Raw genomic sequence first — 72,089 nt, 5'->3', positions numbered from 1 at the left:
TTATTAAACCTAACATCTTAAAAATCTGAAAGAGTATTCGTTTAATAAATCTAGCATAATAGCGAACTTTAGTTATACGGCCGTGATAATATTACAAATGATAATCGCTTCTAAGCTGTCATTGAATGTTAAAAGGAAATTGGTTTGATAAAAATTATGGGCAAATGTTTTCATTCTGTTTTAAATAATTTTACTGATTATTAAGAAAGTATAGATTTAAATTAGTTTAAGCAAAAACTCCTTGGTATAAATAATATTAGAAGAAATAACCAATTATTTCACTTATAACCAAGTTCCTTTCTTATTTTTTTTGTTGATGAGTGAGTAGTCGGTGTTAATTTTCTCAAAACTCTTCCTCTATAGTTTACAGAATTTGAACGTATAGATTAATGAAATTAACTTCTAACGAAATTATTTTGATGTAATCCTTTAAAAATCTCTATATGGTCTCTAATCTAATTACCGGAAATAAAAGTCCCACACAAAATATGACAAAACAGAATAGATTTCTTCATGCAAAAATTTCTGTAGCTGTGTTTGATGAAATCAAAACCTAACGGTAAAGTAGAAACAAATTAATTTACATGAAAGCCATTACAAAAAAACTGAATTTAAAAAAATGGTTCTTCTGAGTTGGGTTAAAGTTTGAATAAATTTACATAAATTGCTAAATTCTTACATTATATAAGCAGTATATATATGTTCAAGATTAATCTAAATAAAATATAATTTTTTTTACCAGTTTTCAGGATACTTTTTAATCTGTTATATTCCCAAAATTTAGGAAATATTACTCCCAAGTTATCCCAAAATTGAAAAATATTACTTCCATTCTAGGGATGTTAATTTTTGCTTGAGGTTAAAAATTACATTAAAAAATTTAATTTTTAAACAAATTTTTGGATGGTTTTTATAATTTTGAACAATTTTTTAAGCGTTTTTCATATATGTATTTACTAGCATCCACCATCGCGACATCGCCCGCGCTATATACATAAAACTTCAAATTTTAAATTAGTTTTTTTTGTAGTATATTTGAAATGTTGTTCACAGAATTATAACTACATAACCACAACTAAAACAAAACAATTTCATTGTAAAAGTATTAGTGAATCTCCTTATTACAAAAACAAAATGATATAAAAAAACTGGTAAGTAATACAAATCCCCTGAAAAATACTTACAGTGTGAATATATCCCTCAAAAAACAATTGGTTTCTCCGAATCCGGTAAAAATGGATTTACAAAGAAAATGAATGCTATTTGTAATTCTCAAATTTTTCTGAAACATAATTATTTTCTTCAAACGCAGAAAAAAATATTTAATAAACTAAGTCGTGGAAAAACATGAAATATTTTTAGAAATTTAGTCGCTTCGGGTTTGTTTCAGTTACACAACAATAAATAGCAAAATAATATTACTCTAACTATATGATGGTCTTAACGATTGAGTAGCTTGCTTGTTTTTCTAAACCAGTTAGTTGTTTGTTATATTTCGAAACAGCCTTGTGGTGAGTGATTTTTTAAAATATTTTACAAGTTTTCGTACGAATTAATTTATTAAATATTTTTTCTCAGCGTTTGAAGGGAAAAATTATGTTTTAGAGAAGTTTGAGAATAGCAAATAATAATTTTAGCAAGCATAATTTTCTTCGTATATAATTTTTCTTTCAGATTTGGGGCAAGCAATTGTTTTTTGAGAGATATCTTCACACTGTGTTTTTCAGGGGTTTGTATTATTCACCATATTTTTATATCATTTTGTTTTGTGATAAGAAGATTTACCAACAAATTTACTAACAAATTTTTATTTTTGGTGGTCGTGATATTAGTAATTTTTGTTTTATCTTGTTATAGAGTATGATGATTATTTCTTTTTCTCTAAGAAAAATAATAAAGATATTTCTTCAGTTTCCTGATCATCATTTTTTTATGAATGTTTAATTTCATGTATTCGAATCCAATTTTTACTTCCTTGTACGAAATAAAGGAAGTATTTTGATCGCGAAAAATTTCGGTTTCCAGATTTCAACGGAAATATCCATTTTGACCATCTCTGAATCCATTTTGAGTAGTTTCGGCGTGACGTCTGTACGTACGTATGTATTTCGCATAACTTAAAAACGATTAGCCGTAGGATGTTGAAAATTTGTATTTAGGATTGTTGTAATATCTAGTTGTTCACCTCCCCTTTTTATTGCAATTGACTGGACCAAAATTGTCCTAAAAGCCCAAAATCCAAATTTTTGGAGTTTGTGCTTTTTCTTAACTTCAGTAATACGCCTTCATTGAGAGCTTTTCAACTATATAACATAAGTGGTACTCATTTTCATTGGTTCAAGAGTTATAGCCAAATAAAATTTTAATTAATGAAATATTTGGATCTTAGAGGAAGGCACATCACTTCGAATCATACTTCATCTCCTTTTTTCAACCTTTTTTTTTAAAAAATTTAAATATATTGATTTGTTAATAGTTATTAAACCTCTCATTGTAAAAATATTTTTACGTTGAATAATAATTCAATAATAACAAAAGAAAAAAGAAAAAGTATCAGAAGTTATTAAGAAATAAAATTTTATATACTTTTCATATTAAAAACCTGTGGAAATGTAATATAATAGGCGTACAGGAAAGGTGCGTGTTTGTGCGCGCGCACAAAACACGCGTTTTTGTAGAAAATTTGAATAGGATTTTCCTAACAATTTACTATGAATTAAGTGTTTATTATAATATCTCTCTCTTGTCAATAACAGTCAGGAATAATATTAATTTGAAATTTTTGATTTTGACCTCTTTCAGAATAAAAGCTAACAAAAAAATAGTTATTGCAATTTTCTGGCATTGGTGATGTATTATTTTATAGTAGAAAAATAATGATACATGAAAAATGTTTAAAAAAAATCGTGTTTTTATATTTTAGCGGTTTCGTTACCAATTTGGGGGTAATATTACCTCCAAAGTTTTTTCTAGACCACTTGCAGTACGCAATATTTAGGTTGACAACAAAGTTCGGTTACAAATTATGCAATAAATTTGTATAATTATTTCGATTTTTGAAGGGGGAATTTGTGGGCAATCTTTTTTTAAAATGATAAGATAATCATGCACATGTACTAAGCTTAACATATACTGAAGTTATATTTGCAGAAATTGACCTCTTTCTTTTTCTGTTTAACCTCCGGAACCGTTGTAAGGCATTACGCCAGAGGATGATGATAAATGTAAATGAAAAGCTTAACATAAAGTGAGGTTATGTTACCAAAAATTAGCCTGAAAAACTATCTACCAACTCCCTGAAGCTATAGATCCCAAATACGAGTCTGTGTGTCAAATTTCATCAAAATCAGTTTATTCAGTCAAACGTTATTAAGCGACAAGCACCCAACCCACGTACATAAGAACATACGTACGTACGATCACTACCCTCCCGCTCCCCACTTTTTTTAATTTTTTGGGGTCCTAGGTCACAAAAAGTCGAGAAATTAAAAAAAAACCATACCCCCATTTTTGATTGATTATCATAATTTTCATTTTGCAGGATAGCTCTAACGCTATGATAAGTAAAAAGGGGGGAAAGTGGTAGTTACTTATATCTTCTTTAATAATAATATAACAACAACCCTGATGTAAATTAAGCAGTCGTGGCCGAATGGTTAAGGTCTCACTAGAAATCAGATTCCCTCTGGGAGCGTAGGTTCGAGTGATACCGACTGCGGGAATGTTTTGAAAATTATTTTTGAGTAATAGTCCGGTACCTTTGATTTCTATAATGAGACTATAACAATAAAAAATAATTAAAAAACGGGTATCAGGTATCAGACCTCCATTAATCATTATTTTTAATTTATGTGTATTTTTTTTCTATAAAATTACAAGTTCATAATAAAATATCTAATAAATAGTGTTTTTCGAATCTTAAATCATAAGAAAACTCATTTATCATGAAAACAATTCTTTAGATTATTTGCTTATTTATGTTCAATAAAATTTCAAAGCGATTCCATAGTACAATAATACTAATATAAGGCTCATTAAGAGAGAGAGAGAGAGAGAGAGACAAGAAGTGGTTTCCCATGGCCTTGTTCACTGAGCCGGTGGCTTGACATGTTTATCAGCAAGTCAACCCCTCTGAAATGCACCCCTACACCTACATTGTGATCACCTGAAAGAAAGTGTACATAAAGTACGGAATATTGCTCACACAATGTTGAACATTATTACTCTCTGAGAAACCAACTATGGCTAGCGACAGTTGTAACATAGATTAAGTTCGTCAGTCATAATAATGATAAGGGCAGGTAGATTACAACAGCAAATTAATTTATTACTTTCTATCGGAAATAATGCAATGCATATAAAATTAATTATTATTAAGAATTAAAAAATTAATTCGATTATTTTAGAAAGATGATTTCAATAATAATTACACTCGAGATGCAATTTACCCAGAAATTATAAAATAATAACCGATAATTTGAAATTTAACTTTTGTAATGATACACCAAACCAAATTCTATAACAATATCTTTTATAGAAAACTTAGTTGAAATCGTTTTCAGATGTCTTTGTAAACATCCTCAGTGACTGATGTTTATGCACTGGCGTCAGCCGTTGTCTTACATAGCCGTTTTTTTTTTTAATTAAGCAGACAGGTTTAAAAAGATGGTTGAGATTTAAATTGTGTGTGTTCATTTAGTATTTTTATTTTTATTTTTAATATATTTCATAATATAGATAGTTATATTTATATTTCAATTATGTTAAAATGTGGTCCTTTTCTATGTGTTTATTTACAACATCGAATTGTTTTTCAATGTTATTGAAGTTGTAAATTGGGTACATGAGGTGGGATCAAATTTTGACTAGGTTGGTGTGAAGGGATTTTAAACGTTTAATTATAATTTTGTTTAAAATTGCTTTCCGTTTGAACAATATAGTTTATATATACTTGGAGAATTTTCATTATTTAGTGACCCTATCACTGTGTATGTAATGATTTATTTTGTTTAGTTTATTTCTCTGAAGACTACAATTCCATTATTATTTATAGAAAAAATATACGTATTTTATATAATAATTATTAATTTACTGTGAAAGATCGCTATAGAGAAATGTATCATACACTTCTTAATAAAATGTTCAAAAAAATCTCGCAGTCGGTAGGACTCGAACCTACGCTCCCAGAGGGAATCTGATTTCTAGTCAGACGCCTTAACCACTCGGCCACGACTGCCTCCGTGAGATGTGAGTTGCTATATTATTAAAGCGTATTAAAATAATTACACTTTTCTTTTTGAAGATGGGTTGTACTTTTTACTTCCTTGTACGAATTATTTGAAAAATTTCGGTTTTCAGATTTGAACGGAATTATCCATTTTGACGAGTTTCGGCGTGACGTCTGTATGTACGTACGTACGTATGTATCTCGCATAACTCAAAAACGATTAGCCGTAGGATGTTGAAATTTTGAATTTAGGACTGTTGTTACATCTAATTGTGCACCTTTCGATTCCAATCGACTGGATCAAAAATGTCCAAAAAAAGCCCAAAATCCAAAAATTTGAATTTTGGATTTTTTCTTAACTGGAGTATTAGACCTCATTGAGAGCTTTTCATCGATATATCATAATTGGTAACTATGATGTAAAAGTGTTTAATTAATTTAGAAGTATTATTTATCGTTTTTATTTTTAATATTCAAATCAAAACATATTTTAAGTATGTGATTGTCAGAAACAGGTTCACGCTCACTATCACACATATATAGTTACGCAACTGTAATTACGTAATTTTAAAACCAATCCTTATTAATTTTACGCATAAATAAATTAATATTATAAAAGTTATTTTAATGTCTCATTGTATATATATAAATATATATATAGAATAATTTAACCTCAGGTTATTTGTTCTGATATTTATTACTTAACTGGTTTTTCGTTTCAGGTTGTTAACAATCAGCCTGCCTTGAATGCAGTACTATATTAGTTTTAAAAGCAATCATGTTAGTAACATTTGGAAACTAAGAATACTTTAACTTAACATAAAATTATATATAATTTATCTCTAAATGAATAAATAAAAATTATTAATTGTGTGATAAATTATTTGTAATTGAATATGTTATTGATTAATTTGATCGATAGTTTTCTTTTGTTCGTGTTATAATGAATTTAGTTCATTAAATATTTATTTAATTTAACCTTCAATGTAATAGATTAAGGATGCTCTTCAAAACGTCTATAATTCTATAGTCAGTAAACTTTATTATCACCGAGATAAATAAAAGGTACTGTTTTCTATTCTTTTATTTATGTTTTGATAATCTAATTCATAGGCATTAGATTATTTTCTAGAAGTTTCTTCTTTAACTGAACATTTTTAAAAAATGCTCCCATTGTTTTTAGGTTACCTTAGAAATAAAGTTAACATGATCCTGTTTAATATATGAATCCAACAAATTTTTAAGAACGACAAATAATTAAATTTTATTATATTTTAATAATATTATAATATTTAATTTAATTATAAATAAGTCCTTAGAATATTCATTAAAAAATGTCATGAAGGTGTTAATTATCAAAAAGTAGTCATTTTGAATAAAAGATCTCTGAAAAATTTCTCAGATCATAATTAAAAACAAAATAAAATTTTTAATATTGGGGAAGAAGTATACATGGAAATTTTGATCGAAGTTCTATATCGGATTACATAAAAAATATTTAGCTGATGGAACGCTACGTATTTATATTTCTTACGATCATGAACTCAGTGGAAATTTATCATTTATTGCTGTGGTATTGTAATCTATTGTTGCGGTGCGCACACGTACTGTATTTTCTGGTTTCTTTTTTTATAACGAAATAATTACTATTAAATGAACTCAACAATTAAAAGTGTTTTAAAACAATTGCTGAACATAACAGAATTTGTTTCAAATTTATTAATTTACTTTTGTTTGTTAACATATGTATAACATGTTGTTTTTAAAACTGTTTATTTATTTATTTATTTAACATAAACAAAATTAATTTGACGCATATGTACAAAAAATCTATACCTGTAATGCAACATGTCCTTCCTGACTCATAATCAACGCCCAGCAAAAACTACTGAAGATAAATTAATGAAAATTTGTATACAAACTTACAGTGTAAGAAAAAGATTTACATGAATTTTCTGGGATATTTTTGTTGAGAAAAACTGCAAGATTTAACGATAATAAATGTAACGGTTTATCACATTAGATAAGAATCGTCTTCTTGAGGTACTCATAATTTACAATGAATTTTCGAAAATTTGTCATAGATCAATATTTGCTATAAAAAAATAAACAATAAAAACTAATTTCTTTCCATATATAAATTGCTTTTTAATATACCTGTATATTTAACACGTTGAAAAACTATATCTGTTCAAAATATGTCTTCTTTCATAAGCTAGATTATATCTTGATTCAATTAAATCAATCTACCGAGATAAAATTTAATCCATTTTTTATCTTTTATATGTAGAATATCATTCATGATTGAGTTAATAAAATTAATAGAAGTGTTCTCTTTCTATTTCAGCAAAAGAATTAATTAATTGAAATAATGGATTTCATTTAACCTAAACAAACGAAATATAAAAGAAAAAAATGTTAGTCATTTTTGTTAGTAAAAAAACTGGCGGATGCGGGGGATCGAACCCAGGACCTTTCACATGCAAAACGAACGGTCTACCGACGAACTACATGGCCAACCGCGAGACGAGTCTGCATTTAATAATACAAGAAGTATATAATATTTTGTATAAAATCATCTATCTCATTTATATTAAGTAACATGCTCAAAAATAATAATTTTTTGCAACCAAAAATTCTTAAAAAATTGTAATCTTGCATATGATTTTATCACGAGATATTATTTTATAATTAGTAATTATGTTTAAAACAACTAATATTCCGTTGCCTAAATATATTTTAGCGACTTTTCGAAAAAAGTAACGGTATTACACTCAGTCGCACGGTCGGATTGAGGGAGGGAAAGTTTTACATTTTCGTAATTTCACAGGCTAAATTTTTCACTTTCTTTTCACAAATCATTACACTTTAGCATATTATTTGGTTAAATATAATTAACGGTATTATATGGTTGTACATAATTTGTATATTTAAAATTTATTAGACGAACATAGCGAGCGAAGCGAGCATAGGTTATGCCGATACGAACGATTCATCAGTACACGAATTCGTACATGAATCTCACGTATATTATAACCTTACCAAAAACAACCTACATTCGCTTCACTCACTCACATCGTCTAATTAATGTTAAATATACAAATTATAATTATATTATTTTTTTTTGGCTATGAAATTCTTAAAAAGTGCCAGGAAATTGAATTTTATTCACGTTTTGAGATATGAAGAGTACGAAAATACCATTCACTTAAAATAAAATTTCTTTACATATAGGCCTATATACAAATTTTGTGACCCAAAAATTTCCGAAACTACTCGACCAATTTTATTAAAATTTAGATATGCTGTAGTAGTGAATCTGAAGTTGTACATGTGAAAATTTGATGAAGATTGGTTGAGTCGTTCTTCAGTTACGCTCAATTTAAATTTGACAATAGACAACAGAGTTTATGTTGACTATTGGTGTATTTTTCATAGCACTTATGAAGTGAGTCACCGTGGTGAGTGAGTTGAAACTTGATGCTTGTGTGTTGGAGATATTCGTTAATCGAAATTATATAGCGCATTGTATTCTGAAACTAAGTACATTTCTGATGCGAAATAGTGAGAGTTTCGGAAACAAAAATTCGGGCATCAAAACTCCATAAGAGTTATTTTTAATTGTGGTTATTAATGAAAAACTTAATTATTAACCAGAGGGACTTACTGACTAGATTACTTTTTATATAAACAAAACAGGAAATTTAAAATTAGAATAAAAAGAATATAAATCTTCAGACTGGTCGAGTGTGCTTACAAGATTATTATTATATTCTCTATTTCTTATTAATTTACCACATAAACACTAACTTGAGCGTGGAAATACGGAATAGAAATTTTGTAACGAATGAAAAATGTTATGCCTGACCAGGTATTGAACCCGAACCCCAGATTAAAATTGTAGTTTGAATATATGACACATAAGATATCTCTCATGATACTTCAAACAAATAAGTGTAATCATTTAGTTAATATTACAATAATATATTTTCTATAAAAAATAATATGCTGTCTGAAAAAATAATTAAAACAAAAAACAAAAAAAAAATTATATTAATGTTGTCTGGAAAAATTATTGTAAAGTAAAATGAAAAGTTTTACTTATAGATGTAATTTGAACTAATATATTTTAATTAAGTACGATTGTGCGTTTGATAGTTTGCATGATTCATTAAGTATATAAATTATATGAATGCATCTGTGCCTGTCCACATGTATTAGAGTAAAATAAATAAAAAATTGCGTAATATACTAACTCATGACACGTGTCTTCGTCATTAAAATTCACAATTAATATATTATCGTGAAAAAGTAATGAAATTTAAAAAGTAGATACACGTAGGATTCTATAACCGAATAAATTTATTCCATCTAAAATGTTGATTGTGAACATATAAAAAAAAGAAAATAATTTTACAAAATAATTTATTAATATACTATTACTATTATTATATATTTTCTTAATTACAAATGTAGTAACATTTATGACATCATTTCAACATCTATGTTTACGTAAGCATTTATCTTATACACACACACATATATATATATATATATATACAAAATAAATGTTTGTTTGTCCCATATGAGTTTCTATACTATTCATCCGATTGCGATGAAATTTTGGTGAGTTGTTGTGCGCACGCCCGTGAAGGTTTCTGAATTAGTTTGGACCCGCTAGGTGGCGCCGGGATCGAGATATTTCGGAAAATTGTATTTATGGTCGGATTAGGTTCATATTCAGAATATATATATATATATATATTTGTTTTTTCCATAGTCGCATCAGCAATTTAAAGTCATCAGCAACATATCAGTGTAATGTAACTGTACCGATAAATTTGTAGTCCTGAACAAACTCAGGTCGACTACTCCTGAGATGTGTCATTAATTGAAATCCAATCACCAAAGATCACCGGTGTTCACGATCTAGTATTCAAATCCGAATAAAAGAAACTCCTGTATTAGGATTTGAACCCAAGAACTTCTACTTCTAAATCAGCTGATTTACGATGACGAGTTTACCACTGACCAACCCGATGGGTTAGATTATATATTAGTTACGTGAAAAAAAAATATTTTTGTGAAAAATAGAAATAGGCAGAAAAGGAAAAAGGGGAAAAGGAAAGAAAGAAAGAAGGGAAACGGTTAAACTTTGTGAAATTCTGTAATTTTCAGTTTTTTAATGTTTTATCCAACTTTCATTTGTGTTCATTTAATCTACATATATACTACATCTAGCAGTAGCATTCCCAGGTCTACTAGTTTCTTATAAAAAAATACCCTTAATTAAAATACAGTAATGCTTTTAAGTTTATAGGTTGCATCAGGTTAGCATGAAAAATGATTATAAATAATTGAACTTAAGAATTAAACAACTTATTTCGTAAAATGTGTCCCTGTTTTTCAATACACTTTGCTGTTACAATTACAGTCTCATCTTATTTAGATATATAAGCTTATATTTTCTTATGTTGTTATTTATTTATCTTCTATCTATCTATCTATATATAAAAATGGATCTATGTGTTTGTATGTGTGTGTTCTAGAATAACTCTGGAACTGGGTGAGAGTATTATAAAAGACACTGTACTCCGTTACTAACCGCAGATAGCATCAAAGAACCCTACTCAAAGAAAACTAAAGTCCCTCCGGCAGTAGACGCTTATCCCACCCATAATTTCTTAGGAGATCGGGGATTTTTTTTCAGATAATAGCATTATTGAAAATCGTTTAACTATTACTGAAGAATGATTTTTTATTCCCCAATTAATCACCAACTACAACAAAAATTATTGTTCTTCTAGAATTTAATCAGCTACCTGATATCTGGTACCGGTTTTTCCTGAAGGAAAAACTTTGCGGAAACTTATCGTAGGAAATCTATAACAAGTAGATATAGCCTATGAAACTTCAAAGATTTCAGGTATATCAACACTAGAGATAAAATTAGAGATTGTAATTCCTAGAGATTTAATAAATATTTTTATTTAGTATACTGTGGTTGATTTTTTTAAATTTATTTATGTTCTTGTTATTATATTTTTTTTAAATTACTTAAATTTGTTTTTTTTTATTCCATTATCGGGTTGGTCCACTTCTACTTAAAAGATAGTTGTTGATTTTGTGATAATTTACAGTTAGCAAAGATATTAGCCAAACATATGATTGATATATTCGTATTGTCTCCATATATAAGAACAATAAGTTAAGTGTTCCCAATAGATATGAAATAAAATGGGGCCTAAGATTATACTTTGCGGGAAGCCACGTTCCAGTTTTAAAAAAATTATCATTTGTATCCTTTTAGTAAAAAAATACAAATGATAATTTTTGATCAACGCATTGATTTTAACAACGTAACTGCAATAATTTATTCTCCTAACAAAGAAATATTTTATCTTATCTTTCTAAAAAACATAATAATATTTTATATTGGTACTAGCTGATTACCCAGCTAGTGTTGCTCTGGTGTCTTTATCCCAATTTTCTATTAAACAGGAAAAGGAATCAAATCTTTCTATATTGTAATATTAAGTAATTTAATTATAGGTTTTTAAAAGTAAAAGCGCAATACCCAAATTATAAAGTAAAGTCTTTTACAAATTCACTGTAATATTAAAATAAAACTTAGTACAAACAGCATTTTTATTTTCCCCTCCAGGAGCAAGAATAAAAAAATCCTTGGATGAACCGACCCCTGAGCAAACAACATAAAGTTCTACAGAGTTCTATTCGTTTCTAAAAGTTGCCAGAAGTCTACAGAGTTCTATTCAACTAAACTTTGACTTAGATGTCATCAGGAGAGTTACTAATTAGCCAAGCGACCCCGAAAACTATGGATTCGATACTATTATCGGTCGTTTTCGATTATTTTTATATGTCACACGTTCCCATCACCATCCCTAGGCGTTCCAGAATTATCCTAGAACACTCGCACACACACACACACACACACACACACACACATCCATATTTATATATATAGATAGAAGATAAAATCATCGTATATTGAAAAACAACGACACATTTTACGAAATAAATATAGTAGTGTAATTCTAAAATTCAATTACTTATAATCACTTTTTATGCTAACTTGATGCAACTTTAAACTTAAAAGCATTATAGTATTGTAATTAAGGGTATTTTTTATAAGAAATAAATGCTTACGTAAACATAGATGTTGAAATGAGATCATAAATGTTATCACATTTGTAATTAAGGAAAAATAAGTAAATAATAATGGTAATAATATATTAATAGATTATGGTATATTAATTATTATTTTCTTTTTTTATATGTTCACATTCACACAGTTTTAAAAGAAATAAATTTCTTCGGTTATAGAATCTTAGGTGTATCTAGTTTTTAAATATTATTTTTTCACGATAATATATTAATTATAAATTTTAATGACGAAAAGATATTAATGTAGTTGTACATTCCCTTTCTCTCTCTCTCTCTCTCGCTCTCTCTCTCTCTCTCTCTCGCTCTCTCTATTTATATGTACATGCTCATTATTTTAGAATATATAGTGCAAAATAAAAAGTTTTCAGCTGTTTTATTTGCAGTATGAAGTACAATGTAAACAAAACTTCTCGTAACACGTGCGTGACTTCAGGGTAAAAAGGGCGTTACTATATTTAAAAAAAAGTAAGAAAAATTATTTGTGCTGTAGGGAGGTGTATTAGCTTGAGTTGAGACTTGACTGAATGCGCAGTTAAGTCCAGTTGTCTGATGGTGGGAGGTTATATTACGTAGTGATGTAGAGTGATAGAGAAGTATAGGAGGAGGAAGGCAAAAGCCTTGCAGGCGATGCTCCTGGAAGAAGACGTGGACATAAGACGTAGAGTGTGCTCGCCTGCCCGACACGGCGCCAACGCCAGGACCGGTTAGGAGAGTTGGACAGGTTCCAAATCTGTTTTCAGAGTTGCCCGATCACTGCTAGTCCCACTTTCTGTTGTTGTTAGCCAATCTTTACCTCCTTCCTCCAAGCGATCCGTTCTCTTGGCTTTATTCTGAGTATTAAGTTCACTTTGGCATAGGTCAAGGTTCGCGATACACAGTAGCACTCTTGACGATTAGTACCTTATTATGGTTACTACCGCTACTGCTATTACTTACGGGAGCCTGCTTTCGGTTATCCTAAAATATCCTTTCGTAACTTCTCTTATTCTTTATTCGTATCATTGTTTCGAAACGAATCTCAAAATAATTTCTTTAATAAAATCTCAAGTTAAAAATTAAGATGAAATAAAATTCAAAAATTTCCTTTATCTATTTGAGTATTATTTGATGCACGTAAATAAAAAAGCATTCATTATCAAAAACTAATAAAGGAATATACAACAAAAATAAAAATTAATTTAAATAAAAAACCATTTTAAAATATTTATCAAAGATTAAAAAAGTTTGTCACGGTTCTTCTAATGTGTAATTCAGAGGAAAATTAAACTTACAGTACTTCACTTCTAATATTTATTTTATAGTCAGTTAAATGATAATTTCATTAATGTAGAATAAAATTCTGCTTTATATTTAAATACACAAACCTCTTCATTAATCAATTTGCCCTTACATAATTGCAGTAAAATTTTTCGTCATATTCATCTTTATATTTATATACTCGTACATATTATTTGACTTTGCCATCATAAAATTAAACTAGCAATCAGAACTGTGATAAACTGGACAAAATAAGATTTTAATTCGTAAAATCTGTATACTTTCGTGTACATATTAATAAATGTTTTGTTTTTTTGTTTTTAGTCAAAGTGTGAATTTGGTGGTAAGAGCACTTTACTTTTTAATTTATTAAAAATGTAATTGCCGACTTCCATAACCGAGAGGTAACATATTTGTTTTTCATTCAGAAGGTGCTGGGTTTGAATCCGATATATCAGGCTGGGCATTTTTCATAAGATACAAATATTTCATATCGTACTCCTATGAATAAGCAATTTGAACTCATGAGATGAATTAATCATCTAAAAAAAAATTGTACATACTGCACGCTAGAGAAGAATTGCAATTGTTTTTCGTGTTTAATTTTGCATTTCTATTCATATTTATTTCTTTTGATTAATGGATCATCTTCATATTGTTTCAGTTCTTCTGTTTCTTGTTGTCTCTTTACAAACAAACATTTTATTTGCATATTGTTATATTAAGTTAACATTTTTCAGAAAATTTATTTTAAAACTTTGTTGTAAATCATTAGTATTATGTACCTATAGTACATTAAATTCCGTATCTGTAACGGTTTAAGTGAGTTGATATGAATCGATGGCTACGTCTAGAATCCTTAAGAATAACAAACATTCCATATCAGACTTGGCAAAGAAACTAAGGAGTGAAGTGGTTTTCCTTTGCCTTCTTCAATGAAACAAATACATAGTCGAACAGTTACATAGCAGCATGGCAAGCCCACCGAAATACAAATGATATTCAAGCCTACAAATGACACCATTTTTTGTTCACCATACTGTCTGTAGGGTGAACATCTCAGAGAAACTAACTCTGATTAGTTCCTATTGTATCTCAGATGGGTTTATATGCTCAAATTCATAAAAAATATTGGGACAGATAAAACAAAGTGATACATTATTATATCCCAGTAATGAATCAAATTCGTTACATTCGCTGCTTTAACTCAGCATAGAAAATATTTGTATTACAGCTCATTATTAGTCGTGTTTTTCAGGCACTAATGAATCATCCGGTTATTTTAACATAAAAAATTACGTTTAAGTTTCCATAAAGTCGATTAATCTTGCAATTTTAAATGTGTGTTGTTATGTACAATATTTATTAATATTTTGATAACGGAATCAGAAACTAGTAATTTTAACTTTTAAAATCTCTTGTATTGTTTTTATTATTTTTTTAATGCATTACGGATATTGTATTCTAACTTGGGAAAGTAACTTAAAATTGATTCTAAAAAGTGAGACTAACAGATAAACTTTTACGAAGAAAAATAATTTTGAATGAAAACGGTTTACACAAAAATTAATTTTTGTTTAATGATAATCATCAGGTCATTCAATTCAAGCAAAGGATACAAACCATTTTTTAATGTTTAAATCTGGTAACTAAGATTCTATCAAGAGAAAAACGGTTAAATTACAAAATTTTGAAAACTAAAACAGTTTATTGTGTAGATGTATATTGCATATTATGTAAATAATAATAATGATTTTTTCGAAGCATCTACAGGCGTGTATCTCACGTTGTTGTGAACAGCTGTTAATTACCAATGCCATTGCGTAGTAACTTACGTAGCTGTAAACATGGGACAGGTGAAATCTTGATTAATTGAAAAGGTTAAAGAATATATCAATGTGTGCTTGATTATCTTGATACGGAAACATCCATATAATACACAACTTCATTAATCATTTTTTTTTTTTTTTTTTACTTCTATTAACTTTACTATACATCGAATTTAAATTACATTCAACAGTAAATAGTATTATTTTTGCGTCATTGCAAGTAATAAATTAATGAATAAAACAATAAAACCGAGCTATCTATATAAAATATGTTATGTTATAGTAAAACGATAACTTTTCATTAAAGTAATGTTTTAGGTTTTTTTTTTAAAAGTATGGATATAGCCCAAAAATTTCTACTTAGTTGGCGGAGCTCATGTAATCAGGCGTAGCCTTCTTGAGACAACTTTGTACAAAATTTTGTTTGCAAATGCTTTTGAAATTGTTAAAACAAATATTTTTAAATATTTCATGCATGTTCTTTACTTTTTTTTTTATAGAGGGGAGGAATACCATTTACGTACAAAGTGTCGGACTCGTTAACAGATCCCGCTAGATGTTATTGAGTGCGTATGTATGCCTGCGCCCTACCGACTAAACCTCTACTTCTGATAGTCCTCCCCCTTTCTGAAAACTGCTGTCTGGCATTATTTCAGAAAGGCGGAGCTTACCTTCCTACCCGGGCATCAGAGTGACCACTGGTTCACCGCATCCAGGCTACCCTCCACAGGTTCGAAGGACCTCCTGGATACTCACCCGCAGCCCTGTCCTCACCGGACCAGGCGCACGTCTGCTTTCATGCTTCTTCCTCCGTCCGGAGCATCTCCATATGGACTAAGCCATATTAACACAGCAAGCCAGAGCTCTTCTTTGGTTAGTCTGGAATCCATAAGTCCCTCGGGTGGAAATATAACCTTCGTATTCAGGAGTACTTCAAGTTTTTTTTTTTGTTTTAATTAGCTCCAGAAAGGGAGCTTACCTTCCTGCTTCGAGAATCGGAGTGACCGCGGGTTCACCGCATCCAGGCGACCCCAACATGGTCGGGAGGCTCACTAAACACTCGCCCGCGGCTCTGTCCTCCGCACCAGAGCTCTCAGGCATTTGTCTTCTTTCCTTGTATCTTCCGCTATCCGAAGCCTCTCCATGTTTGCCCTGGAATACCTGGCTGCAGCGAGCCGTACTCTTCTTTTGCCAGTATGAGATCCATAAGCCCCTCAGGGGGGGATAAAACCGTCGTACCCTGAAGTTCAAGAATTTTGCCTCTCTCCGTAGCGAAGCGGGGACACCTCAAAGAAAACACGCTGCGTCGTTTCTTCCGTTCCGTAATCAGGGCAGGATTCCGCGCAGACTAGTCCAAAACGATATAAATACGACCTGAAGCCTCCATGGCCCGTCAGCATCTGTGTGAGGTAAAAATCCAACGAGCCATGGGGTTTTACAATCCATCTGCTAATATCACGAATTATCCTGTGGGTCCACCTGCCCTTCGTCTCCTGTTCTGCATATTCTATACTATTCAGGAGCGTATGGTTCAATTCTGGTATTTCTAAGTGTATTGATTCTATTTTTTTTAACAATTTATTTAAATCGATTATTTTTTCCATTCAATCTATTCGAAAATTTATTATTTGGATTTTTTAAGGTCGCTGATTACGAATTTTTTATCAATAAAAAAAAAATATATATATATATATATATAGTGTTTTAATCTCCCCAGGCGATTTTCTCGTAAAATACGCACAATACAAAAAAATTATCTAACAAAAGTTATTCAAATTGGGGAGCGAGACCTCATGGGTGACCTTTAATTTAATCTTCACCTTATTTCAGGTTAAATTATTTTTTCAAATGGAATGGCCTATTTTTGACCCCATCAATGAAAAGAACAGAAAATTTTACATTGGAATATGTGGTTACATACATGACCTTGGAAATTTTTTGAAGGTCATACGGCTAATCATCAAAGATATTGTTATAGGGGTGCTGGATTCTTTTCGCATATTTACTGTCACTGGTTTCTAAGGAGTAAAAAGAGGATTGCTATTTAGTACTGTCTTGAATCAGCAGATTGTGTTAATCGGATAAAGTACTGCTTAACTCCTAAACCACGAACTTCAAAAAACTAGAAAAAATGAAAAATAATCATAAAACTTCATGACAAAATTCAATTATGTCGACGTAACATTTTTCGCTTTTTTCACTTTTGCTATCGAAAAAGGTAATTCCATTTGTAAAACCTCAGTGACCTTGGGACCACTTCCAGAGGGGACCTCTATGTCACCGTCGGATAACCCCTCCTATCCACATAACCTCTGTAAATCATATTTATACTATTTTTCATAGTTTGCGAGATAAATAGCCTGGAATATAAATATTTCAGGAATATTATATGACCTTCAGAAACGTACAACTGGTATAACACTATCTCCAATGGTTAACCGTATGGCGTTGAAGAAGTTTCTAAAGTCATATGTGTGACCACATATTCCAGTGTAAACGTTTCTGCTCTTTTCATTAGGGGGTCAAAAGTAGGGCATTCTATTTGAAAAAATCGTGTTAACCTTAAAATAAGGTCAAGATCAAATCCAATATTACAATGAGGTGTCCGTCCTCCAATCTGAGTAACTTTTGTTTAGATACTTTTTTTGTATTGTACAAGAAAATCGCCTGGAGCGATTAAAATAAAGCATTGTATATATCCAAAAATCATCGCATAGAATTCTGAAATAATTTTTCAATTCGACTTTTATTTATCTTCAGTTCCCCTGCCGGAAATCACGGACGTTCTTCTGCTGCCGTTATCAGATAACCCCGGTTCCTGTAGTGTGGTGAGAAGTACATCACAGTCCAGATTAGATACACTCATCGCTAGAATATGTGGGGCGGCCGAAATCCTCGCTCTCTTTTGAAAGGCCTCCTTGCTTTTGGGGCTCCATTTTTGTTTTTTGTAAGTCTTCCTTTTCTAAGATTTTCACCTTTATACCTTTCAGTTCCCTGCGCGGGTATTTTGGTAATCTCAACTTTTGGTTCATGTTTCTTCTCTTTCCTGTATTTATAGTCCTTCGCCTTGGAGCTGGTCGAAGCTTCATTTCTCAAAGGAGACCCAACTCTTTTGCATAATAGCTGCTGTTTTCCTCTTCCGTTTTAGGCTGTCTTCTCTGGTTGGACGATCTTTTTGTTTGTTGTTCACCGTACGTTCAGCCATACTAGCTAACGCCGGTGCCAGTTCCGCAATCTCATCCTTTGCATTGAAAGAAGATGCAGGAGGTGACACAGCTTTTGGATATGAGGTTAACTTCGGCGATCTGTTTTTGACGATTCTCTTCCCTTCGAAGTAGCGCACCTTTTGAGTGGTCTTAATCTCTTAATAATTAAATAACCAATGAAAAGAAGTACCACTTATGATATATCGTTGAAAATCTATCAATGAGGGAATATTACTGCTGTTAAAAAGGCCAAAATCCATTTTTTTTAGATTTTGGGCTTTTTTGGACACCTTTTGTCCAGTTGATTACAATCAAAAGGGGAGGTGTACAACTAGATGTTATAACAGTTCTAAATACAAAATTTCAACATCCTAAGGCTAATCGTTTTTTGAATTATGCGAGATACATAGACACGTACGTACGTATAGGTCACGCCGGAACTAGTCAAAATGGATATTTTCGTTGAAATCTGAAAACCGAAATTTTTAGCGATCATATTACTTCCTTTACTTCGTACAAGGAAGTAATAAGAAATTATTAAAAAAAAAAAACGAAGAAAACCTGATATTTAATTGTTATTTTAAATGGATCTATGGTAAAAGGGAGGTCATGAGGTTTAGTTTTGGTTATTAAGAGTGATTAAATTCGCATAAAAACACAAAGTGGAATTATGTTTTACATGTGAATGATAAACAATTAAAATAAATAAAATATAAGATAAATAATAAAAACCGACATATACAAAATGTGTAAATGTTGTAATTAAGCAACATTGTAATTAAATAATAAATGGTAATTAATAATCCTAGTTTTAGAATTGTGTCTATAGAAATTCAAATAGTACACAATATGCAAAATATTACTAATAGTACAATATCTAATAATAGTAAAATATTTATCTAATAGTATTAGTAATATTTCTAATAGTACAAAATATGAAGTTGGCAACTTCAAATTTTCTGACAAATTAGTAACGTTCTGTAATTTTTAATTTATTTATTGTTTAAACAGCGAAAATTTTAGTTTTCGATTTTATCTTAGAATTTTTTTGTCAAAATTTTAAATTAGGTCTAGTAAGTATTCTATTTTGGGAAACAGAACGTTAGTTACCGTTTGCTTTCATGTCATTTACATTTGTTGTGATATTATTTAATAACAAATTGTAAATAAAAATTAAAAAAAAAACTAAAATTAGAAAATACCGTTTGCTTTTAATTCGTTTAGATATGGTGACACGACATTTCCCTTTTTTAAACCGTGGATTATCAAAAACTATCGATACCATGCGTGATTAATTTTTATGTATATATAACAGATCTGTATAAATTATTTATTTATATTTTATTTTTGAATTAGCGTATTTTTTTTTTTTTTTTAATTTAAGCTTAATAACAGAATTCAGACACTTTTAGTAATTAGGTAATTTCAATTTTTAATATAATTTTTTTTATTAATTTTAATTACTAAAGTAAGATTAGCTCGAAATTAAAAAATAATAAATTTAGAGAATGTCTCTAGAAATCGTGATAAGTTAATATTAATATTGCTGTTACGTTGTTTCAGTTTGTTATGTATAATGTGTACACTCGTTAATTATTTAATTCCATTTAATAAAATTACGTCATCTCTAAACAATAACCTTCATGTGTATGTTATTTATAGATCGTATTAATAATAAGTAACGCGAAAGAGAGAGAAATTGAAGTGGCAGTGACCTGAAGTATAAGGTGGGTTGGTTATTACCGTTGTAAATATATAATTTTAACAAAGAATAATAAAGTAAAAGAAGTACTAGAAGAAGTGGTAAATTATGCTTAACAAATTAAAGAGATTGGCAGACTGAAAACGTATAGGCATCGTGAACGAGAGAGAGAAATATATGAAAAGGAAGGTGAGAGCGATAAGAAAGGGTGTGAAATCAACTTGGTAAAGAAGTTTCTTTCTTGGTTGAGTCAGGATGTTTGTTGTTCATTTGATAATATTTATTATATTATCGGGATAGGTTAGACCCACTTTTAAATAAATGACTCATTTTGTTTATCCCATACAATAATGTCTAACTTCCACCTATGTCTTTGGTCGAATACAGATAGATTTATTGGAATGATTTTAGCATGAAATTATCGTTTAAACTTTTTATTTCTCTACTGATATTATGATTCAGTATTAGTATTATTTTAAATCTCTATCAAAAGATATTGCTTGATACTCTGATACCGTATGTCTCTCACCTATGACACACAGGCGCGTGCGCTATATTTGTTGTTTATGTCTAAGCTATTTTGTGACTCACAACTGGTTGTTTACAAATTATGATTCATAATCGCTCTGTAGAGATATATGTTATTTACCTATCTAAAGACAAATATTATCTTACGTACGGGAACCAGTTATAATTATTAACACTAGCGTTTTAAGTGTTTATTATAAAAATTATAATAAGACTTTATTTATCAAATTTCTGGTGTTACATCATGAATTACTGGGAAGTTATATTATTTTAATTGGATAAAACAAATAATTCTTTTACGAAATTTCACTTAATACTAAATTTCTGATTAAGTCATATATATGGGTTGATATTTAAAAATTTTAGATTCTTTTAATTTACCAATCTAAACATTTTTGAAATTTGTTTTTTCAGGTATTTGTCAATAACACTATTTTTATTTTTGTTTCTTTTTTTGACAAGAATACTATGTTGATATTAGTATATTGTGTTAATATATTTTGATATATTAAGGGATATATATTTAGGGATTTGTCCCTAAATAACACAGTAGATTTTCTTAGCTCAAGTACCTTCGATTTTTATAAAATCTTTACTTTATTGTTGGTAATATTGAAATTATTTTTTTATAATTACTCAGCCACGACTCATTAAAGAGATTTAATAAAAGGGTTATCTTATTATTTATGTGGATATGTAAAATCTAAAACTGAATTGTTCTCTAGAAAAATGAATGTTCGTTACAATTGGAAACATGTTAAAAAAATTAAAACAACTCGTTCGATCCAGAAGATATGACGCCCCGATGCATGTTCAGTTGAGGATATTAATCAAGAGAAATTAGTGAAAATACATTGGGCCACTCTTGAACATCCAATATATTACCTCGATTTGGATTCGCTAAGTGATTATCAACTTTTTGGAGCGCTGAAAGAAACATTATATGGTCAACTTTTTTCAAATGATGAAGAGATGAAAATATTTGTGTGTAACTGGCTTCGGGTATTTCATACTGCTTATTGTGAAGTCAATTTAGAATCTATCAATTCTCTGGTTAATTGAGTTTATGAGATGGAATCTATAAAATACATTTTAAAAATGATTAATAGATTAATTTTAGAAAGAATTCCTGGGGATGGATGTTACACCGTTGTGGTTTATCTATATAAGAATTAAAACGTACAACCTACTGTCAATTACATTGCATCATACAGTAATTTCAGTACTTTTTCTAATCCAATGCCATTTCTTTATGGAGACGTATTTATCATTATCCATTCATGAATCTGATTCGTACTGTGTGGAAAATCTAAAACTCTGGAGATTTTCGTATGGAATATTACTATTGGACCCAAATCCTACTTAGTTTTATTTAACACAATTTTTTTCTATTGAATGAAACATTTTTCACTGTTTTAACACAGAAAGAATACTCATTTTTGGTTTCCCAGTTTTGTAATTGTAAAAATGCTAGCGAACCATTTAAGATGCAGATGAACAGATCACCTTTCAATGAAGGTAATGATTCTTAGTTTACATTCTACGGTGCACAGAGAGGATATTTGGATTGTTGCAACATCTTTTGTTGAACATTATTGTTGTTGAACATATACATTTCAGAGAGCTTGGTAAGGAAAAAAAAATGTGTAAGATAATTTTTAGCGTAGAGAAAAAACGAATAGGTTTTTTGAAATGACTTACATCAATAATATTTATTAATTCTAGATGCGTAATAAGTTAATAATTAAGAAAATTTAGTGTAAAAAATGAAGAACAAAAATAATTCCTTAAAATAATGTTCTTATACTTGAAATTAAAAATTTCTTTAAATAGATACTAAACGGTATAAATTAAAAATTCAGAAGAAATAAAATTTAGTTTAGACTGAAAGGACAATAATGATGGCGAATGTAGATGGATTACAAATAATATACAATCAAATTGAGAGACTATATGTACTCGTTTTAACTCCTCTTCTTGCCAACGACCATACCATGTTGAATACACCGGTTCTCGTCTGATCACCGAAGTTAAGCAACATCGAGTGAGGTTAGTACTTGGATGGGTGACCGCTTGGGAATACCGCATGTTGTTGGCATTCTTCTTTTTTTTTAATTATCATTTCTATTTTGACTGTCATCTTTCTTTTATTTTATTTTAATTATTAGTTTTTTAAATTCAAATGATTCGAACGTAAATTGTTAATTACAATACGAAATAATTTATACTTAATGATTTAATGAAGTTCACGATTTGTCGTCAATTTTCATTAATTCTTTTTAATTAATAATTCTTTTTTTTTAATTATTATTAACTGAATATTTTAAAAAGTTTTTTAATGTTGTAAAGGAACTTTTTTTAAAATTTTTTACTTCTTTAAAGATTATAAATTTACGAAAAAAATGTTTATTTAATTGTAATTTCTTTATATTTTATATTCATTAACAACAGAAATAATATACTTTTAAAATTATATATTTTTTTAAATTAAAAATATGTAAATAAAACGTCAGTACACTTTGTATTATTTTTTATTAGACATTAAAAAAACAAAAAAACAATTTACTTTTACGGTAATAAAATTATTTTTTAATCTATAACATATAAATCACTTCTAAAAAAAATGTTTCTTTAGAAAAATTTGAAAATGTATATTTAAAAATCATACTAAAAATAAATACAATCCTGTGTCCTGATTTCTATTAATCCTGTTAACTGACAATTCATTTACAGATCGGAACTTTAGTAATATTTAATATAAATTATTTCGTATTGTAATTAATAATTTACATCCTAACCATCATTTTTATTTGAATTTAATGAAACTAAATAATTAAAATAAAATAAAACAAAGATGTCAAAATAATTTTAAAAAAAGAGATAAACAGTCAAAAGAAAAATGATATTACAAAAAAAAAGGAACGCCAACAACATGCGGTATTCCCAAGCGGTCACCCATCCAAGTACTAACCGCACCCGACGTTGCTTAACTTCGGTGATCAGACGAGAACCGGTGTATTCAACGTGGTATGGTCGTTGGCGGAAAAAGTAGATTTAAATGAATGCATATTTGTTGTTATATATACTAACTGAATTTGATTGTAGATTATTTTTAATCCTATTTTATACCATTTACACTTACAAATAAATGTGAAAAATCCTAAATTTTATTTTTGTCAAAATAGTGAAAAAATGAATTTTCATACGATATAAACATCAGCAATTAAAAATAACTATTTTTAACCGAAATGAAAAATAAATTGGCTGTAAATAAGACGATTTACGTTTGCTTGTACACCCGTATCTTTAGATTTATGCATAGTGAACTGTTTTTCGGTGAAAATTATTCTGGTTTATATAGGATTATTTCTGTGTTAAGGTAAAAGAAAAACTACATCACTTAAATGTGTAATATGTGCTTAAATATTTTCCGTTATTATCGTAATGAATGATGAAATACTTCTTTTTTGATTCATGCATATTTAACTAAAACTGTTATAAAACTGATTTAATAATTTTTTAGTTTTGTTTCGTCCACATCTTATCTATACCTATATTTACAAATATTTTTAAAACCTTACATTATTCCTTTAAAAAAAAAAAAAATCATTTCTTCATAAAGCGTGACTTTCCTGCTTGCTAGCATGGGAATATGGTGGGCAATAATTTGAAAAATTCCCAAACCTGATCGATCTAACACTATCCCGGAATTCTAATCGTTATTCGCCACCAGTATTTTTATTATTTGTTTGTAGTCTCTGTTTTTCTGTTTAGCCTTCGGAACCACAGTTAAGGTATTACTTCAGAGGATGAATGAATTTTATATGTATGAATGTAAATGAAGTGTAGTCTTGTACAGTCTCAGGTCGACTATTCTTGAGATGTGTGGTTAATTGAAACCCAACCACGAAAGAACACCGGTGTTATTCAAATCCGTTTAAAGGTTTACTAGGATTTGAAACTTAAACTTTCGACTTCGAAATCAGCTGATTTGCGATGACGAGTTAACTACTAGACCAGCCCAGTGGTTTTTGTTTGTAGTCTGTCTCTTTTATTCCTGTTTATCAAGTTCTCTTTTTCTTTTAATTATCTCTCTGTTATCAATTATTTCATACTGTTTAGTATTTATTTAAACTAATATTTAATTTCAGCTAAAATAGTATTGTTATCTCCGGATCTTATAATCGTTTTTCTCTTCTTGGCTTGTAATTAAACTATAAAATTTATTACCGCCTTTAGATAGTAGTCATTATAATTATAGATTACTGATGTCATTAGAAATAACTCATACCCGTTAGTATTTTCTCAAAGTAAAATATATTCTCAAATTTCGTATATGTCCTAATCAGACTTATGTAGATGGCTTTAGCAATCGAAGTATCCTCTCCATTCTTTTCATACTTCCGTCTGTAAACTGAGAATCATTACCATCAGAGAAAGTTAATTTATTCACCTGTACCTTAGCTGGTACTCCTAATACTGTAAAGCACGTAATTATGCTTCCTACAATTACAAGAATGGGAAAGCAACAAGTGAAAATTCTTTGTTTAGTGAACTGTGAATTTAGATAATGATTCCATTCAGTGATTCCATTCACTGAAAGAAATGCTTTATCGTGTTAAACAAAGCTCTAAAAAGGTTTTTTTTGATGAATTAATTTACCACAAAAGTTTACGGAGAAGCTTGTACGTGGGAATATGAAAATGGAATTCTGTAGCTTATTAAAAATGCCTTTGCCTGACCGGAATTAAACCCGGAACCCCCAGATAAAAGGCTGAGACGCTACCACTTCGCATTGAGATTGGCAATTTGTGTCACAGTAATTATGTAGTAACGTAATACGAAAGTCTCCACTGTTTTAGAATTTCCACATAATGCGTATGCAGTTGTCTTGGATACTGATTAAAAAAGGCTTCAAAATACTGATGTAATTCTTTCTAAAAATGTCATAAGGTGATATGAATAAAAATGTATTAATCGCTTCTTAGTTAATCTGATTTCAATTAATATATTACTGGATTTCCATATTACTGGCGAAAAGTAAATATTAATTTATATGATCGTAATTAATTATGTATTTAGTAACTTACTATACATTATTACGTATTATTGTAATTAAAAATTCACGATAGATTTCCTATACGAATATTCACATCTGAAATACATTATTATTTCTTACGGCTATTTCGAAAGTCTTAACGAGTTTTCATGATATACAATTGGATTATTGTGTCGTAATTTAGCACCCACAAACATGAATGTGTAGACCTATATCTTGTATGTATATTCTATGTATAATTGTATGTATTTGTATGAGGGTAAGTATGCATGTTGTTCCGCATTTCCTCCTAAACCAAAGGAAGAATATTTTGTAATATTCTAGAACATTCTTGAATATTTTTTCAAAGATTATTACATTCCATTTTGAAACAAGAAGGAAAAAGAAAAAGCTGAGAACACAGTTGTAGGACTTTCCCGCCACGCGGCTTCTTTCTGATACAGCTTATACACTCACACACAGACAATTTATTATTATTTTCCTGTTTAGCCTCCGGGAATCACCTTCAGGTATTATTTCTGAGGATGATATATATGAGTATAAGTGAAGTGTAGTCTTGTACAGTCTCAGTTCGGCCATTTCTGAGATGTATGGTTAATTGAAACCCAACCATCAAAGAACACCAATATCCGTGATCTAGTATTCAAATCCGTATAAAAGTAACTGCCTTTACTAGGATTTGAACGTTGGAACTCTCGACTTCAAAATCAGCTTATTTGCGAAGACCCGTTCACCACTAGACCAGCCCGATGAGTTGCAGACAATTTAATGAAAAATATTTATCATTTTATTTAAATACAATATTTGTTATTATTTATTAATTATTTATTTAATTAAATGATTCTAACAAAAGCGCACGCGCATACCGTATTTCATTCGCACGGGTGTAGCGGTACTACGACCACTTAAAATACTTTTTTACCCTTTAAATATTATTCATTTATTAAATTCTACCGCTCGCCTATGATGTTACAACATAGCTGGTACCGGAGACTTAATAGAAAAAGAAAGAAAGACGGACTACAGCAGCGTACGTCAGTGCTACACTAGTGCTCCTTGTGGTGAGAGGCGGTATAACACACTGTACCTAGTTTATTTTGACCATTTTAGAGCATCTTTTGGGGTGGAGGTGCGATTTTGAAATTATTTTTTTTTTGGAAAAATTTTTTAATTTTTAAAAAATGTGCCTAAGAAAAATAAGACCTTAAATAGGCGAAATCTCGAAATACTAAAGGTAACCTTGCTCTACAGCCTCACCCCCTGGACCTTTTAAGTTGAAAATTTAATGGCATCAATGCCTCATATGTAAAAGTAATCTGACCAAGGTTAGTGAAAATCATTTCTGGAGATATAAGGTGATTTAGAAGCCAATACTCCGAATAAACACCCGTACATACGAATATCCGAAAAATTTCCATCCGGGTTTTATCCTTTTTTGAGTTTCTTAGGTGTCAAAACGCCAAGATCCAGTGAAAACCGCATATGCCCAAATTGGACCGATTACCATACTTTACTTTTTGGAGCTATAGCTCTGCTATAGCATTGGGCGGGAAAGTAAATGGATTAATCTAAGTCGTTACAGCCTTGAACTCTGTTGTGTTGTAGCCCCTTGAATCTCTATTTGAATGTATGTTGTATAGTTGTACATATTTGTATAGCTACATTAATTATTTCTATATTGTGCCGTTTTATATGCATGTATGGGTCTTCGTATACAACTTATGGCTTCTACAGCATCTTTCCCAATGCTCACAGGTGTATTAATCATATACAAATTAAATTTAATTAAATTGTACATATTTTTGTAGTTCCATACGTTAATTTTATGTAGTGTAATTTCATGTAGTTGTATTAGTTATGAACTGTATATTGTTTGAAAGTTTAAAATGCATGTTCTTTGTTCAAACTCCTCGCGTTTTTTATTCGAACCGTATTATTGTAGGGTAATTAACAGGTTAGCTTTTAAAGATTGTTAAACAAGAAGGAATGCAAAGAAAAATTTTTTTTTTGTGGAAAGTTAGTGATAATTTTTGTAAAAAAGAAAAATATGACGGGCCTATAAAGAAATTATGTCTCCGAGCTAAACGGAGTGTATAAGCTACTTTAGACTATAAAAATCTTAAGTTGTCCATCAGTTTGCATTTACAAGTATTCATTCTTTCCTGACTAAAATAAATAGTAATCTCCTAAAAAACAGCAAAAAAAATACAGAATCATTTTTTTAATAATGCTGAACAATATTTTGCCGAACGATAAATTCTTATTATACTTCTGTGACTATTTTTAATAAATTATTGACTTATTCAAAAGATTTATCTATTAATTTATTCAAGAAATATCGTTATTTTTTCGATTGCCTTTATAAAAATAATAATCTTTAGATGAATATGTTTTTTTTGTGACGGTCTTTTAGAAGTAATACGTACTTAATTAATTCCCTTTAATTTTTTTCTTATTTTACTTATTAATTTCTTTCATATTTTATTTTCATTTATCTATTGCTGTTTCGTATATTGTTTTCACGTATTATATGGATTCATTTTTTCAAGGTTATATCATGGTTTCCTTTTAACCGTCCATACAAATGCTTGCCCATACAAATGAGTAATTCGTTTTTACCTTTTTTTTTTCTCCAGTAAGTGAAGTGTGGTCTTGTACAGTTTCAAGTCGACCACTCCTTGGATGTGTGGCTAATTGAAATCCAACCACCAAAGAACACCGGTATCCACGACCTAATTCAAATCAGTATAAAAGTAACTGCCTTTACTAGGATTTGAACGTTGAATCTCTGGGCTTCGAAATCAGCTGATTTGCGAAGACGCGTTCACCACTAGACCAACACGGTGGGTCGTTTGTACTTTTTAGAGTAGCATATTTACTTTTACTTTCAGAGTACCCATTCTATAGAATAGGTGATATTATGAAAAGATCTATATAATACATAAATGCAAATTAATATTAGTAAAATATTTATTTTGAAGATAGACTTTTCTTTTTGTATCTTGTTCAATTGTGCCAATAATTCATAAATTATCTATAGATGAGGTGAGTTAAAACTTTACATAAATATTGTAAGCTCACGTTACTTTAAAAATACTTGTCAGTAGAAAAAGGCAGAAATTGTTTTTTAAGTAAGCTACTGGTAGTTGATATTATAAATTTTTATTACGTATAATTACTTATCAATAATGGACAAAATGCTTGGAATTACTTGCTTTGGATTTCATTAAAATTACTAATTAAAACAGAGAATCAGGAGTTATAAAAAAAAAGTAATTTATGTCAAAACAAGTTACAAGAAGTATTAACGGGAAACAAAAAACGAATATAAAGAATTGGATCAACGCCCTCAGACATCAGCTGACCAATGTACGTTTTGATTGGCTAGATCCAAGGGTTTGAGACGTGAGAAGAAAGAGAGGGGTCCAAGAAACATGGAAGGAGAAGCATGTGACTCATTTTACTCATAGATTCCTTTACCTAATTTGGACTTCCGGTGAGCAAAATGGAGTTTTTTTTTCTTTTGACTGAACACAACAAACAAGTAACGTGCAGACTTGCAAGCAGAAGTAGTAAGTGAATAAAATAATCTGCTGCAAAAAAAACAGTTCCAGACGAATTGCTCGATTCTTAGAAACAATTTGGTTAGTGTAAACAAATAAAATAAAATTAAAGTATAAAATAGTATAGTAAATAATGCAAAATAGCATTAACAAATAATAAAACCTTCGTTTTAACATGAAACAATATTTTATCTTTTTTAAAAATACTCGGTTTTGAATTATATATAAAAAAAAAAGTTTTATTCCCAATTTTTACTACCAGGATTGCTCTACGTTCTGTTTCTTAGTTATTAATCAGTTAATTAGTTAGATGATATCTCCTCTCTTTTTCTATTCCAAGATACGTCTTTTAACTTAACCTGGTTACATCTTAGTTTTTTTTCTGTTTAGCTTCCGGGACCACGCAAGGTAGCACTTCAGATCATAAATGAGGATGATATGTACGAATGTAAACGAAATGTAATCTTGTACAGTCTCAGGTCGACCGTTCCTGAGAACGGTGGTTTGGTGGTTAATTGAAACCCAACCACCAAAGAATACAGGTAACCACGATCAAAGTGTAGCTGCATCTTAGTTACTTTAAAAACCTACTACTCTTAAAAAATCTGTGTTAATAGTTTGGCCGCAAACTATTTCGTCTCTTTACAAGATTTTATCATAAATTTATTTTCTCTTTTCTTCGACTTCTCTCTCTCTCTCTCTCTCTCTATATATATATATTTCGAATATAGTAAGGGTGGGTTTATAAGTAAGATGGGTTTATCAACCCATCTTACTTTCAATATCTTCCTCTGAAATGTCACAATCTGAAATGTTTCTACCCTTCTTTGTTTTTCTCTATTCTCCATGGTTTACTACTATAAAGCACTACACTCAAAAAAATTATTTTATAATTGTTTGGATAATGGGGAAAGATGTAGTGTGTTCCCACTATCCACTATCCACAAAAAAGATTGAGACAAAGTTGTAATCTTGCCTCAATCCTTTCTGAATCAAAATTTATCTATCTTCATTATCTTTTCTTGCAACTACTACCTGATTACAGATATAACTTCTCTTCTTATATAATACATGAAATTTTCTGTAAAGTTTAAGCATTTTATTCCATTCCACAATAACAAATACTCTCTACAGATCTAAAAAAAATGCTATGCAGCTGGTTTTAATGCACGACTTGTTTAACTAATGGTGCGACCAGTTCTCAGACTTATCTGTTCCTGGTTTCTGCAGTGCTTAGAATTTAAAAAAAATTTTTTTTAAAACTTTTAATAAAATTTTCCCAATAGATACTAAAGTCCAGTTAACAGTAATTTCTTTTATTTGGCATAAAATAAAATTACTGTAATAATTACCTGAAAATACTTTTTTTACGTTCGTTCAGCTCTAGGTCACACAATAGTCTAAAAATTAAACTATCAAATCGTTTTATTTATAAGCTTTTATTAATAAATTAAATTTCTAGCTAGTAATAGTCCAATCAAAGTTGTACGTGATATTGCATTACTGAACTATTTTTTTATCCAGTAAGGTAAAGAAAAAATGTAACATATATTATGATATCTCTGCATTACCACCAGAAATTTATGGTATAATATGAAAACTAATTTATTTCCTTTTGATGTGTTTTAAGCGTTGAGTTACAACAATTGTACAAAACTATATTTTCTAGGAATTAAAGTTACTGCTCTTTTTAAACATAAAAAAAGATAACCATTATAATTTAACTAAATAGTATATCGGGCAGACTGGACGAACAGTAAACTACATTAAAATCACGTACATATAGATATTAATACAGCAGAATCTTTTTTGAAAAAAAAAAAAATATATATATATATAATAACCAGTTTGAAATATTTACAAGAATACGAACAAATATAACTTTATGGTTTTCTAAGCTTTTTAAAAAAAAGAGGGAACATACTAACTGTACAATCGATTAATTTAATGAAGAAACAGAATATAACTGAGTAACAATTGTAATCTTCAATCATCTAATTTTATTTAGTTTTAGTTAGAGAAACTAAAGGGATTATGCTGAGTTAAATGGTTAAAAGACAAATATGTTAAATTTTAAAATACGCTCGTGTTTTATTAACAATTCATATCACACAAGGTTAACTGCACGATACAAACTAGAGTTGAAATTTATTATTAAAAGTTCAATTATTGTATCTATCAAAATTTCCGGTATAATTGAATAAATATTAATTTGGTGCTCCGAATCAATTTAACAGTTTCGATTATTATTTATTCATTATACGTTATTTAAATATTAATTTTATCTTAAATATGAATTTATGTAATTCTAAATTCAAATATTAAAACAATCAACTAGTGTAAATATATGTATATAATATACACTAGTCACACTTTGTTTATTCTTTTTGATAATTGAGGAGAGTAGTTTACTACAAAAAGAAAAAGACCTTTCTATTAGTTATGAACAGGTTCTTCCAAAGCGGAAGACGAGAGACTTGTTCAAAAGAGTTTTCGGAGTGGGGAGAAAGTTAAGGGGCTAAGGGGCTAAGGGGCTAAGGGGTCTTTTTAAAACCGTTCAGTGACTCACAACATCTATTTGTATAGAAAGGTAATATGTGAGTCATTGACGTGACCTACTTTAGTGTAAGGGAAACCGGTTTATTAATAATTGGTTAATTAATTTTAATAAGATTCATTACTCTAAATGAAAATTTTATTTTGATTTTTTTTTTCAATTTTTAGTTCTTAACCTAGAATTAATTATACAACCATTAATGAAGATTTTTTTCTCCAGTTTTAATTTCAGGAAAAGCAAAGGAAATTATGGAAGCATTACATTTTTTTTTTTCACTTAATTTTGATCATCCGTCATTTGAATATTATGATGTAATCTATTCTTTCTGTTCAATGCCAACGTATAAAGATTGCATGTTTCATTTGTTCTATACATTTCCTTTAAGTTAACGTTGATACTCAAGTTTCAAGTAAATTAATTACAACTTAAAGGAAGTAACACTTAATTGAAAAAACACTTAATGAAATACATATTATTTAAGGAAGAAAGTATTGCTTTATAAACCTATTTATCTAGATAAAAATAAGAAAAGAAGAGCATGTACAAGAGGTTAAGATTGTACTAGCTTGCGTGAGTTAAGGTTATATGTAATGTAGGAATTATATTTTATTTTGAATTTTCCAACCGTATTTTTACTTCCTTGTACGAAGTAAAGGAAGTATTGTGATACTTCCTTTCAAGATTTGAATGGAAATATCCATTTTGACCATTCCTGAATCTATTTTGACTTGTTTTCGCGTGACGTCTATACGTACGTATCTCGCATAACTCAAAAACTATTAGCCGTTGGTTGTTGAAATTTTGAATTTAGGACTGTTGTAACATCTAATTGTGCACCTCTCCTTTTTTGAATGCAATCGACTAAACCAAATACGACAAAAAAGCCCAAAATCCCCAAAAATCTGGATTTTGGACTTTCTTCTGCAGTAATATGCCTTCATTGAGAACTTTTCAGACATATCAGTGGCTATTATTTTCATTGGTTCTAGAATTACAGCCACATAAGATTTTAATTAATGAAATATATGGATCTTATAAGAGATGGCACATCTTTAACTTTTTTTTTAAATTAATATATATTGATTATTAATAATTAATAAAATTATAAAAAAATTACGATGAATAATAATTCAATAAAACAAAAACAAAAAAAAAATCTTGTTTTACTGAAATAAGTACTCTATTTCAAAAAAATGTATAAATGTAATTTAATAGGCGTACAAGAAAGTCATGTGTTGCCCAAATCAGATTTAAAAATAAAAAAAAATATATATAAATCTAAGTAAAAAACCGTGAATATATTAGTTATGGCCATTTTTACATTGTTGTTTTAAGTTACTAGTATTTATGTAATATTTATTAATTAAATATTTATTATACTTTCTTTTGCATGAACGTAATAGGCCATGAGCCTTTCATTAAACCAAACATCAAAGAGTAAAAATAATCTTTATTTAATGTAACATTTTATTATTGAATAACGAATCAATATTTAAAATTCGATTAACAATGATAAAATCAAGTAATGTAGCAATTTTTCAATTTATTTATTTTATATTTACTTTCATTTTAAGTTTATTATTTTATTATATGATTTATTACTGGATATAATGTGACAAGAGATATTTTTACAACCAATAAAACATTCCAAGTCTATGAATCTACTACCAGTACTGGTTAATTAAGATACTTCGTGACCTGACAGATTTTATTCATGAATCATTTTAATATTTATAAAATCTTCATAAAAATCTCAATAATGTAATAAAACAACAAAAACACAAGGACAGAAGTAGTTATTTTTATTCTTTGTTTAATAAATTTGATTGCACAATGTTAAAAATTTTGTAAATATTTTGAGAAAATTTGTTACTAATTATAGTAAAAAGCCTAATAAGGTTATTTATATTAATAAGTTAAATAATTTATTAATATTCAGCGAGAATTAAAATGTTTGTAACGATAAATGATCGTTCAATGAATTAAAAATTCATGCATATTTTTCAATATGTCTTCGATTTTTGGTCAGTTGTAACAAACTTATAAAAATACACGTAAAAATTAGGATGCATTATATATAATCATAATCATTATATATAATACTTAAATTTTATTAATATCATAATATAATATTTAATGAATATGTTTCTCAAAAAATTGTTTAAGAATATTGTATTTTTCGCCCAGAAATAAATGTAATATGGATAATGGTTAAATTTTTAACGCTAAGTAATATCAATGAATACCATATTAGACATTATACTTATGCTTACAAGCAGAGTATTATACTACGTTATACTTACAAGCAGACTATTATGCTACGTTATGCTTACAGAGTAGTTTCAATAATAGGCTACTTTTGTTTAAGATCAATCTTCGAAAAATGGCAGAATAAAATTTTTCGGTAGGTTTATACGTACACCACTATTATAATTATTTTAAATTCTTTATTTGTACATAATGTCAAATAAAATCAAACGGCAAAAAGTATATGTTAAAATGGGTTATTGAAAACGTAAACGTTTGAAAATTTCTATAAACTCATTTTTCAAAATATTCAGGCTAAACTGAAATTTTGTTCTGTTTTTAAGGAATATTTTTAAACTACGCTAATTTTAAATTTCTATGCGAGTACTACTTCTGTTACGCCTTCGGAACCACAGTAAAATACACAGCACCTTAACAGGTGCACATCCTGCGGAACCTGTTAGTGAACTGTCCGTAAATGGGGTTCCTCAGACTATCATTCCTGAGACGTGGGGTTAATTGAAATCCAACCACTAAAGAACACCTTTATCCACGATCTAGTATTCAAATCCGAATAAAACTAATGGGATTTGAACCTTAGAACCCTCGACTTCGAAATCAGCTGATTTGCGATTACGAGTTTACACTAGACCAACCCGGTGGGTACATAAGACAATTGCGAACATACGGTTTAATAAACTATATTCAATTAAGTAATACCTAATTACGTTAGAATTAAGAATAATATAATAATATAATAATAATGTTTACGCAACAAAAAAAAGCAAATTAATAAAGCAGATATAATTCAAATACATATTTTTTTTTAATAAAATCAAATAAATTGATGAAATTTGTGGCATCTGAATTTTGTTATTATTTGATTTAATAATTCTAAAATTATCAATACTCAACGATCTTTTCAAAAATTGAATTTGTGAAAAATATAAGTATGAGTTAAATATTTTTATCCTTAGTAATTTTACACGTTTAATTTATTTTAAAAATAATAGTAATAAGTTTTCACTAAATAGTTTAAAAAATTCGTGTGTTTTTAGTAAAATGAGATTTTATTTTACAATACAAAAATAAAATTTTCCGTACTGATCTCATGAAAAATCTATAAATATTTTGTTTGAATCTTTTATATACGACATTTTTACATTATTAATTCAATTGGACTAAACTAAAACTAATTGAATAGATATTAAATTTACTTCAATTAATAATTTTGAAGAAGGTTTTTTTTCTCTCTAATAGAGTCAAATAAATAAAGCGTTACAATTAGTTTTGTCGTTAAGTAGTTAGAAAGTATGTTAGACTATGAATGTTAGTTCAATTTTTATTGCCCTGAAAACAACAAATAGATAAGGAATATGCGCTTTAAAATAAATTAAATTACATTATTTGATAAAATCTAATCTCATTATTTTTTTAAATATTTGAGAAAAACATTTCCCGTATTTCCTACACCAAAGAGATACTTGTCTCTGATTCTAAGGACTTCTGGATTTCTGCTAGAGAATGCATGCGTCAAGCTAAAAATATATATAAACTTAAAATTTTTCCTTTTTAGTAAAAAATTAATTTTTTTTTTATTGGACTTGTGTACCTGACTGAAGCGCTTTTAATGTTAACTGTTCCGTTAACATCGTAGCTACAAAGTTTCATTTTGTCCAAAACGACAAAAACTACGCTTTTGTACTTTGCACAAAATACTTTATTTTGTACTAAATTTCAGAAAAAAAAAATTTTTATTAATTTTCTTTTATTATATCATTTTTTAGCATTTACTAAAATATAAATATGTTAATTTTTTTTCTTATAAATATCACTTGTTTTATTATGCAAATGTTTAATTAATTACAATAAAAAAATTGTGTACAGCAACCTTATAAATCAAGGTAAATTTGAAAATAATCTTAATTGGTATGGCAAGGGGATCAGAGGAAGTGGACTGGATTTCATGAATCTTGTATACACACGTTGATCTAAACATTTTGATGTGTAATCGTTTCATGTATTAATTAATAGAAATCAAGTTATAACGTTATTGTGTTAGGATGTTTCCTTGGCTTCCTATAAATAAAGTTAATTTTGTACAAATTGATTTACAGAAAAATATAGCAAAAAATATTTATATTTTATATATATATATATATATATATATATATATATATATATATATATATATGAATATAAAGAAATGAAAGAGAAAGTAAATCCTTATTTTAGTTTAAAGAGACATTTAAAATGTTAAATTTTTGAATTATTAATTCCTACAGAAATAAATATTTGGCATTTTTTTCCTAAGCAAATTTGGCATTAATTATAACAGTCAAATGGTAAGCCATATTTGATAATTACATTTATTGTTAATTTATCACTAATAAAGTTTACAGTTGAATATTTACAAATTAATTTTAAACAATAAATATTACCTATAAAGATCTGTATATATATTTTATATGTAACGATGTATAACATTATTTTAAACTAGCAAGAGTACTTGTCTTTACCTGGCTGGTAGTCATGTAGTATTATCACTAATCGAAGTTGTAAATATTGTTTACAGATAAGCAATCAATAAGGAAAAGAGACAAAATAATTAACTTTTGTTATATGTACGAGGGACCGTTTGAAAATTGAAAATTTATAAGACAGCGGAATGCCCTCTCCCCTACTGTAGGGAAGGGTAATCATTATTTCATAGATTTTTTTATTAAACTGCTATTAGCTAAATTAAAAAAAAAAAAAGTGATTTTTGTCAAATGGAGTTTTACGTCAAGGGGTTTTAGCGGATTTCCAATGAATTTGTAGAAATCACTACTGGGCCCAGTCAGATTTTCTAACGGGATATCAGAGTTACCAACTAAGTTTTGGAGTCTCCGGAACACGATTTTGGAATGTTTATTATACCATATACATGTATAAGATTTTTTCGTCCACTCTACCGGACGCAAATTTTAACAGATTTTAAAGAAACTTTGTGAGGTGATGTAAAGATATTGACAATAAAGCCGTATAGCTTTTCAAGCGAATCTGTTCATAGGAACCAGAAATAGAGCCAAAACGGGATTTTCTGTGATCTACTGGCTGTTAATTTAAAAAAAGGTGCGAGCTGGTTTATCAATGGTCCCAAAACACTCAAATCATAACTCTACAACTAAATGAAAAGGAGGAAAAAAATTACAAATATACGAATATATTGTATTTATTGGAACAATATACAGTACCTCGCAGTGTTATTTATACTAATATAATAAAAAATATAAAAACTTCCGAAAGTTAACTCGCCGAAACCAATATTATTATTTTCAAAAAACATTAGAGGCGTAAAATATCTTAACGAAAACGGTAAATCCGCCCTTCTGACGCACTTACTGCAAAAACTTTTTTTAATCATCAAACCATGACGATTATATTTTTGGGAATTTGTGATGTTTTTAAATTTAAAAGACTTATAATTTTTAGAGATTTAATTTTTAAATTAATTATGTTTAAATGGCCCATCCGATTTTTAAAAATATATTTATTAAAGGTAATGGTTGTAACAAATTTTTTACCGACGTTTTGATTACTTTCGGTCGCACGGTGGGATGAATGAGTGAAATTGAATTTTCTTTATGTTTTGTCGAAGGAGGAATACGAAAATACTATTTCACTTGAAATGTAATTTCTTTACACATACATATCCAATTGATCATATATATATAATTTTAGATATTAAATTATACTCAATGTCGGACGTTCTCCAATTACAGATATAGTAGTCCACCCAAAGGACTATTTTATTTTTACAGACTTTCGAAGAAAAGTACGTCATTACTTTCGGTTGCATGGGGAATTGGGCGGGGCGGGGGGTGAAATTAAATTTTTTGAATTTTCTTTACATTTTGAGGTTTGAGGAGTACGAAAATACCATTTACTTGAAATGTAATTTCCTGATATATGTAGGCCTATGTAATAAAAATTGTGGCTCAAATTCTCCAAAACTACTAGACCAATTTCATTGAAATTTAGATATGCTGTTGTAGTGTACCTGAAATTGTACATGTAAATATTTGATTAGTTGAGTCGTTCCAAAGTTCCGCTCGATTTAAGGTCGATAGCAGGATAAACATCAATTTGAGATTATGTTGGGTGCATTGTCTTTGTGCATTTTTCATATGCGCTTATGCAGTGACTCACAGTAATGAGCAAGTTTAAACTTTATGCTTATGAGTAGGCTCTATTGTAAATCGAACGTGTGTAATGCGTTGTACACTAAAGATCGGTGCTTTTTTGACTTCAAAATAGTGAGGGCGTCGGAAACGAAAAATTTGGAATTCAGTCGGAAATAGTTAAATTTCAATTTCAATTAAAGGGACGCTTATGTTGTCGTAGAGATCCCTAACCACTTCGATATCTCTACGATTTTTAACCTTAAAAATAAAATTTAAACAATATTTCGAGGCTAACAAGGTTTTTTTTTTAAATTTCCCCAATGTAGGACAAAACACGATATGAACAATTTTTCTTGTTGGCACTTTCCCCTTCTGCTAGAGGGTTGTGCTTGAACCTATCCTGCTATTTTTTTTTTCTGAAGATAGAATGCATTATAAAAACATAATTTTGAATATCCCAGTATTTCAATATTTTTGTAGGAATAAATTGAGAATGGTGGTTTTAAACCGTAGTAAAGGTACACTTTTATACTTCTGGTCCCTTGTAGTTATATTCCAAAGTCTAGTGGATATGCAATAAACGATTTTTTTACTATCGCACCTTAGATCAAATATTTTTTATGAAAAATTTTGTAAACCATTTAATTAAATTTGTAGGAGATGATCAGATCTGAACATTAATAAAATTTAAAATAACTTTTGGAAAGAAATTAGCCAAGAAAATAAATTTCTTCATAAGAATTTACATTACTTACCAAATAAAACTCCAGAAACAGAAAACTTTCTTGCAAACAAATCTGTTTTTTAATTTAATGAAATTAAAATAATTAGAGCTCAATGTGCCAAACCGGTTGTTTTCTATGAAATGCGTAGGGGGGCGGGGTAAATGAAATTTCGTGGACTAGTGGTCGGCCTAAAAATATTTTAGGTATTGATTGATCTAGATATTAATTACATATTGATTGATTTACTGAAAAAGCTGATAACAGTTGTTTCTCATGCACGGCTTACACACACAACAATATTTATCATTTTATTTAAATATATTTTTTCTTTTAATTCAATGATTCTAAATAAAGCGCGCGCGTATGCCGTATTTAATTTACGCGGTTGTGGTGGTACTAGTGGCTACGGTAATACCGTCAGATACTCCCTACACCTTCCAACTCAATTCAAACATAGTAGATAATCTAAATCTTAGTTTTTCAGCAAAAATATTTTCACCTGTCCCTGCTTGTCAAAAACCTAACATTAATTAAACTAATGTAATTTCACCTCCAAACTAATGTAATTGTGGAATCCACAATTTGTTCTATGAGGTCCATGTTCTATAAGGTCTCCAGTGGTTCTGAAGTTTTTTAGAGGCACACTTACATACGAAAATTAACATCCGCAATACTTCAATCCGGTTTTTTTAGGTTCCTTAGGTGGCAAAACGTCAAGATCCGGTGAAAACCGCGTATGCCCAAATTGGACAGATTACAATAACTTCTAGAGCTATAGCGCTATCTAGACGGGGAAAAAATAATTATAATATTTATTGGTCCTAATAAAAATAGACAAACAGTAAGCCCATTTGAATGTCCTCCATCTGACGAAGTGTATTTGACGGCAATAAATTTTACATAATCAGATCATTTTATATCATTTACATCAAGTCAATCATTTTATATCGTTGGCTCTTTTTCTGAGAATATTATGAATCTCTAAATCAATCCCATGTTCCCCTTTTAGAGTAAGTGTGTAAATGTTGTCCAAACTTTAAGCTCAATTAGCTCGATTTATAAGTAATCACACCAAGTCTGACAAATTAAAGTCAGATAGAAAATCAATTACGTCTAAATAAATTAATACCCTTGAAACTACTAATCAAAATCGTTCGTTCAATTCCTTAGAATTATTAAAAATTTACTGTACAAATATTTTAAAATTAGTGTTTTAAAACACTACTTTTAAAACATTTGTACAGGATTATGTATTACTACGGCTTCTGTACATAGAATATTAAAACGATGTATTACAGGTGGTTTATAATTGAAGTAACTTGATAAAAAACATCCCAATTTTTTAACTGAGATTTTTTCCATGTTAAGGTAAACATGTAAAACCTATATGAATTAATAAATTTCAGAAAAAAGTTCTAAAACACTTTCGACTTGAGCTTTTTACTTTAAATCTGAAAATAAAAAAATAAAATTCATGTTAATTTATGCGTCAAGGCCAAACTGTGAAATTAACAGATTTTATTTCGAAATATGGTAATATTTCGCCAAATAAAAAAACGTATAATCACAGTTCTATCCTTCTTTCTTTTTGATATAAAAAATAAAAACTTATTCAACGCCCCACAGCAAACTGCAAATTTCAAATTTTTTTAAAAAATTTAAACCTCTAATTTCAAGAATGACAAGTCACTTTGTGAAAATTAAAGAATTCTTAAAAGTATCAGCATCAAAACAAAAGAGATCATGATTTTTGATGAAATACTGCTACTAAAAGTTTCTAAACGATTCTGATTTATGTTATAAGAAATATTTACAAAATAAAATTCAAAATAAGGATTAAACTAAAACAATATGTAATAAAATAGGTAAAAATTAATTCATTGTTGTTTGTATCAAGTATCAGCATTCTTAGACTTACTAGGGGAGATGAGGAGTGATGTGGTTTCCCATCATTATTGCCTTCATTACCGAGCCAAATATAGTTTATCAGTTTCTTCACTATAATAACTAAAAGTAAACGAACATCATTATTATCAGAGAAAGCAACTCTTATTTGAACTACTTACATTTCAGTAATTGCTACATGAAAGAATAAGACCGAGGTACATTAATTTGTAAAGGAACAAATTAATGCACCCCTCTTTCTGTTGTAAAATTTTTCGTTATAATAAACTCTTAGGGTTACCCAGCAGCTAAATTTATGTAAAAACAAACATTAACTTATTAAAAGTTGTAATAATGCTGTATCAAAAGAAAGTTTCATTAAAATCGCTTCAAAAGTTTTAATATAAATATAAAAATGATAAATATAAATCAGATATGACAACGTAATAGTAAGTTTAGAATTTGTATTCAATTTAACTAAAAGTAATAACAAATGATAATGAACTACTTGGTCAATTTCTTTTTATACCCTTTACTAAATTTTTTTTGTTGTGCCTACTGAGTTAGGCGGATATGTAAGACTACTGCGTTAGCAGTTAGGACGTGTGCACTGAGATTTTTAACTGTGATGTTAAGCTGTTACAAAAGGAAACAGTAAACAACATTTAGTAGACCGGCTAAAAGACCCGAATGTACGCGGAAGTTTCCGAAGTATATTTGTATCCGTTAGTACGTGATCTAATTTGATGGTGTTTAAACTGTATTGTTTCATATTACGTTCAATTTCTTCGTTTATCTTCTAGTTTCATTTAAAAGGTAACCGCTCCAAATTATTAATTTATATTAAAATAAGTTTTTTTCTTTGGAATTAATATGTTTAGTATTTGATTTTAAAAGAGGTTTTATGTAAAAATACGTACAAAACAACAAGAAAATTTATTTTTACGTATTGTTTAGGCTGGCTATACATATTCACAATCTTTACAGATAACTATTGCATCTGATAATATAACGAATGTATTTATTACTGATGAGTAATACATGTTACGACAAATTTAAATAGAAAATAATAGGCTCATGAACATTTTAATTTCTTGTTATTTTAACCTCACTGTGTCACTCTTCCATCAACAAACTAGCCACACAACAATACAGTTCATTGCCAATAAAGTTAATTTCATCACAGCTGACTGAATTAAATGAATTTATTTTTAACATGCCCCCACCTTGGAAACTTAAGTTTTCAACCAAATTTTTATTTTTTTGTAATTATTTTGATCAGTTATAGTTTCATATGAAGTTGAACCTATTGGTGTAGATGTATTGCACTGGTTAGACTGACTTTCCGTATTTCTTAATACTGCATAATTTCTAGCAGTTAATACAATTCTCTTTTCCCAAACATTGTCCCACGAATTATAATTATCTTCATTAGTATTAACAGTATACTGGTGTACAATTTTTGCTAAGTCATTTTTGTTGTTAATTGTGTTTGTGGTACTTTAAAGATTATTATTGAAATTGTAATTATTATTATAGCTATTCTGATGTATGTTCCCAGTAGATAACAGATTTGTCACAGGTATTCTTTGTTCCTCATAATTTATATTTTCCACTGGTACTTCACTAACCAAATTTGGATTAAACTGATTTTGCATCAGAATATGATTACCTAATATGTTATAGATTGGTGGTACAAGAAAATTCTGTACATTATTGATAATCTGCTTTAATTATTCATTTTGCTTTAACTTTGTTATCACTGCTTACTTTATCATAAACATATTTTAATAAATTATTAAAAACTTTGAGAATTATTAACATTATACAGTGATTATCTGTTTGTAGGTAATGTATAGTATTATTAGAGGGATTTATATTTGTAGTAGTTAAAATATTTACATTAATATTTTGTAAAGTATTACTACTACTTTGCTGAACCATACTCTAACTGATTCATAAAATTTTTATCAATATTTTCGAACTATGTTATATTTCTATAAGATTTGAGAAGAATCTGAAATATTGTTGTTAATCTGCAAAGTAATATTACTTTCTTCTAGCTGCTTTTTATGTAAATAAGTAACTTTCATTAACTCATAACTGTATTAACTGCGGTTGTTTTCCTTGCGAACCAATAGGTAATGATTTTAATGAATGATCTTGTGAAGTTGATAAATTTACTAATCCCAATATTACCAGTGGTAATATTGGGATTAGTAATTCAATTCTTGATCAGTTAATGGACCCATGATACAATTATGATTTATCTTTCTTGAATTATAACATAACATATATGTGGTTATATTACATGTAAGTTTAAGAATATTCAGTAGTAATTGATTCTCTTCTTGTTTTCCTGTTGTTAAGACTACATCAATTTTTTGTTTTTTCTCTGGAAGTTCATTATCTGGATAAAAATGAATATTGTGATAAGATTCCCATGTAGATTCTTGGGATAGCCATTCTGGACCATTCCACCACAATGATTTTACAAGAATGTCAGCTCTAACTCCGCACGAAGCTAAGTCTGCTGGATTGTCTTGATTTCTCACATGTCTCCAATTTCCTATATCTGTTAATAGCTGAATTTTTGCAACACTGTTTGATATAAATTACTCAAATTTGATGATTTTGATGCAAGCCAGGACAAGACTATCGTTGAATCAGTCCAATAATAGACTATATTTATCAAGTTTTAATGCTGATGTCTTTTCTAATAACTGTGGAGCCACTGTTAAACCACGTAGTTCCAATCTCAGTAAAGTAATAATCCTTTTGATAGGTGCTACTCGTGTTTTTAACAAACTAAAACACTGATGATATTTCCTGAGGAGTCCTCTCTCCTTAATTAAATACAAGTTCCGAAACCTAACTCAAAAGCATCTGAAAATGCATGTAATTCTAAATTGGTTATTTGACCCCAGCAACAAATAAGTCTTAGAATTCTCAAAGTATACAAACAATTAAGAGTGTTTCTGAATTGAATCCACTGATTATGAATGAACATTGGAATACTTTCATCCCATGCTAATTTAAGTTTCCATAGTTCCTTAATTTTTGCCTTCAAAATGACTGGGCCAACTAGTCTCAGTAGATCAAGAAGTTTTGAAACTTATGGTAATATGACTCGTGTCTTCAAAATTAAGGTTAATGATATTGAAAGGTGTCTACTTCTGAACTCCGGTAAATACCTAATGATTTTAGTGTTGACTCATCTTTTTCCCAATTATAATTCTGAGTCTCACGCAGTCTTCAGGATGTATATCTTCCTACTACTTCTCTTTGATTAGCACACCATTTTCTAAGATTAAATCCTGCTGTCTGTAATAATTATGTTAGTTGTTTTTGTAAGTCTTTGGCATCTATTGTGTCAGCTCCAGTTAAAACATCAACGTAGAAATCAGTCAATACTGTTGGTGCTGTATGCTCAAATGAATTTAGATTATATATTGCTAATTGTTTCAATGATCTGGTAGCTAGCTCTCTTATACTCCTGCATAAGTTCGCAATATTGTTTTCTCATTTTAGGATTTTTGATAATTGTTTTTCTAATTGATTGAATCTTCTTAAAGCTATTTATTTTTAAATAAACTTAATTCTAAAATATTGGATTTAGTTGGAAGCGTTACAACAAATCTCCCACTATCTGTTCTTTGAACGGTTTCAACGAATCATTTTTCACAACTGGCTCTTCTCTGGTGAGTGCTTTTGTTGCTTGTTATCTATATCTTCTAGGTTCCAGAAGTTTTCAAGCTGATTATAGATTTGATCTTCAGTGCAAAAATATGTATTACCTGTTACTGAATCTCCTGGTATTCTTCCTGAAATCATCATAACACAGTCTTCTCATTGAGAAGGATCTGCCATGAAACTCTTTGGAATAGCCCTATTAAATATTTAATTTAGTGTTAGGTCAAATATAGTGATTTTCATTACTAAGATAACTAGATTTGATTAATTGTGTGACCGCATAATTTGAAGTAGTGAGACATTTACACTTTGATGGAGCTTAAGTTTTTGACATAATGATTCAGAAATTATGTTTATTGAAGAACCTGGGTCCAACAATCCTCTACAGGTAATATATTCCTTGAATATTCCTATTTATGAAAGCATGTTTACTATTATAGGTTTCATTATGTAATGTATTGTGTTTCTGACCATATATATTACTACTAGTAACTATAATATATAATAACTACTAGTTATTTGGCAATCTTTGATGCCATGACCAGTTTTTAAACAATTACAAAGATTTAATTTTTTGACCTTGTTCATTCTATCAGTTGAACCTATAAAATTCTGGACAATTGAATATCTTATGTGAATTTGAACAAATACTACATTTGAATAAATCTTGAATAGGTGGTTGGTTTGTAACATGGACTAACTTATTTTTAACATTAAATTGTTTTTGTGAGTCATATCTTGAACTACGTATAATAGGAGGAAGATTCAGTTTATCTACTGATGAAATGGCCTCTAAAGTTTGACATCTTTTATTTATAAATTCAGTAAAATTCATACAATGTTGCAATTCTTTGTGTTGGTGCTAGAGATTGCCAAGCCTTGTTTGTATTATCTAATTTTCTTCTCAAAAGATGAACCAGTAATGTATCCCCCATGAGTCTGTGGGCTGTTTTAATGAATTTTTAATGCTCTAAGATAAATATTAGTAGAATCTAATAATGATCTTACCCATGATTCACTTTCTATTTTTGGAAAATCAAATAATGCTTCGACATGACTTTCAATAATTACGAGTTTGTTTTGAAATCTGTCAACTAGTAATTACTATGTATTTTTATAGTTTATAGTTTATAGTTTGTAGTTTATAGTTAATTCAATAGAATCTATTAATTGACTACAGTGCCATCTTTCAGTGATTGCGTCAAAAAAATTTATTAAATTCAAGTGAAGGGTTTTTGTCAATAGTATCAAACAGTTCCCAAAATCCAAGCCATTCCTCATATTTGCCTGAAAATATAGGAATATTTATTTGGGGAAGCCTTACTTGAATTTTGTGATTCTAACGTACCCATTTGTTGTTTAATACCAGAAGATATTGAATTACATGCAGATTTAAGCCTTTTAATCAATGATTCAGCATTGCCTATAGTTTCAAAATCAGCCCGTTGTTTTAGGGCTTTCAGATTAAGTTTCCTCCTTTTCTTTAAAAACTTCTGTTTGATCTTGTATTGTATTGAATTCACTCCAACACTTTTACTTTCTCTAATCGTATTTCCAATAGTTATATCCTTTGTATTTTGGGATATATATATTTATTCAAAAATGTATTAAACCTAGTAATTTTAGCCTTTGCTGTAGCCCGCCTTCTGATTAACTCTTCCATGCCTATTGTATGGCAATTAAATAATTATTAAAGGAGTACTGTTATTGCATTACTGGCATGTAATATTACATCAAACAATTATTGTAAATATTTGTAATTTTATAAACAATATTTGTAAATAATTAAATTAATGACAGCTTAATAAACATGAAAACCATTGAACTTGAAATAATGATTTACCCATGGTGAAGATAGAGATGGAATTTTTTTCCTGGGTTTCAGCACCAAATTTTTAGGCTGACTATAGATATTCACAATTTTAACAAATAACTATTGCACCTAATATTAATATAAATAATGTATTTATTACTGATGAGTAATAAATATGTTACGACAAATACTTAAATAGAAAATAATAATGAATAGGCTCATGAACATTTGAATTTCTTGACTCTTTAACCTCACTGTTCTTCTTCAACTAACCAGCCACACAACAATACAGTTTTTTGCCACTAAATTTCACTTCCACTCCATCACAGCTGACTGAATTAAATGAATTTTTATTTTTAACAATACGTACAAAACAACAAGAAAATTAATTTTACTTTTTTTTTTATATATTTAATTTTATTTTGTAACATGACCACTTTATTTTTGACTAAATAAGTCAAAATTCTGTTTAAAATAATCTTCCTAATAACTAAGTTTTGGCAAAGATTATGGTTATTGTAAGCAATTTTCTGTAGCTTTATTTAAATGAAATCAAAAAATAATCTTGTTTCTGTTGTATTCATTATTGTATATGGTTTTGTGTTATATTATCATTCTAAGACTTATTATAAATCAAAATGAAATTTTTTGTTATATTTTATAGTCTATTACTAGATACAAATGCTCTTTCAGAAATGTCTATAATAAAACCCTTATTTTTTTGTTTGTTTCGGTTTGAGCACAACATGTTAACAAACAAAATTTTCATGTTATTTGGTGATGCCGCACTGTATCCCCTAAAAAGCTATCTTGTGTGTATCTATATACAAGATGTAAATTTACGTGTCTGTACATGTAAATATGTGTCTGTAAATGTACGTACATTTACGAAAAAAATTAACGAAAAAAAATGTGTACATAGCTATATATATTTTTTTCGTTTTAGCCTGTATGGATGTGTTATTTCAACCGATTCTCTTTTTCAATTTCTTTATCTTCCATATTTCTTCATAATTTCTGGTCTTTTTCTTTTCTTTCTTCAGTTCAGATAAACTGCCGGCCTCCAAGGCGTGAGTGGTGGCGTTTCGGCCTTTTATCCGGAGGTCCCGGGTTCAAATCCCGGTCAGGCACGGCATTTTCACCGGTGGTGTCGGAGGTTAAACAGGAAAAAAATTTCAGATATACTTCTATTGTTTTTTTTTTCTAAAAACCTGTGACGTTTTACGTTTTCTTTCTCAGCTGTGAAATATTTTTTTGTGTAGCCTTGTGCTATTTTCAGTTCTTCCACGATGATTTCAGTTTCTCTACTCCAGTTGTTATAGATTTAAAAAAATTTAAAAACCAAATAGCCTGTTAGGATTCATTCTTTAGTAATCGTAGAAATACAGTCTTATTTCTATGATTACATGCGATATTTTCTCTATGTTTATGTATAGTTCATTGTTGCGTGGTTTCCCCTGTTTATCTCCGTCTTTGATGGGCCCTAGGACTTTTTGAGTATTCTTTGTTCTTTTTTTTGTAGTTTATAGGTAGGAAGTTTTTTTGTTAAATATCAGATATTCGGCAACATATAGAGCTTTTGGACGTACCGTAATATAGTTTCACAGTTTAGTGTGTTCTTTTATATTGATGTTTTATTGCAGGTGTTCTTATTTAATTTACAGGTTAGTCCATTTTATTAATAATTGACAGTATTTTGTTTTGTCATTTTTTGTCAGCGTATACTTATAGGTACCACCTGTTAAGATTTTAAAGCCTGTTAAAATCTTATTTTAACATCAGATCGAGGTCGTGTTAAAAGCTTATTTTAAAAGAAAATCGTGGTCCACTTCAAATTCCACCTCATGTCGTTTCATCTGTTTGTATATTTATTTTCTAGTTATAGCCAGACCAGTAAGGTCCTCCACAATCTGGTGAAACGATGCATGGGTGAGGATTTTTCATAAAATTTTCTACACCAAAATAGCGATCACACTTACTTTTAGAGCGGAATGATTCTGACACACGGGGAGGAGAAGATTTCCGTGACCAAGTTTCTGTTCTTAGGACTGAACACATTTCTCTGAAATATTAGTAGTTTATTTGCAGAATTTAACCAGTCACAGTTGTGACGAATACATTTATATGAACTTTTTTACTTGAATACTGGAAAAATTGTAGATTTTTTAAAATAAAAATGTTATTTTAAAGATGTATAACGTAATCTTAATTATTTTCCGAAACTTATCTTATAAATCGCCACATGTTATGTTTTAAATATATTTTTAATTTGGGAAAATAAAAGTTTCCGCGGAAAATAACGCAATAAGTACACTTTTACTTTTCATACATATATATATACGTGTGTGTGTGTGTGTGTGTGAGCGCGCGTGCTTTTTTTGTGGGAGTATTACTGGATAATACGTGAGCTGAAAGTTTGCCCCTCGCCAACTGATGTGTCTAGTGTACTAGTCATTGTATTGTACTGGTCTGTTTTTTTGCATTTTATATTCAAATGTAGCTTGTTATTAGTTGAAGATATTATCAGTAATAATATGGAGAATTCCATTATATACAATAATACATTTTAACCAATAATATGGACTAGACTATTCTATAAAACAATATCTGTGTTACGTATTTTAAGCTACTTCAAACTAGTTTTAAATGACATTTAGGATAATAAACGTTAAAAAAATTACTTTTATCAAACAAAGAAAACCAAAGATAGTGAGTGATTCATATTGGGAATGTTTTTGTTTATTGATATTAAATTTTTATATCGGCATTGTGTTTTTTAATATCCTAATTTTCAAATTAAAATTATGTTGACATTGACTTAAAAAGCGCGTGTGCACACACAAAGAAAAAAAAGACACACACACACAAGTAGGATGAAGGTTAACTGTTGATTATTAACTACCGTTTTATGATAATTTATTAAAAGGATTTAGCCGTAATCGATTTTATCTGTATTTATCCACTCCAGTTTACCGTTAAGTATTAGTATTTATAAGTATTAGTATCGTGTAAATTTATTTATTTTTCATTTGTCTTCGAGTGCGTAATGATAGCACTATTTGTAACGGATGGGGATGTAGCTCAGTGGTAGAGCGTTCGCTTTGCATGTGAAAGGTCCGGGGTTCGATCCCCCGCATCTCCAATTAATTTTTTTTTTATTTTATAAAATAAAATTAATAATAATTTACTTTTTGAAAAAAAATGTTCATGTTTAAAAAATAAAATTATACATTTATCGTAAATTAAAAAAACAACTTTTTACATAATTTCTTATCAGATTTATTACAAGTTTATAATTAAAATTACAGATATTTCTGAGTTCTAATTTCTATTTGTGATTAACTGATCGTTGATGGAGAATTAAGAGTGAAAATAAATTTTGTTTTTAATAGATTATCTTACTACGAACATAGGTTTTTTATCAGTTAGTTTACGTTGATAAAATTCCATTTTTTTTTTAAACCTTTAGGTATTTATATTATAATTAAGAGGTGATCAGTGACAATCTTTGTAGCGTTTGAAAATGCCATGGCTGACTGGGATTCGAACCCGAGACCTCCGGATGGAAGGCCGGGACGCTACCACTTGCGCCACGGTGCCGGCAAAGAAAAATTGGTGATGCGGGGGATCGAACTCCGGACCTTTCACATGCAAAGCGAACGCTCTACCACTGAGCTACATCCCCACCCACTGATGGAATTCATGAAACAAACGAGTTTTTTTTTGTAATTCGTTACTTTAGAAAGCTTTTGTAATTTAAAAAAAAAGAAAGTGTAATTATTTCTTCCTTTGTTAATATATCATAAAACAAAAATTCATAACAATAAGACCAACTACATATTATAGAAATGTTTAATCCTCTGCAGTGTTGTTTGTCTCCTTTTTGGTTCCCGATGAGTAAAAAATACTCAAACCGTAAAATACTCGGACCTTTCACGTATTTTGAGTTGACTTGGTATGAATTCATCGTATGACGACAGAAAAGTAATATTAATTTGTTACTTTATGTTATCTCCTCGGTTTTTATTGTAGGTATGACGTAGACAAAGCACCGAAACATACAAAACACACCATAACATTTGCTTTCTTTGATATTATTGTTGTTGTATGTCTTGCTTCTATATCAAATTCCCTTAATTATTTGGATACACCGTCTTCAGTATGCCTTAAATGTGGACCGTTCTCACTTTCCATACGAGTAATAAGTTAATGCAATGAACCTAAACGTCGATAGAAACATAAATTCTAGTAAATCAATTATTTATTTCGTTTTCAATAAGCATCATTCACTTTAAATCAAACCCGGCAATTTTCTTTACACCAAAAAATTAACGGTAAACTGTAAAACCTTTTGTAATTAAAAATTAAAACGGCATTCATTTTCTACGAATTAATTATTAATCATTTATTTCTACACCTAAATAAAAAGTAAAAAGAAAAACTGGAGATGCGGGGGATCGAACCCCGGACCTTTCACATGCAAAGCGAACGCTCTACCACTGAGCTACATCCCCAACCACTGATGGAGTTGTTGAAACAAACGAGTTTTTTTTTGTAATTCGTTACTTTAGAAAGCTTTTGTAATTTAAAAAAAAAGAAAGTGTAATTATTTCTTCCTTTGTTAATATATCATAAAACAAAAATTGATAAAAATAAGACCAACTACATATTATAGAAAATTTTATTCCTCTGCAGTGTTGTTTGTCTCCTTTTTAGTTCCCGGTGAGTAAAAAATACTCAAACCGTAAAATACTCGGACCTTTCACGTATTTTGCGTTGACTTGGTATGAATTCATCGTATGACGACAGAAAAGTAATATTAATTTGTTACTGTATTTTATCTCCTCGTTTTTTATTGTAGGTATGACGTATACAAAGCACCGACCATACAAAACACACCATAACATTTGCTTTCTTTGATATTATTGTTGTTGTATATCTTGCTTCTATATCAAATTCCCTTAATTATTTGGATACACCGTCTTCAATATGCCTTAAATGTAGACCGTTCTCACTTTCCATACGAGTAATAAGTTAATACAATTAACCTAAACGTCGATGGAAACATAAATTCTAGTAATTCAACTATTTATTTCGTTTTCAATAAGCATCATTCACTTTAAATCAAACCCGGCAATTTTCTTTACATCAAAAAATTAACGGTAAACTGTAAAACCTTTTGTAATTAAAAATTAAAACGGCATTCATTTCCACGAATTAATTATTAATAATTTATTTCTACAACTAAATAAAAAGTAAAAAGAAATATTGGAGATGCGGGGGATCGAACCCCGGACCTTTCACATGCAAAGCGAACGCTCTACCACTGAGCTACATCCCCATTTGTACGAAGCATTGTTGATTATAAGTTAAAAAAGTGTTTTTATACAACTTTCACCTTTACATTCCAATCATATATGTTGGTGATGTAGAGACGTAAAACCAGGTTTTAAACTGTATATACTACGTACTCAACATCCGATTCTGAATTGATTAGTTAACAGATCAAATATTGATAAAATGTTGTGGCACATACTATTTAGTTAGTATATATAAAACATTTTAACACTGTATACATAAATCCTATTTAATTTATGAACAGATAATTCATCTTGCTATATTTTCCACTGATTTTTAAATATGGAAATAAATCGGATTGATGTGGGTCTAAATTCGTAACGTGTCAAGTATTTTTTTTTTTTTTTGTGTAAATGGGATAGAAGTTCTTGATAAGCTTTGGTAACATTACGTAGTTCTTTCTTATATTGTTTTAGGTGATAATATCTGTTTCAGTTAAATAATTATAAGTGATATATACATATTACTTAGTCAAAGCAAAACCATTATTACTTCATATAAATATTAAGCGTACGGAACTACAAAATGGCTTTCAAAATAAATATTTTAAAAATTATGACGTTAATTTTTTTATATTTTATGCGTAGAGCTGAAAGTTTGTCTGTCGATGGATTTGTTTGTATTAGCATCACGCGAGAACCAATCGATCAATCCCTTTCAAATTTGCAGGATACCTTCTTCTTATGCTAGGGAAGGTGGTATCCCAACCATAGTTCGAGTCCCTAGTCCCCTTGGGGGTGAAGTTAAGAATTAAAAATATTCATTAAAGAAAAAAAATTATTCCATTTAATTCATTATTGTAGTTCTGTCACCATGGCAACTGAGTTAGATTATGGAATTTTCCTTGGCAAAGGTCTGTGTACTTATTACTATTCCGTCTTTTGTAATGTAGTTCTTTTTAGGTTTCTATAAAAACTGAATACTTAAATTGTTATTTATCAGTATTATTCTCATTACCATTAGGGTAACGAACACCGCTGGGGTCCAGAGCGCTGAGCCCCCTGGCTAGATCGGAATGGCGAGCGAAGCGAACTTGCGGCCGTAGGGTAGGCCCTGCAGCCCCGGGGTCAGCTACGGGGTTCGCCTGGGCCGATTAGGACCCCGGGGGTCCAGAGGGCAGAGCCCCGACAAGCTAGTTATAAGATAATTATTTTGTTGTACATTTTAGCTGCAAATTAACTACTACTGATTTCATAAAAGAAGGTTTACGGGACCGAACGTTTTTAAAAGTAGCTATAGCACTTTTCAAATCCACTCGCAATTGATGATCACCAAACTACCCTACTAACTCAAGCTTAATGATGTTTACTGTTGATTATAAACGAATAACTCTCTATTGTGAATATTGCGTTGTCTTTTGTGTTCCATTCGTTCTGGCAGTCCATACAAATAAATAACATTTTATTTTTCTGAAGAGACCGGTTAAAATGTTATAATTTTAAGTGACGTATTTCAAGTATTTCAAGATGAGCATTTTTTAGTTTTAATTTTTACCGTAAAATATCTGCAATTTAACTAGATTAACACATAATATTGTGTTTTTCTTCACGTTATTCCATTTGATGTGTTATTCTTTTATTTTCGAAAATTATAACATCACAGATAAAAGATTAAGTAATTTGCTTAAATGGTATTTTAAATATCTTAATCATAGCTTAGAGTGATGTTCAAAGTTTAATTCAAACGTATTTGACACACAAGATGCAATCAGTGCAGTAAATGTTTTAAAAATTATGAGTGCAGTAAATGTTTTAAAATAGGTTATGATTTCAGATTTATTATATTTTATGCTTTATGCTTACATTTAAAAATAAATAAATAAATCTGTAAATAATCCGAATCTTAGGTGAAAATATTCTTTATTTTATATATAACTATTTAAATGAAGTGTAACGTGATAAATTTAGTACTATTTTTAAGGAAGTGTGTCCTTCAAATGTAAAGTAACGGCAGCAGCTTGTTTATTATCGGTACGAATTGTACAGAGGGTTGGGCTGGAACCGATAAAAGCGTTAGCTCTAAGAGTAAACGGGCAGGATATTTCAGTAATAGCAAAATAAAGTACACAATAAAAAACTAAGTAACTCTAGATTTCTTAAAAGAAGGGATAAAAATTTGTTAAAATTACATAAATGATCTAATGGAAATTTATTAAACTTGTCGTGTAAAGACGGGTTGTAATTTTTTTCGAGTTTTATATATTTTCTAATAACGTATTAGTAAGGCATAACATAGTAATGATACCAAAGAAAGCAGGGGCAGATAAATGTGAAGAATACAGAACAATTAGTTTAACTAGTCATACATCAAAAATCTTAACTAGAATTCTACATAGAAGAATTGAGAGGAGAGTGGAGGAAGTGTTAGGAGAAGACCAATTTGGTTTTAGGAAAAGTATAGGGACAAGGGAAGCAATTTTAGGCCTCAGATTAATAGTAGAAGGAAGATTAAAAAAAAACAAACCAACATACTTGGCGTTTATAGACCTAGAAAAGGCATTCGATAACGTAGACTGGAATAAAATGTTCAGCATTTTAAAAAAATTAGGGTTCAAATACTGAGATAGAAGAACAATTGCTAACATGTACAGGAACCAAACAGCAACAGTAACAATTGAATAACATAAGAAAGAAGCCGTAATAAGAAAGGGAGTCCGACAAGGATGTTCCCTATCTCCGTTACGTTTTAATCTTTACATGGAACTAGCAGTTAATGATGTTAAAGAACAATTTAGATTCGGAGTAACAGTACAAGGTGAAAAGATAAAGATGCTACGATTTGCTGATGATATAATAATTCTAGCCGAGAGTAAAAAGGATTTAGAAGAAACAATGAACGGCATAGATGAAGTCCTACGCAAGAACTATCGCATGAAAATAAACAAGAACAAAACAAAAGTAATGAAATGTAGTAGAAATAACAAAGATGGACCACTGAATGTGAAAATAGGAGGAGAAAAGATTATGGAGGTAGAAGAATTTTGTTATTTGGGAAGTAGAATTACTAAAGTTGAACGAAGCAGGAGCGATATAAAATGCCGAATAGCACAAGCTAAACGAGCCTTCAGTAAGAAATATAATTTGTTTACATCAAAAATTAATTTAAATGTCAGGAAAAGATTTTTGAAAGTATATGTTTGGAGTGCCGCTTTATATGGAAGTGAAACTTGGACGATCGGAGTATCTGAGAAGAAAAGATTAGAAGCTTTTGAAATGTTGTGCTATAGGAGAATGTTAAAAGTCAGATGGGTGGATAAAGTGACAAATGAAGAGGAATTGCGGCAAATAGATGAAGAAAGAAGCGTTTGGAAAAATATAGTTAAAAGAAGAGACAGACTTATAGGCCACATACTAAGGCATCCTGGAATAGTCGCTTTAATATTGGAAGGACAGGTAGAAGGGACAAATTGTGTAGGCAGGCCACGTTTGGAATATGTAAAACAAATTGTTAGGGATGTAGGATGTAGAAGGTATACTGTAATGAAACGACTAGCACTAGATAGGTAATCTTGGAGAGCTGCATCAAACCAGTCAAATGACTGAAGACAACAAAAAAAAATAACCTATTATTTTCTTTCCTGCCATTTTAATTCTAGAGCTATGCTGCAAGAAGTAAAGTGTGATAATCAGTCAAAAAATGGGGTATGGTTTTTTTTTTCATTTATCGACAATTCACGACTCAGGGACCCAAAAACAAAAAAAAAGTGGGAGATAATTAAGGTTCTTTCGTACGTACGTAAGTGATTTGACGTGTTTGAAGGTTAATTAAACTTTTCATTGGATAAAACTGATTTTGATGGATTTTGTATAGAAACTTCGTGTATATGAAGTAATTTGTTCGTAAATGTTTGAGAATCAATAACTGTAGTGGGTGGGGGATTTTTTAAGGGTCAATTTCCTCAAAGGTTTGCGAACATAACCCCGCACTATATTAAACTCAGGACACGCGTACGTGCTTATCTAACCAATTAAAAAAAAATTTGCTCTAAAATTTTCCTTCCCCAAAAATAAAAAAAAAAATTCTGTTTATTACATATTTTTAACCGATATATTTTTTTATAGCTTCCTAGGCATAGTAGTATTGCACGTGATCCCTCCCAAAAAAATACTTTGGGGAGAATATTGTGGGTCGGGGAACTGATAAAAATTGAAAAATAACGATTATTTAATTTTTTTTAAAAACATTTTTGTTTTATTTTCATGTATCATAGTTTTTCATTATATAAGAATATAAGTAACAAATTCCAGGTAAGTATTACAAGTTTGTTGTGAGCTTTTTTTTATCTACTAGACTTTCGATATTGGAGATTGAAATATTGAAGTAATTTAAAAAACGTTAAAGAATTCGTGCTAAAAATAAAGAATGACGTAATTCTTCAACAAGATCAGGTAATTGAAATGTAGCCACAATTTTCTCGTTGTAATTTGTCTTTTATAAAATCTTTTTTATTTTATTTTAATATTTAACATCCTTGTCTTTAAAATTTTTTTATTGCTGGTACTTTATTTAATTTGTAAGTTTTTGTAAAAACCCTCTTTGCTTTACGTTCATCTAGGTACACAGGAATTCAATTTTTTATTTAAACATTTATGTATATTTATAATTCTTTTGTATTAAACTTTATTTCTGATTTAGAATAAACTGCTTTTCAATTTTAATTTTTAGTCGTAAAAACGTAGAACTTCTTATTACTTAGAAAAGGCTACTTTTATATAAAAGCTAATCGTTAACGAATAAAAATATTTTTTAACTACAGCTTTAATAATTCTATTGTAGACAATGTAAAATTTGTATTTTTAAGAATAGTAATGTATTACTGCTTATGACTCATTAGAATGAAATTTTACTAAAAAAACTAATTTTTAAAAATACTACATTCTTCCATGTCAACAATTTTCTTTTCTTTTTCTGCTTATGACAGAACACTTTACTTTTTCACTGCCGCCATGATCTTTATTATCCTTTCAGAATAATTCTCGTAATTATTTTCGTAGTAAATTTGATGGGATAGCTTAATTCTTTATTTTACTTTATTTTTTCGATAGATTAGTTTTATTCTGCTTTCCCCCCTTCTAAGGGCGTTTAAATAATACATTATTTTCTAAAAGTCAGTGGTATATTAATTTGTTGTATTTTATTTTGTTTCGAGGACTCTCTCTTCTACCCATTCTTAGGGCAGTCAGCCGTATAATGCACCTAAAATACAACAGGCAATAGTCAAATTTGGTTTTTTCTGAGAAAAATAATATTAATAATGATGTTAACTGAGTTTTTTCATCCTTTCTCAAACGCGGCAATTTTTTTTTATTTCAGCCAAATAAATTATAAAATATTTGTGTAATCAAAAAGATTAATTAGATATTCAATTCTAAAAAATATTAATGTGTGATGTATTTCTATAATTAACAAAAAAATAAAGATAAAAAACAGTTGGAGATGCGGGGGATCGAACCCCGGACCTTTCACATGCAAAGCGAACGCTCTACCACTGAGCTACATCCCCTGTTATAAACCTGTCACCACCTATAATTTAAAACATTTCAGTAATTTATTTAATATAAAGATATTTATTTATTTTTATAACATAAAAAGTACTTGCACTAGACGCATCAATCAGAATTATTTCACTTAGAATAATGACGTTAATACGGAGCTAATTGTAGACGTAGTAATCGTGTCATTTTTGGACTGAATAATAACTTCATTCACATAGATTCGGAATGTAGATGTACAAAGTATATTTTACACGTTGAGGAAAACTATGGAACACCGTGTGACTATTACGGTGGACTGTTTCGTTTGACTCTTACGTCCTTAGTAATCCTGTCATGATATGCGCTGATTATGTTTGAGAAAACTTTTATACGATCCATTTCAGTTTATTTAGATTCATACCGGTAATAAATATTAAATTATTACTTCAAATATGGATAAGTTACAGTTATGCAAGTACTTGATGTTTTAGGATGTAAAACTTTTATAGCTTATAAAATAATTATTCTAATCCTGATCAGAATCGAAACCCTGGACTTTCCGGGTGAAAAGCTACGGTCTATCATTCTGCCTGAGAGCTAAAATTAATTAATTTTTTATTATGAATTAAATGTTAATATTTTTGTCGTCTGTTACTCGTATAATAGTTCTTTCTTTATATTACTAATACTTTGCAAACGTCCTCAATATTGACAAAAGATTTTTTACACTACTGCCGAAAAAAGAGTGTAATGTATTTCGGGTGTATATATGTATGTTTGTTCGACCGTAGCAGTTCAACAGCTGAACCGATTTAGATGTACGACACCGCGTTGAAATCCTTATGTTACCGGGAGAATCATAGGCTATATATATATATATATATATATGCAGATGATTCAGAAGAAAAGGGAAAAAATCTAGAATCTAGAAGGGAAAAAAGGAAATGTAATTCTAGAACTTGAAATAAGGAGAAAATTTCGTACAAACATATGTCTGAAAACGTTTTGTTATCGAGTTACGGTTAGCGAAAAATTTCGCGCAGATTTTAATTCTCCCGGTGAAATTTCAGTACATCAGGGATAATCTTAATGGTTTGTTATATTAATAGACCTGAAAAATCTAATAAAGCAGACCCCCAGAACTGTATTTCATGTAGGTTTACGATGTACAACGAAAATAGAAAATAATTTGGTGACGAAATACCTTTTTTTTAGGTTTGCAGTATTGATAGGTAAATTTTATTATCAAAACATGTACAAAATTTTATTCTGAGAAAACTGATTTAATAAGCCTATGAAAAAAAAATTATTAATAACGTACTTAATAAAAAATCGTATAAAGTTGGAAAATTAAAAACATGTTTTTTTAAAAATTATTTTAATTTTTAAGGTCCAAATAAATTTGGACCTTAGAAAAATAAAAATATTTTTAATTTACTTTTATAAAATACTCACTGTGATTTATACTCTAATAATTTATTACACGATTGCCTAAAAAGGAATTTAATGTATTTAGGATGTATGTCTGTCCACCGTAGCAGGCTGAACCGATTTAGATATATGACCCTCGTGTTGGAGTTTTTACGTTACCGAGGGTGTCATAGTCTATGTAAATATTTTTATATATATATATATATATATTGTGTGTGTGTGTTTGTGTGTGTGTGTGTTCACTGGTCCGCTCTTTAATTATTTTATATTAGTTATTATCCTATATTAAAGAGCAACGTATTTTTCGGCAGTCGTGTTTTTTAATTTTTAATATTTATCTGTTGTGTAATAATATTCATGCGTTTTACTAAAGGTCTGAGCAGAACTATTGACTCTTCTATTTGCTTACAACATTGAAAAAACATATATATACTTAAACGTAAAAATACGACTTCACTAGACAATCGGGGTGTCCCTGTTGGCTTTTACCGGTGTGATCCTAACAAATATTTCTCAGTCTTATTGTTCAAGCTTACTTTTATTTAGAAGAAAAAACTGGCTGAATGAATCAAAGTTTTTAATTTAAATTCGGGTTAACATTCATCACAAAAATTTAATGAGGATCTTTTTTTGGTTGATGTCATAACCTGAATGAAACCAGATACAATTGTTATGCGGTAATGTAAAATTGATATTTTATTAATTTTTTCTATTACATCGAGAATAACTGTTCGTCAATTACGTAACATATATTATTAAATCGGAAGGATATTTATTTTTATATCCTACAGGATATTATTAATTACGTAATATATATTTATTTGTGTAACATTTTTATGTAATATGTTTAATCGAAATGATTAATGAAAATGAATGATTAATTTAAAAATTGGTAATTCTAATGAATCTGTATTAATAGTTCGTGGTTTTAAGAAAACAACTTTTCATCGAGCTATTTTTACCGTAGAACGATATTTTTATTACAACATTTCTTTTATATTTTTATGATATAAATAGATTAGATCTTGTGGTAACTTATGACTATTAAATTTATATTTAAAACATATAAGTAATAACAATTGTCTACCCTTATCAACGACCTAATTTTATTTCAAACAAATTATCAAATTAGAAATCCCGGTTCTATTTAAGCGCATTTAAATAAAGTTTTTAACATGTGTTAATTTTCGCGTGCTTTTTATTATGTTTTATCATAATATAAATATTTGTCATTAACCTAAAAAATAAAACTAATAATAAATACGCAATTAAAACTTAGCAACATTGTGATGACACATTCTTTAAAGGTCTTTTTATATATATAGTACATTTTATCAATGTATTGCTACTATTCCTTCCTGTCAACCATTTATCTATCATTTACTATTTATTTTGTAGTATCGTGTGGTTTGTGAAAGTATAATAAAATTTTAAATATAGAAGTTATTTAACGGTAAATTCAAGTTATACGCATTTATTTGTTTACTTATACGACATTCTTTTTACCTTTTGGTAGATAAATATAGAATATCATTTGTTATACAAAGGAAATCACAGTGTCATATTACCTAGTCGTAATAATTATTATGTAGTATGATTAATTTAATATTTGATTATATTAATTGCGATTCTGTTAGAAAATTTATTTAAAATGGCTTATTTTAATATATTTTTTTTATGGTATGAATCACTTTTTTCTTATCTTATCACTTGAAATTTTACTATATATTTTTAAACAGTAAATTAATTTTTATTTTCGTGTTTATGTACTATTTATAAGGAAAGATATTATTATTATTAGGTTTATAGGGTAAATGTACTTTGAATTTTTTAATGATCTATGTATTAATATTTCGTTAGTTCATTAATATTACAATTTGGTTAGAATATTCTACAGCTATGCAAATTCTATCTTATTAAGCTCTATTACGCTTTATATCACAGAAATGATTGAAATTAAAAAAAAAAAAAAAAAAAAAAAAACTGCAGTTAAAAATAATGAAATAAATGAATCGATGAGTGTAAAAAATCAATTCTTCATTTTTTTTTAAACTGAGCAAAACAAAAAAAGTATTTAGAAAATTGTTTGCTTTTAGTTAAAATCTGATTTATTCAAAATTCTAGGCTATCGAAATTGGTTTTTACTCCGCTTTTTCTACTAGTATTTGGAAAAATATGAGGTTCAACTTCTGGTATTTTTGCCAGAATGACTTTTTTTAGACTTCTAATGACTTGAAGTCTAATCTAAAAAAAAGTCTAATGACTTGTAATGAAAAAAAAATTAATAAAAAATTTAAGGTATTTACCAAAATATTTTAATATATATTTTTTTAAAAGTATAAATTATATAATATTCCTGAAATTTAGTTAACTATCTCTTAATGGGGGGGGGGGGGGGAGCATCTTCAGCTATAGTTATTGTCCGATCATAAATTTCAATGAAATATTTTTTTTTTGTTTTTTTTTTTTTTTTTTTGACGACTTGAGGTCACTCTGGACCACTTTAGTCAACTCTGGTCCGTCTTTTCTTTTCTTTTTATTTTCTTGATTGCTTCCCAATCCTTTTTCATTCTGTCAGATCTTGCTTTTTTGAGTTCTTCTGAACAAACCCTCGTTGTTGTTTTCTTTTCTTTAATTTTAAATCTGGAGTTTGCTTCTTTTAGTATTTTTATATTCTCAGTTTTATTTCGTAAATCTTCTATTGTTATTTTTAGTTCTTGCATATCTCGTTTAATTTCGGTTATCCAGGTCGGTGTTTTGGACATTTTCCAGTATTTCTCGACCAGTTTCCTGACGAGCCTGTTCGGTTTTTTTTCTTATTACGTGTCCAGAAGGAGATTCTTTTCTTTCTAAAATGATCTAGAGCTGGTTTTACGACTTTACGTACCTCTTGGATTGGTATGAGTCTCCATTCTTCTCCATCAGTAAGTCGTCTTTTATTTATGCATGTTCTTAGAATTCTTCTTTCTATTATTTGCATCTTTGCTGAGTAGGAAATGTTGGATCTTAGTTTGAAGAGTGTTTCGTTTCCATTTGATATTCGTTTATATTAGATGGAATGTAGTTTATTAATTCCTTTAAGTCGCTCATCTTGATATCGATTTGATTAAAATGTTATCAATTTTATTTAATTATTTACTGAAAAGTCTTGTAGGAATGCAGAAGTTGACGAAAAGAGTTGTTTTTTTGCTTCTCTAATAAAGTAAAAACTTCGTAAAACATCAATAAATAATTTACTTTAAACTCTTCCTACAAATTATTTGCGATTCTCTAATTTAAAATAGTATCATAATTCGTGTTTTTTTTCTTCTCGTAATAGTATTTGTTGCTTTTCTTTTACATTCCTACCATAAAAAGAGTCCGAAAAGCAAGTTCCTTTGTACCCCTTTTTAGTTACCAATTTTTGAACTCTATAATCTTTTCTCAACTAACAGCTTTTATTATAAACCTATTTAATTAATTACGTATTATTTCAGTATAATCTTGTACCGTGTAAATGCGGTCAGTTTTATTCAAATTTAACTTAATTGTACCAAACCCCCCTAACGTACACTAAACATGAATATCCGCTATGTAAAAGTACTATACAATTCCTTTAAATCGTCAAAATTCAACTAACGCATAAGAAACAGGAAAATTATATAATTTTTAAATTGAACCAAATAATTGTCGTTGTATTTTTTATAGTATAGATTTCTTAGTTATTATATTCACACAGAAAGAAGCAAGGAGCAATTACATCTGGGCCTTTAAGCGCATGGCCTACATGATACATATAATACTTTGATTTCTTGTTAAAAAAAATTCTTCCTCAAAACATACTATAAGAAATACAACTAATTCAACATAATTTCAAATTTTAATGATACATCTTATAACTTTTGCTTTCCTGGCATCTTATCTGTAGAGTAGTTATGCTGCAAGAAGCAAAGTATGTAAATAACAAAAAAAAAATCATCGAATCGTGGCTGCCGTGTAGGGCCGGGGTGGCAGCCCTCATGCCAAGGGCTTTCTGGCACTCCCGCTCTCAAGAATTGGAGAGGTGGGGAGTGGCCTGTCATGGTGTGGGGGACCCTCATGGGTACGATGTTTCGCGTGGTGACGGGTGTGCGTAAGGCGTACCTGTAACCTGCTAGGGCCGGGATGGGCAGCCTCTCCGTCGAGGGACTTTCTAGCTATCCTCAACAGGAAGTTGGATTGCTCCGCTGACGAGGAGGGGACCCTGACGGGTACGGTCGTGTTGGACTGAAGTGGGGTGGGCAGACAACTGCCACGGCACTCTGGAGCGACCGACGTAGTGCTTAATAGCAGGTCCGGTTGCTCTGGTACTTACAAGGTTAAAAAAAGTATTGTAATCAGTCAAAAAATGGTGTATGGGTTTTTTCATTTCTTGATGTTTCATGATCCAAGGACCTAAAAAAGAAAAAAAAAATTGAGAGCTAATATTCGTTTTTATGTGCGTGTGTTGTGTTTGAAACTTAATAACCTTTACTGGATAAATCGATTTTGATGAAATTTTGTACAGAGAATTTTTGTATATGGGGCATTTTTTACAATTTTGGGGACAATATCTTCGAGGGATGGGTTAGATAAAATTTTGGGGTCAATTTTCTCAAAATTTTGTAAACATAACCTCTCTTTATATTAAGCTCAGTACATGCATACACACGCTTAGCTTACCATTAGAAAAAAAAATTCCCCCAAATTCACCACTTTCCCAAAAATTTAAAAAAACTTTCTTTTAATTTATATAGTATTTTTATAAAAATAGATGATACTTAAAAGGCAATATTGTAGTAGGGGAGCCGATGAAAGTTTAAAAATATCGATTTTTTTAATCTTTTAAACTTTTTTTTTTAATATTTTAATAATATTGTAATATTACTATTAACAGTATAGGCCAAGAAAGTATAACAGGTTTTTTTAATAACTGTTTGAAAATAGTCATATATTTTATAACTTAGTGAGACTTTTTAAAATTATCAAAGTTTTTAACACCTTATAATTTTGTAAAGGAATATATTACATGTGTTGTTTTAACACTGAATAGTGTATTTTAATCAGTTGAATTTTAAATGGTGAAAAAGTGAATTAAAATAAAAATGCATTTGCGATAAATTCGAGTTATCGAAATATATTACATGTTCGATAAGAGGAATAGGCCTACAATTATTTTATAGTTGTCAAAAACGTGTCTAAACAACCAGATATGGCAATTTATATTATTCGTGCTAATTTTTACATGCCACAATAGGCAACAGTTATTTGTATTATTCCTGCTGACTGTTACGTCACAATAGTAACGGTTTTTAAACAGGTAATAAAATTTTACCTTTGCTACCTTTTTTCTTAAATATTATTAAACAGATAATAGAACTGAAATGGAAGATGGTCCTATAAGGTTTCTTCCTGAATTTCCATTTACAGTTTAAGTTAACCTAAAACAATATATATAATAGAATTAAAGTAAAAAACTTTTTTAAGTCAGATGTCCACAAAGTTTACCAGTACAAACTTCTCCAATAAATATTCTCCAATAAATTTCAATAAAGCAAATGATTTCAAAAAATATTTTTTTATTAACTTAATTAAAATAAAAAATTAGCGGTAGTATTTTAAATTTATAAGTTTAATTAATGTATTTTCATAAGTTTAGATCTTTAGTATAAGAGTTGTCAAGGGAAAGAAATCTGTTCAGTAATTTTGTTTTTTTTTGACAAAAATATGGAAGTTTTTATTTTAGAAGTCGGTTATTTATTCCATTTAACACATTTCGTTTTGATGGTTACTATATTTACTTATATATAATAATTTTTGCATCTCTACCAACTGGGGATGTAGCTCAGTGGTAGAGCGTTCGCTTTGCATGTGAAAGGTCCGGGGTTCGATCCCCCGCATCTCCAATTTTTTTTTAGTTAAATTTCTTTCTTTCTAATTCTTTGAGTTATTCGATTTTAATATTTAAATAAAATTTTTGGTTTTCTGTTTATATAATTATTAAAAAAAAAAAAAAAAAAGACAAAGGAGAATCCATTCTTTCAACGCATTTATTTGTCTTTAAGAAATTTTGATAAGAAAATACATATTTTATTTTTTATCTTTAATTTTAGGAAAAATCTTGATATCTATACCTTTTTTTCCTGTTTAGCCTGCGTAACCACCGTCAGGATTACTTCAGAGGATGATATGTATAAGTGTAAATGAAGTGTACAGTCTCAGGTCGACCATTTCTGAGATGTGTGGTTAATTGAAACCCAACCACCAAAGAACACTGGTATCCACGATCTACTATTCAAATCCGTAACTGCCTTTATTAGGACTTGAACGTGTAAACTCTAGACTTCGAAATTAGCTGATTTGCGAAGGCGCGTACACCATTAGACCAACCTGGTGGGTTTGATGTTTATACTTTTTTTTTTTAAATCTCCGGGTCCTCCGTTAGGTATTGTTTCAGAGGATGAGATGAATGATTGTAGCATGTGTGAAATGAAATGCCATGCCTGATCGGGTCGAACCCGGGACCTGTGGATGAAAGGCCGAGACGCTACCACTCGCGCCACGGAGGCCGGCTTGATATCTATATCTGCCGCGCTCTCTTTACCGATGAGTTTGAAGCATAACTTGTTTCCATATCAACAACAACAAGTAGCTCTGTATTTGTTACACAATTACATTTCTGAAATATATAATTATTTAATTTCGTTATTGGAGTACTTTTAAATCCAATTTGACTTTATTGTTCGTATGTAACAGGGTAATCTATTTAATTGTACTCTTTTAACTGGTTAATTATAACTAAACTTTTCTTTTTGTTCTTTTCCAATTTGGATGTCAATCAACGGTTTTCCAGTTGTTAACAATATTTTATTTATTTAAACATTTTTAACAACATTTTTTTATCATTCGTATATCCTTGACATTGATTACTGATCGCTTGAACATTAATCACCATTTCTCCATATTTCCGGATTAATTAATCATAGTAATTATTTATAAAATAAAAAACACGATTCCTTTGTCCGTTAAATTTAAATCGTGGTGTATATACACACCATATCTTTATGTTAACTTTTTTTACTATTATAATTAAATATTATTTCGTATTGTTATAATTATTAATGTTATAATTTATTGTTACATTTTATCACTGATTTTTTTATAACAAATCATTAAAAATGAAGTAATAGATAATAATTTTCATAATAACAATTTTACCGTAAATTAAATTGTCATCAATATTTAGTATTTGTATTACTATTATTTTTTATGCACAATCTTTTTCTATTTTCCATGAATAATAATATGTATATACCTGTAAATAAAGTATACAATTTTTTTTTACTCTTTAATTAATTCACCACTTAAGCTTACAAAAAAGTTTTTATGTAGGAATATGAAAATGGAAATTTATAGCGTATGAAAAATGACATGCCTTACCGGGATTCGAACATGTGACCTCCGAAACAAACGTAGAGATGTTACCAGTGATTTGTAATTTTTTCTGTTATCGGGCAGTTGTTAAATATGTAATGTTAATGAGGAAGATGTAGTTGATTTAATAATAGAAGAAAGACTGATGTAATTTTGTTGGAAATCGAACCTGAAACTTGGCGTTTTATATATTTGACCTATGATTTTGAAGCTTTATATCTCCTACAGTAATAATGGATTAAACATCGACTATAATTTTTAATCAATTTTCAATTAATACTCAATAAATTAATTTTCTTTTATAACTGCCGTATTAACTACGTTACAACTAGTGTTTCTCTCTTTTTCTTAATATTTTCTATAAACGACCAATTTGAACGTTTTTGGACCAAAGTTTATTCCAGTAATTGAATTGTTTTCGAAAAGAAATGGCATTTTCATTATATATATATATATATATATATATATGATAAATATTAGAAAGGTAAACAAAATTACTTACAACTGTAATAAAACAATTTACTGATACAGTAAAAATAACAACACAACATTTTTTGTTTACGCATCATTCCGAATGGTGTGTCTATGAAATATAAAAGTTATTTTATATATAAAGATACCCAACAGATTAAATTATACCATAGCAATCAGTAATGAAACTTAGTTTATGTGTATAGTTCTATTAGAAAAATGCATATATTATTAATGAGTAGACTTTAAATGTTTATCTAAACGAGCGATATATTTTTCGATTAGACTAAAAAAAACCCTGCCTACCAGTGGTTTGAATTGACACAATCACTAGTAATTGAAAAAAACAAAAAAACGTGTATATGTACTCGTGTATATATATATATATATATATATATATATATATATATTCAAGTCAAGCCACTATAGGTAGATTTTTAGTTTAATTGAAAAAACAAATCGTTCCTTTAGACGAACAGTTAATAACAATAAATTAATTTACATTTAAATTTAATAAAAAATTAAATCAACTATTAACGTAAATTATAAACGCCTTCGCTGCTCAATATGATTACTTGCTTTTCCCGTCGGCGTCAGGTGACGTTTAGTCTGTCAGGGCACTCTTCGCTCGCTTAACTCGTCATTAAACTCGTTGGGAAGAGCTTATTAAACTCATGCTTTTGAGAAAAATAATGACAAATAAAAATTAAAGCCTATTCAAATAAAAACTATTAATGTGCTGTAATTTCTTCAGAGTAACAGTTTGATAAGAACAGAACCCACTACTTGGTTTTTTAATTTACCGTCGCGGTTTCGCTCGCAAAATACGTATCAAAATTGCAAACATAAATTACCATCACAATGTTTTACCAAATCTCATAAACTTTGATTCAATAGCGGTAGGATAAAATGGAAAAAACAATTTATGTTTCTTTACTCATTAAAATTCAAAAAACCCGAAAATGATTTTTGAGATATTTATCTGAAAATTATTTGAAGCCAAATCTACTGAATATCTCGTTTGTTATAGTCGAAAATGGGGAAAATATGGAATAATTGTTCGAAGTTTTTTTACTTATCTTTTCACCCCTTTGAAGATCGGATTTCAAGAAATCTAGAAATTGGTTTTTAGATATTCACATAAAGATACCAAAATCAAGTTGATATCTTCATCTCTTACCGAGAGATTAACAAAAAAAAAAAAAAAAAAAAACAGTAAATTTCATTGTTAGTGCATTTTAACTAAAATTCGGAATTTCAATAATCCTTAAAGTGCAGTTAACATCCTTAAGAAGGACGTGTATAAAGATTTTCATCAATTTATCTTCTTAAAAAAAGATACCATAGAAATTAGTAATAAATTTGGATAAAAGTTAAAGAAAATATTTATGATTTTAATTCTTTGTAATTTTAATAATTTTAGTCCAGTAAACATTTTTTTTCCCAATTATCAAATGAGTTATTATCCAGTGTTTTATTTATATTCTAAGAAAAGTCATAGATATGAGATACAATTTTAAGGTAGTACATTGCATATTGTATAATTTCGGTTAAAACAAATTTAGCAGATTAGTTGAGCTACTTTTGAATGAAAAATAAAAGAAAAAGATAATATAAATATGTTTCATTATGTGAAGAAAGGAAGCAGACGACATTTTTTTTTTAATTGAAATTACATTGACATAGCTGACGAGATCTAAGAGGTTGTTCGATAAATATATATCTTTGAAAGAAAGTTATATTATGTTCATATATCCTTGATATTAGATAAAAAAAATTAGTCTTGAAACGTAAATAAAAAAAACTATCCATCGTATATACTGATCGGCACCCTTATTTCAGGGCAAGGGGATGAGTACAGTCTATGTAGCAAATAGGAGGGGCAAAAAGCTACGTACAGGACCCTTTTTTTTACTATACTTTATAAACATAAACTTTTAATATATAAACTTCTGAATAAACCAGCTTATGCTTTATTTTTTTGTAAAGATATTAAAACAAGATATAACGATAATTCAGGTTAATTTCAGTTAAAAATACTTTAAAAAAATAATAAATATTAATCTCTGAATTACGAAAAAAAGTTAAAATTTTATGACCTATGAAGTAAGTTTCCTATTAGTATAGTATTACACAAGTAGTCTGTAATCCTCATTGAAAAATTGTATTTCTTTCCAAAAAATTGGTTTCCCATTACAAGTTTTCACGTAATACCCGTGATTGTCAGAGAAATTCTTAAAAATGCTGAGAATGAATTAAGCAATTTTGTTTTGTTCTGTTTTTTTAAATGGGAACAGTTTATGCATTATCGCTGTAAATTGTATTCTGATACACAACAGGTTTATTATCTATAGCATTTAAAAAATAATTTTATTTGAAGTTTGTGTGTATGTGTGTATTCATGCACATACGTACTTAAAATCAATTTTTCTTTTTGTATCTATATTTTTTCATGGAAGTTTTGAATAGTTTTAAGTTTATAGTTTATAATTTTAGGAAAATAACTATAATTTTTTTAAATATATTTATTTATTTAGATGAAATTATTTTTTATTGAAATAAATATTTCTGTTGTTATTAATGCACAAAGAGGAACAGTGTAATTACAGTATACATGGTTACTGAAACACATACTAGCACAATTTTCGTACAAAAATGTTTTATTGTTCTTAAAAATGCTTAAAAGTTAAATGATTTTAGATAAAATATATTTAATAATAAAAATAAAAAGCAAAAGTATCGTGATTGCTTTACCTCAAATTTAAGTTGTGTAGAATTATATGGTCACATTACAATTTTCAATATGAAGTATTAACGCAAAAGTTATTGTGTACATGTCTATGGGGTAATATTTTATCTAATTATTTTAAGTTACGTCACATGTGAGTGTGTATGTAACATGTGTGTGTGTGTGTTCGTGCATTATATCATATTTGTTACGAGAAGATACTAAAAAGAGCCATTGAACAGCTATTTTGTTCTATAGCGGCCTAGCTCGTAAGCAACTATTATTTTTCTATATTTACAAATTAATTTATTTTTGAGTTGAAATAAACAGATTGAAAATCTTGATAAAATCTTTTTAACACATATTACTATTTTAGTTTCTCGAAAAGATTTTAGATTTTACAAAGGTTTATCAATTCTGACCTATCCAGATGTAAAATCAAACACTCATCTTCTCTAATCGAGAATATAAAAGCTGGCGGGTGCAATGCTGGCTAATAAAATCACTCTTTTACATATTATTAACTGAAATAAGGCAAGTTAACGTGACTCTCTTTCACACTGTAAAGGAACTGTTTCTCTTCATCTGTATGTAGCTGTGTCTTTGATTTAGAGTTTAAGTTTATAATTTCAAAATTAATTTTAATGATTTGTTTTATAAGGCTGTTACAAAAAGTTCATAATAATATAAGCTAAAATATTTTATGTGTGTCATGACTAGTTCATCTATTATTTGCCACTTGTCCATGGCAAAAAGGAAATTCTTCAAATATTGTTTTAATTGACACCTTGTTTTTATTTAGAGTAGAAGACACAAAGCATCACCTTTCAAAGGAAGATAAGAAGTGTAAAATTCTCTCAAAAATATAAAAGTTCGTTAAAAGTGAACGATTACTTTTTCTAGAGTATTATAATTCAACTTACGAATATAAATTTTATCTTCTAATTCGGATAAATAATCGAATATGACAAGAAATGTGTAAGATATATTCCCTAATATCAGAGATTAATATGTGTAACGATTTGAAAAAAAGAATGTATAATTAAAATTTTTTAAATTTGAGAAGAAATCCTCGTTTATATATATTCTCGTTTTATATATTATTTAATGTAAAGTTTTTACATATTTTAAAGTCCTGAAATTAAAAACACGCACGTATTGGCAGTGCCAAAGGCATGGTAGGATACTAATCAGAAGAAAGAACAATGCACTTATAAATTAACAAACTCTGGAAAGGATACTGTGATCGGTCGCCAATAAATGAACCGACAAATCTCTCATGCGTAGCAGTGGCATGCGAGTCAACAGAAATCAGGTGAACAGTTGAGTCAAAGCGATTTGCAAGAGTAAGAACCTCTAGGACTTATCATCCTAGTTGTAATATCGATTCCCACTAAACCACTTTTCCAGTAATTACATAATGGTGAAAAAAGAACGGACGTCTACTTCAGTAGACCGGTGGTAACCAGAAAGAGAAATTCATTGTCGTAGAAATAGCGGGGCGGAGAAAGGTTCGGGAGAATTCCAACCACCATCATTGAAGGAATCAGATCCTTCTGGAAATGTAACACACTAATTTCAAAACACAGCATACATGCAATTTTAAATTCAACGTTACATACAAAACTCTTATTTTTGTTATTAATAATGTATGTGTATTTTTTACATGCCTTAATATTAAAAAATACTTTCTACTAACAGAAATATATTATCTTAAAGCAAACTGGTTGTTTTTAGAGAAAGTAGTGTCAAATATAAGAGAACTAGGGAATAAAATTCAGCAGGGATTTTAGAAAGAATATAATAAATAAGTTGGAGTCACAAGTTGTTGAAATAGATTCAAAGCATTTATTCATCAGGAAAGTGCTGAAGAATTCATCAGAATTGAGAACACTATTCTGATCACCGTACGAATAAGGAAGAATATTTTAAATATTGAAGTAAAAAAAATTAATTGCATTAAATTTACTTATTGAATAAGTATGTTTTACTACATAAACACAAAATATTTCTGTCTCTTATAGATGAATCATTATGCTTACATTTTCAAAAAAAGTATTTTTTATAATGCTGTTAAATGTTAATATCTCATTTTTTTCGAATAGACCATCAAAGGATCACGTAAGTACCAGATTTTGACTTTCCTTTTTTCCCAATATTTCTTCATCTGTTCTGATTTCACCTTATTTTCTTCTTACTTATTTCACCTTTGGTATATCTAATTTATTAATAAGCAAAATTTTGCTTTTAAAGGTGCTGGAGATGAAAACTGATTAACTAATTTAGTCTAATTACTCGACTTTTTTTCTTTTTTTTTTAACCCTACCTCCCGGAACCACACTCCCAATTAAGCATGGACCGGTTCCGGTAGTTGTCTTCGTCTCTAGCCACCAGATGAGGGAAACACCAGGCCCGGCTATGCCGCTCCCGGCCTCCATCACCCAGCAACCGGGACTCACTCCTTTGTGCTTCGCCTCTAACGAGAACACCCCCGAAAGGACGGTTCTGCTGGGACTCAGTATTTTAGCTCAGGAGCTTGAGATTCCCCGAAC

General features: G+C 29.1%; 9 non-coding genes across 9 annotated transcripts; 3 read left to right on the top strand and 6 right to left on the bottom strand.

Moving 5' to 3' along the window:
• Positions 1 to 5,154: 5,154 nt before the first annotated feature.
• TRNAS-AGA (transfer RNA serine (anticodon AGA)) lies at positions 5,155 to 5,236 on the bottom strand. The gene has a single exon. It is a non-coding gene; the product is annotated as a tRNA-Ser (tRNA).
• Positions 5,237 to 22,916: 17,680 nt separating this feature from the next.
• Positions 22,917 to 23,035, top strand: LOC142328516 (5S ribosomal RNA). Its single transcript, XR_012757306.1, has one exon. It is a non-coding gene; the product is annotated as a 5S ribosomal RNA (ribosomal RNA).
• Positions 23,036 to 23,859: 824 nt separating this feature from the next.
• On the bottom strand, positions 23,860 to 23,978 carry LOC142328505 (5S ribosomal RNA). Its single transcript, XR_012757295.1, has one exon. It is a non-coding gene; the product is annotated as a 5S ribosomal RNA (ribosomal RNA).
• Positions 23,979 to 49,714: 25,736 nt separating this feature from the next.
• TRNAA-UGC (transfer RNA alanine (anticodon UGC)) lies at positions 49,715 to 49,786 on the top strand. The gene has a single exon. It is a non-coding gene; the product is annotated as a tRNA-Ala (tRNA).
• A 471-nt stretch (positions 49,787 to 50,257) lies between these two features.
• TRNAA-UGC (transfer RNA alanine (anticodon UGC)) lies at positions 50,258 to 50,329 on the bottom strand. The gene has a single exon. It is a non-coding gene; the product is annotated as a tRNA-Ala (tRNA).
• Positions 50,330 to 51,086: 757 nt separating this feature from the next.
• On the bottom strand, positions 51,087 to 51,158 carry TRNAA-UGC (transfer RNA alanine (anticodon UGC)). The gene has a single exon. It is a non-coding gene; the product is annotated as a tRNA-Ala (tRNA).
• A 755-nt stretch (positions 51,159 to 51,913) lies between these two features.
• Positions 51,914 to 51,985, bottom strand: TRNAA-UGC (transfer RNA alanine (anticodon UGC)). Its single transcript has one exon. It is a non-coding gene; the product is annotated as a tRNA-Ala (tRNA).
• Positions 51,986 to 57,433: 5,448 nt separating this feature from the next.
• On the bottom strand, positions 57,434 to 57,505 carry TRNAA-UGC (transfer RNA alanine (anticodon UGC)). Its single transcript has one exon. It is a non-coding gene; the product is annotated as a tRNA-Ala (tRNA).
• A 7,233-nt stretch (positions 57,506 to 64,738) lies between these two features.
• TRNAA-UGC (transfer RNA alanine (anticodon UGC)) lies at positions 64,739 to 64,810 on the top strand. The gene has a single exon. It is a non-coding gene; the product is annotated as a tRNA-Ala (tRNA).
• The last annotated feature ends 7,279 nt before the right edge of the window (positions 64,811 to 72,089 follow it).

This window comes from Lycorma delicatula, chromosome 7, assembly GCF_047948215.1.
Source record: "Lycorma delicatula isolate Av1 chromosome 7, ASM4794821v1, whole genome shotgun sequence".
Classification (NCBI taxonomy): domain Eukaryota; kingdom Metazoa; phylum Arthropoda; class Insecta; order Hemiptera; family Fulgoridae; genus Lycorma; species Lycorma delicatula.
The sequence above is the reverse complement of the archived record's forward strand: the minus strand, read 5'-3'. Positions and strand labels throughout refer to the sequence as shown.